Genomic DNA, 72,089 nt, shown 5'->3' with positions numbered 1-72,089 from the left:
CCTGGAAGCTGTATCTAGCACTTTATTGATGTTTGTAGTTGATGGAAGAGTTTCTAGATGGATTGGGAGTATGTTCTCATGTCAGCTCTGGATAACTCATTAGTTCCTCAAGCATGGTGACCTAGATTAGATATACAGAACTGGGTGATCAGCGTTTCACCAATGGACCAGACAAAGGACTTTTAATGCTGAGTTTTGATAGACCGTACTGTTTTCAGAAGCCTTAGGGATTTGAAGTTCTCAGGAAAGCCTTTCTTGTCTAGTAGTTTCCAGATCTCAGCCCATGGATGGGCTCACAAATGTACAAATACAGTAGAGCAGGCTTGATGCTGTTCCCTGCACTTCCCTTGTGTCTTTTGAGGAGAAATAGATGTATTGTGTATTTTGGTTGGAAATTACACTGCACCGAAAACATTTTCTTAGAATGTTTTTGTGTACCAATATCTTCAAAAGGCTTCAATGGTTATCCATTACTTTCTGCATTAAGCAGAAATCATTGCCTTTAAGGCACTGTCAGCTGGGTTCTAATCCTAGCTTGGCCTCTTGCCTGCAGTGTGGACTTGGGCCAGTAACTACTCAATTTCCTCATCTGTAAAATGGGGGTTAAGTCTCCTGTGGGACAGAAACCATGTATGACCTGATTATCTTGTATCTACCTGAGACAGTAGAGGGTTTGGGCATAGTAAGCACATTACAAATAAAACAATCATGGCTAATTGTTAAAATCCTCTTTTGGTCATCACCATTTCTTATTGGCATTCTACTGGGTGTCCATCTTCTCCAGTACATCCTCCAGTGAACATGAAAACACTGAAGTGTGTTTTTGAAAATATGGAAAGCATGTGAAATGCTCTGGGCATGTTACTCCCCTCCTCAAAAATCTCCAGTGGCTACCAGTCAACCTACGCATCAGGCAAAAACTCCTCACTCGGCTTCAAGGCTCTCCATCACCTCGCCCCCTCCTACCTCAGCTCTCTTCTTTCCTTCTACAACCCAGTCCTCACCCTTCACTCCTCTGCCACTAACCTCCTCACTGTGCCTTGTTCTCGCCTGTCCCGCTGTCGACGCCTGGCCCACGTCCTCCCCCTGGCCTAGAATGCCCTCCCTCCGCACATCTGCCAAGCTAGCTCTCTTCCTCCCTTCAAAGCCCTACTGAGAGCTCATCTCCTCCAGGAGGCCTTCCCAGACTGAGCCCCCTCCTTCCTCTCCCCCTCCCCATCCCCCACCCTGCCTCCTTCCCCTCCCTACCACACCTGTATATATGTTTGTACAGATTTATTACTCTATTTTACTTGTATATATTTACTATTCTATTTTATTTTGTTAATATGTTTTGTTGTCTGTCTCCCCCTTCTAGACTGTGAGCCTGTTGTTGGGTAAGGACTGTCTCTATATGTTGCCAACTTGTACTTCCCAAGCGCTTAGTACAGTGCTCTGCCCAGTAAGTGCTCAATAAATACGATTGAATGAATGAATAACCACCTCCATTCTGACAGTGTGCATTAAATGGTAGGGGGAGAAAAGGAATTGTGAGAGGGTGAGGGGGAGAGAGAGAAAGTGAGGGGGAGAGATGAGATGAAAGATCTCCCCGATGGTTCTGCCTCATGGCAGAGGAAAATTGCATATGACATTTAAATACAAGCTGGCTTTAGATAGATAGTTAGGCCTGTGGGTGTATTCTATTAATTAGGAATTGCTTTTTAATATGCTAGCCCAAACTCAAAGCTGCTGTTCTGTTTCCCAGGGGAATGATAGGTTTTGGGAAGGAAGATTTTTGAGGGGATATGAGACTGTGAAGTCAGCCAAACTTTAGCTATTACTCTTATTTACATATTCTTAATGAATCTACCTCTCCAGCCCTGACATCTCTCCTTCCCTGCAGTTTCACATTTCCTCCTGTCTTCAGTACATCTTTAGATGTCCAGCCAACACTTCAAACTTAAAATGTCCAAAATAGAACTCATCTTTGCACCCAAATAATAATAATGATGGCATTTGTTAAGCTCTTACTATGTGCCAAACACTGTTTTAAGTGCTGGGGGTGGGGGGTATACAAGGTAATCAAGTTGTCTCACACGGGGCTAACAGTCCTAATCCCCATTTTACAAATGAGGTAACTGAGGCACAGAGAAGTTAAGTAACGTGCCCAAAGTCACACAGTAGACAAGTAGTGGAGCCGGGATTAGAATCCATGACCTCTGACTCCTAAACCCGTACTCTTTCCACTGAGCTACACTGCTTGTCCCTGACTTTGATACACACTCCAGTCCCACAGTATTATATGTATTCTTATATCCTACTTTATTCCCTATACCTAATGCATTTTAATTTCTGGATCCCCCCAGTAGACTGTAAGCTCACTGTGGGCAGGGAACATGTCCAACAGCTCTATTGTACTGTACTTTCTCAAGTGCTTAGTATAGCACTCTGCACACAGTGAGTGTTCATTAAATACCACTGACTGAGTTGCCAGACATGTTCCCTGTCTACTAGGAGCTTAGTCCAAAGGGGTGGACAGATGCTAAATTGTGGATATGCACAGAAGTGCTATGGGGCTGCCAACAGAGTGAATATCAAATGCTAAAGGGTACAAGTCCAAGTGCATTAGGTGATATAATAATAATAATAATAATGGCATTTATTGAGCACTTACTCTGTGCAAAGCACTGTTCTAAACGCTGGATGGGACATAGGAGACCAAGAATGGGAAATGAGGGCTTAATCACATCTCCAAGGGATCTTCCCTGAATAAGTACAATTGATTGATTGTAGCAGCATAGCCTTATCATAAAGACCATGGGCCTGGATTCTAGTTCCTCTTCCATCAGTAACCTGCCAGGTGTGACCATGTGCCAGTTACTTAACCTCTCTGTGCTTCAATTTATTCCTCTGTAAAATGGGAATAAAATTCCCGTTCTCCCTCTCCATTAGATTGTGAGCTCGTGTCAGATGGGGACTGTGTCCAAGCTTACTATTTTGTTCCAACCGCAGCTCTTAAGTGTGGTGGCATTATTATATCACTATTATTATTGAAGGTGGAATATGAAAAGTGAGTGGTTGAGAAACAGCCTTTCCACTGTTTAAACCAGGCCCTCATTCTTCTCCTTTTCCAAAGTTCTCCTAAAGAGCCAATGAATTGCAAGGGAGCTTGCACATATTCCAGGAAGGCTGAATAAACAACCAAGTCATAGTGAAGTTGTCTCAACAGTGCAACAGAGCAATGGGAGAGTATTGCAACAGATTGACCAGGCAAAAGGGAAAACAAGAACAGGATTGCTTTTCTCTAACATAAAGACTTTGCAAAGATAGGGGTCTCAAGTGACAGTTTTAATAATAGTAATAATAATGATTCATTCATTCAATCGTATTTGAGTGCTTACTGTGTGCAGAGCACTGTACTAAGTGTTTGAGAAGTACCAGTTGGCAACATATAGAGACAGTCCCTACCCAACTACTGGCTCACAGTCTAGAAGGGGGAGACAGACAACAAAATAAAACAAGTGGACGTGTGTCAAGTCATCAGAACAAATAGAAGTAAAGCTAAATGCACATCATTAACAAAATAAATAGAATAGTAAATATCTATAAGTAAAATAGAGTAATAAATCTGTACAAACATATGTACAGGTGCTGTGGGGAGGGGAAGGAGGTAGGGTGGGGGGATGGGGAGAAGGAGAGGAAAAAGGGGGCTCAGTCTGGGAAGGCCTCTTGGAGGAGGTGAGCTCTCAGTAGGGCTTTAAAGGGAGGAAGAGAGTTAGCTTGGCAGATGTGTGGAGGGAGGGCATTCCAGGCCAGGGGGAGGATTTGGGACAGGCGAGAATGAGGTACAGTGAGGAGGTTAGCGGCAGAGGATGCAGGCTGGACTGTAGGAGGGGGTGAGGTGATGGAGAGCCTTGAAGCTGAGAGTGAGGAGTTTTGCTTGATGTGTAGGTTGACAGGCAGCCACTGGAGATTTTTGAGGAGGAGAGTAACATGCCCAGAGTGTTTCTGCACAAAGATAATCTGTGCAGCAGCATGAAGTATAGACTGAAGTGGGGAGAGACAGGAGGATGGGAGATCAGAGAGTAGGCTGATGCAGTAATCCAATCGGGATAAGATGAGAGATTGAACCAGCAAGGTAGTGGTTTGTATGGAGAGGAAAGGGTGGATCTTGGTGATGTTGCGGAGGTGAGACGGGCAGGTTTTGGTGACGGATTGGATGTGAGGGGTGAACGAGAGAGCAGAGTCGAGGATGACACCAAGTTTCTGTGCTTGTGAGACTGGAAGGATGGTAGTGCCGTCTACAGTGATGGGAAAGTCAGGGAGAGGGCAGGGTTTGGGAGGGAAGATAAGGAGATCAGTCTTGGACATATTGAGTTTTAGATGGCAGGCAGACATCCAGAAGGCCATCCAGATGGAGATTTGGTGGCATTTAAGTGCTCACAAAGTGCCAAGCATTGTTCTAAGAGCTGGGGTAGATACAAGGTAATCAGGTTGTCCCACGTAGGGCTCACATTCTTAATCACCATTTTACAGATGAGGTAACTGAGCCACAGAGAAGTGACTTGCCCAAAGTCACACAGCTGATAAGAGGTGGAGTTTGGATTAGAACCCATGACCTTCTGATTCACAAAATCATGCTCTTTCCACTAAGCCATGCTGTTTCTCTGTAATAATAATGGTATTTGTTTAGCACTTACTATGTGCCAGGCACTGTACTAAGCACTGGGGTGTATACAAGTAAATCAGGTTGGACACAGTCCCTTGTCCTATGTGTGGTTCACAGTCTCAATCACCATTTTACAGATGAGGTAACTGATGCACAGAGAAGTGAAGTGACTTACCCAAGGTCACAGAGCAGACAGGTGGCAGACTGGGATTAGAACCTATGACCTTCTGACTCACAGGGCCATGTTCTATCTACTTAAGTCAAGCTCAGATAGAGACAAACTCCCTATCTTTACCGGGTAACAGGTTGCAAGGAAGTGGAGGTCATATTTCAGGCTTTATAGCCAGACTCTCACCTGGATAAGATCTCACTATCTGCAGCATCCACTTCAAACATAAAGGATGGTTATATTAAAATTCACCTGCTCCAGGAGGCATTCCCTGATTCCCATCACTTTACCAGCCAAGTCCCCGCCCCGTCCATCTCAACACACATGTATCTTTGTTTTTCCCTCACTTGCATTCATAACTGTCCTGTCACTCTTAACTATGGTGTACTCACCAATTTAAATCAGCCATCTCCCACACTGGACAGATGTCTCCTTGGAAGTAGGGATAGTGACTTTGGCTTTGTCATGTTTCCCAAGTCCCCCCCTTGATGCTTCTTTCAGGCAATATCACTGCAACTGGTATGGTAGCCAGACAGATTGAACATTTTTCCAGGCTGTGCTGAGCAGTCAGGGCCAGGGAGGTGGAGATTGTGGGGCTGCCATCCTGGCCTGAAAAAACCACACCATGTTCCTGTGAATCATTTTCGTATCCTGGACATTGCCTAAACGCCCTTCCATGGCCCCATTGCTGTTGCTGCCATCTGGTCTGGGCTGAGCTGGGGTCAGTGGGCCTTCATCCAAGAACAGTTGCCAGATGTCAGGGGAACAGCAGGGATGCCACATCTCTGGATTCTAGTGGCACCTTCCTGCTGCTAGACAAGGATTTTCAGGGCATGTGAGCACTTCTAGCAGCTTTGGGTGTAACTATTAGGAAGGAGCCAGCCCACCTCCAACCCCAAAGCTAGGCATGTGGAGTGACAGACCCTCTTAGGCTGTGATTCTGGGCTCTTGGCATTTAAGATGTGATGCCAAATGCTTGATTCAGTGGGGCCAAGCTTCTTTCTGTACCCCTGTTCTGCAGAGGCATTCATACTGACAATTGTCATGGTAGCCCTCTCAGCCAGAGGCTCCCCATCAATGAGGGTAGAAGCAGCAACCCTTAAGTCTTTGAGGAGGAGACATGGAGAAAGTTTGCCAGAATCCCCCTGTTTTTCTGGGGCAATACCCAGTTTGTGGGCATCTCTGCCCATGGAGGTATCTACTACATATCCAAACTCTTGATAGTTTTGGGTAAACGTTTTGGTAAGCAGGTCTATCACTAAAAGCCACTATTGACAATCTTGTCAGTTGCCTTGAATAATGTGTTTGAATTGAATTGCTGTAGGTTACACTAATGATTTTATTTTACTTAGTGCTGGGACTTTTTCACCACTGCCTGCCTATTTATATAGAAGAATGGACAAATCAATGCAAAGTGGAAATCCCATATGTGTCCCTGAAACTAGGAAGCAAATCTTATTAGGCTTAATTGTAAGTTTATGTTGTACCCAGGTACTTTAAGGAAATGGACAATTCTAAGCTGGGGCCAGGCTCAGAAGGAACTTCCTGGACTTGTGGTCAGAGAGCTTATTTGTTGTAAGCTCGTTGAGGACAGGGGACATCTTGTACTCTTCCCAAGTGTTTAGTACAGTGCCCTGCACTCAGTAAATATGACTGACTCATTTTGTGTTTCTGGATGATCAGGGGACAACAGAAGGCAGCTGAGGTGTGAGAATCTCCAGTTACCCACAGAATGGAACCTGTTCACATCAACCCCTGAGGTCATCCAGAGAAGACTAGCTGCTCTCAATTCTTGGGTTATGATGGTGATCTATTTGGCTGGATGGAAGTATTGAGTCCTTAAGCAAGAATCTCAGGATAGAGAGGGTGTGGGTGGGTGAGGAGCAACCTGCCACCAAGGGAAGGGCCTGGTGGAAGACAGCCAAGGTAATTTGAGGAACATCACTGGGGCACATGAACTCAACTGGTTTGTGGAGGGGAAATTAAAATTTTTATTTATTTATTTTAAGTATGTTAGGACCTTACTATGTGCCAGGCACTGTACTAAGCACTGAGGTAGTTACAAGATGATCAAGTTGGATACAGACCATGTCCCATATGGGCATCAAAGTCTTAATACCCATTTTACAGAGGCAATAACTGAGGGTTAAAGTGAAGTGACTTGCCTATTTTCACATGGCAGACAAGTGGTGGAGTGGACATTAGAACCCAGGTCCTTCTGACTGCCAGGATGTTCTCTATCCATTAAGCTGTACTGCTTCTTGACTGTTGAATTGGACACAGGTGATATCAGCCAGTGGAGGAATTGTGGAGCAGTTGTGTGGAGCCAGATGGTAGAGTGAGAGGGGGGGGGCTTATGGGTGCTAGTGGAGTAGAAGCTGTCTAGACTCCCTGCTCTGTCTTTACCCCCATCCCTTGATTAGGGTGTCCCCTATATGAGCCCCAGTGGACTGTCTCAGCTGTGGCCTAGACTGATGACAGTGTTGAGGGAGATGGTTGGGGCAGAAGGGAGGGAAGCATGGAGTCAAACATTCACCAGAGGAAACACCTGGGTCACCCTCACAGCAGAACCCAATGCCTCCTGGACCATGTGATTAGCAGCAGTAAATTCATTTTTAAACCTAGACAGAGGCTTTGGAACTTCCTCTTATTCTGAAACAAAATTCCTTCCCATTCTAGTTTACTTACATCCCTGGAAAGATGTATAAACAATGTTCTGAAAGACTAAAAACTTGGGTGCCTTGAAAAAATGGCATATAGGTTAACAGACTGGCAGATGGAAATGTGACATTCACTAAAATAATTTACATTTACGTGCTCTAAAGTTCAGCTTGCTTAAAAAATAGTCTCTGAAAATTTTCAGCTTTTCATCATTTCATTTTTGTCTTACTGAAAAATGTGACTTAGGCAGTTGCGGAAAATGACATCATTTCACGCCAGGTAGAGAGGTAAACTGAAGAGACATGCTTTAAAGCTTTCTACTTTGAAGGAATTTAATTTTTAAGGAAACGATGATCTCTTGTTGCCAGACATCTGATATGATTCTGAAAAAAACGTTTTCACTTCTAGAAATAGAACCAGGAATGGTATGTTATTGCATTTCTTTCCAGATGACCTAACTGAAACATCTGCTCACTATTTCATATGTTTACACCTGGATGGAGGCCCAACGGTTCCCATCCTGAGGCTTCTCTTTGATCAGGTTTTAATGCTTACATATTGAGCCGTTTGGAGTGAGGTTTAAGACAACACAGTCTAATTTATCCAGATAATTGCCTCAATTATCCAGTTCATGCTGGTTGGAGTCCCTGAACTGGAGCTTAACACAAGTCATCACTCTGGTTTACCAAGATGCCTAGACATTTACAATGTCTCTGATTCCTAAGACCGTTGGCTAGCACCATGCAAATTGAAGAAATGTATCCTGCTGCAGCAATGTAGAAATCACCTCCTGACAAATGGATAGTGTTTAAAAACCGTTTGGCCCAATTTTCTTTGAAAGGACAATTTTACTTGTGTCTTCCTATGTTTAAGTTCAAAAATAACTCACTATTATCACCACAGACCCCAGCCAGGTGATCTTGTCTTGGGGTAGCTTTCAATTCCCAATCCTATAGATGCTTTCTAATGTTTGTTTTTTTTTTTTGGGTAGTCATTTGGAATATGAACAGGAAAATCACCTATATACATGTTTCAGATGATTACTGATTTTCCAAGTGATGAGTTCTGACCATCATTTCCCATTAGTTGGGATTAGATTAGGTGGGAATACAAATGGAAGGAATGAAACAAATCTACAGAAAGGGCAGGATGCAGTGTTGGGGGTCTTGGAAACGAGGATCCTGAGATTGGACTGAGGTGGGAAGAGCTCTTGGTCATGATGGATGCGGTTGGTATTCAAGAATATTGGACTCCTCTTTACAAGCTCCCTCCTTCCTCTAACCCCACAACTCCAACACACACAGACATATGGGACACTGGACAAATGACTACCATGCTCCTGGTCTTTATCATCAGGTATCTGAGGATTTCTCCTATCACAAAGACACACTCCCCACACATACATTCAAAGTACTCCTAAATCCTACCTCCTCTAAGAAACTTACCCTGATTAATTTCCCAGCACGCTAAACCACAAAAAACCCATCAGCCAATTTTTTTGATCACTTATGTCCTTATATAAATCCATCCTCAGCACTATCGATAGTATTCAATGATTATTTAGAGTGCATGAAACATTATACTAAGCACATGGGAGAGTACACTACAACAGAATTGTTAGACACATTCCCTGCCTACAGAAAGCTTAATTATATAGATGTTTTTCAATGATTTATTCAGTCTATTCTAGCTGCAAATATTTTATTTCTGTCTTCCTCCATTAGAAATTAAGCTCCCTGTGCATAGAGACTGTCACTTTATTTTGTACTTCTGAATCAGTGGTATTATTGAGTGCTTACTGTGTATGGTGTTCTAAGTGCTTGGATGAGTTCAATACGATAGCATTTAGTACAGTCTATTTCACCAGGTGTATCCTCAAATATTCATGTCACTACTAGCAGTCAGCTTCCAACTTTCCCATCTAAGAGTTTTTGAACCTTTTCTTGTCAGGGTGTTGATGTTCAAGGGTCAGAAAATTGTATGGGAGAAGTGAGTTTGGATTTGGTTCAACTGAGGCTTATGATCATTTGGCTGTTTCCATGATCTCAGCAAGGGAGAAGTCAGACCCAAAGGAAGTTGTGAGAACTCAGAGCTTCCCAGAGCCTCATCAGGTGATGATGACGAAGACTGTGTCCAATCCAGCCCCAGATATTGTTGATATTAGTCACTTCTCCTGGGAGAGGTCCAGGGAACAGGAACTGTATAAGTCACAAGCATGGTAAGGATGCAGTGGAGAGCAGAACTTTGAGAATTTGAGTCCTTGACCCTCTCTGTCCAGTTGATAATATTGCCTTTTGATCTTGGGTCAGACTAATAAGCATTTGCAAAAAACATTACATCAGATCAATGTAAAAATAATTTCAAGAGCAACCGTCTGGTTTGAGACTAGGATATAAGAGAATCGGCATCTCCCCTCCTGCAGGGGAATGGGAGGGACAGGATCTTGGCTAGGATTCGGTCAACACAATTAGAGTTTTGTACAGGATATCAACACAGATTTTAACCAGGTCTTTGCTTTCTGCTAGGTCAAGTCTACACAAGCATATCATCCAGATGAGACATATTGATCTTAATTATCCAAATATTCAGTTATACATTAACAAGTGTTCAAAGGTCAGGCACCCATCTCCACTTGTAGGAAGTCAGATCAAGGTTGCTCCTTCCAAAACTTTGTTTGAGAAATCCCTGTTCTAAGACTGTCAGCGCCACAACTCATTGCTGCATAGTAGGCTGGTCTGTTCTTTGGCTTCTGTCTCCACGATCCATAATAATAATAATAATACTGATGATATTTAAGTGCTTAACTATGTGCCAGGCACTGTACTAAATGCTGGGGTTGGTACAAGCAAATTGGGTTGGACATAGTCCCTGTCCCACGTGGGGCTCACAGTCTCAGTCCTCATTTTACAGATGAGGTAACTGAGGCCCAGAGAAGTGAAGTGACTTGCCGAAGGCCACACAGCAGACAAGTGGCCAAGCCAGGATTAGGACCCATGACCTTCTGACTCCCAGGCCCATGCTCTATCTACTGTGCCATTCTGCTTCTCATCCATAGCAATGCCATGTCATTTAAGATTTCACTGCATTGTATCTTTAAAGCCTTTGTTCTGTTTCTCCTGCTTTTGATTCATCTGCTTCAGTCTATAGTTGCTGTGAAACAAGTGGAAGTTGATTCTTTGTTTGAACCCTCCCTTTATGTTTGAATATTTGCCCTAGGAATTTGACTCCAGTTGTAATAGTGGAGTGACTGGCATTTGAAAATGGCTGTTCATAAAAGTGTTTCATTATGTAACTTTGTAGCTCTTGTAGGGGAAGGAACTGGAATTCTCCATTTAAGTTGCAGAATTGTTCCTTTTATGTGATTGAGGGCTCTGCCCATAACTTGCCCTGGTTATACCTTTTGGGGATGGGCGGAGCAATGGATATGTGTTTGGGAGTGAAGCAGAGAGGGGAGAATAATTGTTCTCTGAGCAAACAGAGGGAAACTGAGAGTGCCTAATTCTGTATGACCTGTAAGTGTCCTGGTGATGATGGCTTGGGTTTTGGTAAAGGGAGTGTGTGTGTGTGTGTGTGTGTGTGTGTGTGTGTGTGTGTGTGAATTTAAGACCACAAGTATTCACAGAAGAATACTTATCAGTTATAATATAGTGTATATAATTATTCTCAGAGTAATGTTGAAGAATATGAAATGTTTGAGGATTTTCAGGCATAATTTAGACCGTAGACGACTGTATGCTATAGCTGGCTCACTTTCAGTTACTCGGTTACTTGCATCTTGATCACTCCCCCTTCCCGCCCCCCCCCTCAGCCTTTTCCCCCCCCTTTGCCCCTTGCTGCTTTCCCTCTGCCTGCTTTATTCCTTTCCCTACTTTTCCCTCTCCCCATGTTAATTACTGTGGCATATGTTAACGCTTACTATGTGCCAAGTATTGTACTAAACACTGGTGTAGATAGACTCAGGTCAGATATAAGAAGCAGCATGGCTCAGTGGAAAGATCTCGGGCTTTGGAGTCAGAGGTCATGGGTTCAAATCCTGGCTCCACCACATGTCTGCTGTGTGACCTTGGGCAAGTCACTTAACTTCTCCGAGCCTCAGTTACCTCATCTGTAAAATGGGGATGAAGACTGTGAGCCCCCTGTGGGACAAAGTGTGATCACATTTTGTAACCCCACCAGAACTTAAAACAGTGCATTGCACGTAGTAAGTGCTTACTAAATGCCATAATAATAATAGTAATAATAATAATTATTATTATATAGGTACTGTTCTGCATGAGGCTCATAGTCTGAGGGAGAAAGAGCAGGAATTTATATCCATTTTATTGATGAGGAAACTGAGGCACAGAGAGGTTCAGCGACTTGAGGCACAGAGAGGTTCAGCGACTTGACCAGGGTCTCACACAGTAGGTAAGTGGCAGAGCTGGGATTAGAATGTAGTTCTGCTGACTTTCAGTTCTGAGCTCTTCCTACCAGTCCATACTTGCTCCCACTTTTTGGCTTCATTTCCCTCTCCTTTCGTTCAGCCCATCTCCCACTTCCTAATACTAGTTGATCCCACATAAGGTCGTCAGGTTTTGGTCACTTCAGGTGGAGCAAAACTATCAACACATAGAATGAGTGAGTGATGGTTTGATGTGATTTTCATCACCGTGGCTTCATGTAGTGTCCAAGAGAATGACCCCAGTACTCGCCTAACCTCCTCTGACCTTAGATCAGTACAGTGCCCTCAGTTGACTAGGTAAGTGCAGGGTGGAAAGCCACCATAATGAAAAAGAAAAACATCCAAAAAGTCTCTCTGTGGGTGAGTATGTGGGATTCTCAGTTAAGTGCAGCTCGAGTTGGAGTCAGGTATTATTTCAGAAGATGAAAATGTGATTGTTGTGGGGTCAGAATCTGCCTGTGGAGCGCTTCTCAAAGTGTGATGAGGAGCCCACATGTAAGGGCTTTGATGTGGAATTCTGCGATCAAAGGAAGCCATCGGAGGAAGAGAAAATTCTGCTTCAGTGGAGTGGGATTAAAGGGTCTCAGATTGACAGAGGAATGTAACAAATTGTCCTATTGGCTTGAACACCAATTTGAGAGCAGTCTCTTTTGTACAGCTCCATGCCTCCACCCCAGCCTCCATGCCTGAGGGTTGCCCACTTCTGATGCCAGGACCAGTGGTACTGCAACATGGCATAGTGAATAGAGCTCAGGCCTGGGAGTCAGGAGGTCACGGGTTCTAATCCTGGCTCCTCCACTTTTCTGCTGTGTGATCTTGGGCAAGTCACTTAACTTCTCTGTCACCTCATCTGTAAAATGGGGATTGAGACGGTGAGCCCCAAATAAGACAAGGAACTGTATCCAACTCTATTTGCTTGTATCCACCCCAGCGCTTAGTACAATGTCTGGCACATAGTAAGCACTTTACAAATACTATAATTATTATTACTATTACTTCTGGCCCCTCAGTTTCCTACTCTTCCTCAGATACCAGTTGCTTCCTTTGCGACCAGCACACTGGCCTTTGGCACTGGGGACATAGTGCGCCACGTGTGAGTGGAGACTCAGGCCCTGAGGGGCAATAGCGACTAGTGCCACTGGCTGATTCCAGGAAGAAGAGAGGACACTTACAGCCACTGCTACTTCTTCCCAGTTCTGGATCTAGGGACGGGGCCCGGGTATTCCATGGGGATCCTGCCTCAAATGAGGAGCTAAGGTGAGTCTGAGGGCCAGTGTGCCCTCAGAGCAGCTGAGGCAATGACTGAAGCAGCCAAAACTTCACTGTGGCTTCCCCGGTGAGCCTATGTTTACTTGGCTCTTTCCCTGGGCTCCTCACAGGACAGCACAGTGGGGCAGGGTCTCAGAACTAAAGATGCCAGTGTTTATGAGGATGATCTTCCCCCCGGAAAACAATTACATGAATTTGTCCCAGATACAATAGAGGGGCTAGCTAGAGAAAGAGAAAAGGCCGTTCATTTGATTGGAGAAAATTCCCTTTGAAAGTAACTTTTGGGAGAATGAACATTTGTAATCACAATGGAAAATCACAGTGAGAGCACAATACAATAGATTGAGAGATTGTTCACTTCTTAAGGCATATTAAGAATTCAGAGAAATAGAAGCTTTACTTCTTGGAAGCAATTTGTTTCATGGGCTACATGGGCATTGGGTTGAAAAAGTTACAGAAATATTTTCCTGTCATAAATATGTTCTTCAGGATGTTTTATGCAGCCATGATTCGTGATCTTTTATTTACAAAAAATGGTACTATCAGGTCAGGAATTCTTGTGAAACCCAGTTTTCTGCTCTCACCTGTATGACTCTCTATCCACTTTGGATGTGTTTTACCTAGGGCATGCTAGGGCCACTTAAGGTTTGCTCATAATGTATGCCAATCCTCCAAGAATAGTGTTTGGAAAGGCCACTGTTAAGGGATGCTGGAAGACTCATAGTGTCTCCTCAAGCTCTGAACTTGAGAAGCAGCATGGCCTAGTGGAAAGAGCACAGGTCTGGGAGTAAGATTACATGAGTTCTAATCCTTGATCTGCCACTAGTCTGCTGTGTGACCATGGGTAAATCACTTAACTTCTCTGTGCCTCAGTTGTCTCATCTGTAAAATGGGGATTAAAGCTGTGTGCCCCACATGGGACAAGAACTGTATCCAGCCTGATTATCTAGTATCTCCCCTAGCCCATAAGAAGTGCTTAACAAATACCATTAAAAAAAAAAAAAAAATTTTCAACCTGGGAGCGTAGATGCCAGTCTATCACTTTGTATAATAATGATAGCATTTGTCACGCGCTTCCTATGTGTGAAGCACTGTTCTAAGCGCTGTGGGGATGCAAGGTGATCAGGTTGTCCCATGTGGGGCTCACAGTCTTAATATCCATTTAACAGATGAGATAACTGAGGCACAGAGAAGTTAAGTGATTTTCCCAAAGTCACACAGCTGACAAGTGGCAGAGCTGCAATTAGAACCCACGACTCCCGAGCCCGGGCTCTTTCCACTGAGCCACGCTGCTTCTCTTGTATGCAAGGTAAAATTAGGGAAAGGAGGTTGGTGGAGCTCCTGGGGGTCGGGGTTAAAAAGGCAGAGAAGAAAACCTCAGCTAGAGAATATCAGAGGAATTGCCAAACACACAGGCAGATGCTCCCCCACCCCCGGAGTCAAAGACACTGGAGGGCCACAAGGAAGGCACACATATAGAAAGACATAGATGCAGCAAAACAAAATGAGCCAGAAAGGACCATCAAACATCAGGAGCTACAGTGCATTATAGCTAATGTGGTGTCCAGGTTCTCTGCTATCATGTTCTGGGGTGAGGAGATTCCATCATTTAAGTTGTTATGGTACTGGCTGAGTGCTTACTACATGCCAAGCACTGTTCTGAGCACTGGGGTAGATACAAGTTAGTCAAGTTGGCCTCAGTCCCTGTCCCACATAGAGCTCACCCTCTTAATTCCCATTTTACAGGTGAGGTAACTGAGGCCCAGAGAAGTAAAGTGACTTTCCAAAAGTCACACCGCAGGCATGTGGCAGAGTGAGGTTTAAAACCCATGACCTTCTGACTCCCAGGCCCGTGATCTAAGCCACACTGCTTCTCAGAGCAGTTTAGGTGTAATCATTGAGAGAGCCTACTCTAGAGAATCCAGGGTCAGAGAGCCCTGTCCTTGCATGCCTAGCTCCACTTCTAGACTGAGTTTGGGTCCCCACAAAAGAGTGGGTAGCTTCAGGGGTTCCTGACTGGACTGGGTCTGGGTATGGGAGCTTTAAAGCCAGGCTGTGAAGGGGGAAGGGGGTGTTCAGGTTCCTTTTTACTTTAAGAACTCATCCAGGCTCTGTTTTGGTTGTTCTTACTGCATCCTGGTCTGTGCTAAAGTCGAGAATCCCATCACCTGTAAGAGGGACTGCTTTTCCCCCGCAATTTTTCTCATATTGGGCATTGTAAATACAAAGGTCATTTGAGATTTTAGTGCATAAAATTGCTTGGTCACAATTTTCTAAACTGATACAAGATGAAACACACTGGAATGAACTGAGATACGTCAATTGCTGTGGGATAGTTTTTCTGGGGGAAGAGATAAGTGTGGGAAAACTGAAGAAATGTGTGCATTTCCACAGTGACCTACCAGTTAGCCCCCTGCTATCTAACATCTTCCATCTTCCTCTTTCATATTTCATTCTTTCCTATAATTCACATATTATTGAAGGAGTTCAGATACAGGCTCTTCTCTGGAGAGGCCACAGGATCAGTGAAAGGAGGCTTTTCCCCCATATAATCTTGGGCAAATATGTTTGCTAGCTAGGATAACTTGGGAAATCCACTCTCTGTATTTCTGTGACAGATGTCATTGAGGCTCAGTGACTTCAGCCTTGGGGTGGACTTTCTTCCAACCTCTGTTAGGTCTATTAGATTCTTCCGTTTCTGGCCAAGGATAATAATAACAATCAATCATGTATATTTATTGAGGGCTTACTGTGTGCAGAGCACTGTACTAAGTGCTTGGGAGAGTATAATTCATTCAATCATTCATTCAATCATATTTAAGTGTGTACTGCATGCAGAGCACTGTACTAAGCACTTGGGAAAGTACAATACAGCAGTAAACAGGGACATTCCCTGCCCACAATCAATCAATCGTATTTATTGAGTGCTTACTGTGTGCAGAGCACTGTACTAAGCACTTGTGAATTACAAGTTGGCAACACATAGAGATGGTCCCTACCCAACAGTGGGCTCACAGTCTAGAAGGGGGAGACAGAGAACAAAACATATTAACAAAATAAAATAAATAGAATAGATATGTATAAGTAAAATAAATAAATAAATAGAATAATAAATACGTACAAACATATGTACAGGCGCTGTGGGGAAGGGAAGGAGGTAAGGCAGGGGGATGGAGAGGGGAAGGAGGGGGAGAGGAAGGAGGGGGCTCAGTCTGGGAAGGCCTCCTGGAGGACTTGAGCTCTCAGTAGGGCCTTGGAGGGGTGAGGAGAGCTAGCTTGGCGGATGTGGGGAGGGAGGGCATTCCAGGCCAGGGGGATGATGTGGGTCAGGGGTCGATGGCGGGACAGGCAAGAACGAGGCACGGTGAGGAGATTAGTGGCAGAGGAGTGGAGGGTGTGGGCTGGGCTGTAGAAGGAGAGGACCTCACAGTCTAGAGTAGGGAAGACAGACATGAATAAAAATAAATGAAATTACAGATATATACATATATGGGCTGGGAGGAGGGGGAAAGACCAAAGGGAGGAAATTAGGACAACGCAGAAGGGAATGGGAGACGGGGAAAGGTGGGGCTTAGTCTGGCAAGGTCTCTTGGAGGAGATGCACCCTCAGTAGGGCTTTGAAGGGAGGGGAGAGTAATTATTTGTCAGATTTGGGGAGGGAGGGTGTTCTGGGCCAGAGGCAGAATGTGGGCCATGGGTCGGTAGCGAGACAGGCAAGACTGAGTCACAGTGAGAAGGTTAGCATTAGGAGAGTGAAATATGCAGGCTGGGTTGTAGGAGGAGAGAAGTGAGGTAGTAGGGTGCAAGGCGATGGAGTGCTTTTAAAGCCAATGATTAAGAGTTTTTGTTTGATATGGAGGTGGATGGTCAACCACTGGAGACTTTAGCTTACAGCCTAGAGGGGGTGACAATCATTAATATAAATAGAGAAGCAGTGTGGCTCAGTGGAAAGAGCCCAGGCTTTGGAGACAGAGGTCATGGGTTCAAATCCCAGCTCCACCACTTGTCAGCTGTGTGACTTTCGGCAAGTCACTTAACTTCTCTGTGCCTCAGTTACCTCATCTGTAAAATGGGGATTAAGTCTGTGAGCCCCACGTGGGACAACATAATTACCTTGTAACTACCCCAGCGCCTAGAACAGTGCTTTGCACATAGCGCTTAAGAAATGCCATTATTATTATTATTATTATTAATAATAAAAAACACAAATGGCATCCATTAAGTGCTTACTATAATAATAATAATTGTGGTATTTAAATGCTTACTATGAGTCAAGCACTGTACTATGCACTGGGTTAGATGCAAGTTAATCAGGTCAGATGCAGTCCCTGTTCCACAGGGGGCTTAGTCTAAGCAGAAGGGAGTAAAGCTATTGGAACTTCATTTTGCAGATAAGAAAACTGATACACAGAGAAATTAAGTGACTTGCCCAAGATCACACAGCAGACATAGGGCAAAGTTGGAATTAGAGCACAGGCCTGTGCTTTCCATTGTTGTTTCTAGGCTACTGTTTCATGCTGTTTCTAAAAGGATATCTTATGGGTGAGCCCTAACACCTCAATTCCCCACCAAGGGATTGAGCCTTGCCGTTTGCCATTGTCCTGGGCCTCACAGACTGGACTGCAGTTGACATCATGAAGGAAAAGGAAGATGACTCTGAGGCTCAAGTCGTGTTTACCAGCTGTTCATTCTGGGGGAAGCTTCATCTCCTTTAGAAATTTTTTCTCCAGTCCTGAAGTGCACTCCAAGAATTGCTATCATTACATTGACTCTCCCTATCAGGGTGCCGAGCCATTGAAATTACTTTAAAATACCTTTGGAAAGCCTCATTCCACAATCACCACGATAAAGAAATCCCTTTTTAACCTGCAACTTGGTATTTGATGTTCCTTAGTTATTTCAGATCTCTTTCTATAGTACATGGCTGCATCAAAAAAAATCTCATTTTATAGGCTATAATTCAAGCAATTCATGTCTCAGGGAAAAGTGTGTCTTAAAAAAAAACCAAAAAACCCCCCAAACTTACTGCTAGGACTTCAGACTTTTTGGTAAGGACACAGCACTGCACATAAATTCAAAGGCGATAGTTATACCAGCAATGCTCTTGCTTTTCATGATTATCCAGTCCTGGATGAAATCTAACTGTAATTGCAAACAGATTCTACAGTGAAACAGTACATAGGAAAATGGCTCTGATCCTGCTGACCACATATCTGGGAATGGACACCTCAATGATAATTTTTAACCAGTAAACTGTTGACCCCAACAGCTTTTCTTAATCCTCTGAAATAGCTGCATGTTCAGATTTGGGGAACTAAATGTAGCCTAAGACATTTGCCCTGTTTTCTGCTCTCAGTTTTGATAGTTCATACTAAATTTCTAGGCTTTTGGCTGTGCGGGGAATATATTTCTAGGTTTCAATTTTCAGTTCAATGAACACTGTTTATCATGTAACATGGGAGTGATGCCTGCGATTGAGAAGTCATGTTCTGTATGCAGTTCAAAAGTAGAGTGGAGAACTCAGTTCAATCCTCACTTGTTGGACAGAAACCTAAATGTTTAAGAGGTTGCTGGTGAGACCAATAAGATCGAGGTACAATGAGCAGATTGAGGCTGGAGGAGCAAAGTGTGTGGGCTGGGTTATAGTGGGAGATTAGTGAAGTTTGGTAGGAAGGAGAGATCTGACTGAGTGCCTTAAAGCCAATGGTAAGGAGTTACTGCTTGATGTGGAGATGGATGGCTAACTAGTGGAGGTTTTTGAGGAGTGGGGAGATGTGGACTGAATGTTGGTTTGTTTTTTGTTTTTTTTTAAATGGAGTGATTGGAGTGGGAAGAGACTGAAGGTGGGGATGTCATTGAAGAGTCTGGTGCTCTAGTCAAGGTGAGATATAAGTGCTAGAACCAGGTTAGCAGCAGTTTGTATGGAGAGGAAGGGATGTGTTCTAGAGATGAAGGAAGAACAGCCAGGATTTGATGAGCTCTCATGAGGGCTGAATGAGAGAGGGGTCGAGGATAATAGCAAGGTTATGGGTCTGCCAGGGAGAATGGCCGTGTTGTCAATAGTGGTGGGAAAGTTGGTGAGAGGACAGTGTTTGGATGGTAAATGAGGAGTTCTGTTTTGGAGTTGTTAAGTTGATTCATTCAGTAGTATTTATTAAGTGCTTACTGTGTGTAGAGCACTGTACTAAGTGCTTGGAAAGTACAAATTGGCAACAGATAGAGATGGTCCCTACCCAACAATGGGCTCATTCAGTTGGACATCCAAGAAGAGATGTTCTGAATGCAGGATGAAATGTGAAACTGCAGAGGAGGAGAGAGATCAAGGCTGGAAAGATAAATTTGGGAATCGTCTCAAAAGAGATGGTAGATGAAGCATGGGAGTGAATGAGTTCTCCTAGGAAGCAGACATAGATGGACTATAGAACTGGACCCATAACTGAGCCTTGCAGGACTCCCACAGTAAGAGGGTGGTAGGTGCAGGAGGAGGAGTGGCTGGAGAATAGAAGAACCAGGAGAGGACAGTGTCATGAAACCAAGGGAGTGGTCTACAGTGTCAAAGGCAGGTGAGAGTTTGAGGAGGATTAGAACATAGAATTTATCCAAAAGGAGGTCATTGGTGACCTTAGAGAGGATCATTTCCATGATGTGACACAGTGTGGTCTAGTGGAAAGAGCATGGGTCTGGGAGATAGAGGACCTGGGTTCTAATTCAGCACTTAGAACAGTGCTTTACACATAGTAAGCACTTAATAAATCCCATTATTATTATTATTATTATTCCTGCTCCGTCACTTGTCTGTTGTATGACCTTTACTTCTACTTTTCTGTGCCTGTTACCTAATCATAAAATAGGGATTAAGACTTTGAGCCCTATGTGGGACAGAGACTGTGTCCAACCAGATTAACTTGTATCTACCCCAGTGCTTGGTACAGTGCCCGGCACAAAGTAAATGCTTAACAAACACTTTTTAAAAAGAGTGAAGGTGGTGGAAGCCATACTGCAGGGGATCAAGAAGAGAACTGGAAGAGAAGCATTGGATAGTGTGCTGCCATATGAGAAGCAGTGTGGCTCAGTGGAAAGAGCACGGGCTTTGGAGTCAGAGGTCATGGGTTCAAATTCTGGCTCTGCCAATTGTCAGCTGTGTGATTTTGGGCAAGTCACTTAACTTCTCTGTGCCTCAATTATCTCATCTGTAAAATGGGGATGAAGATTGTCCCACGGGGGCTCACAATCTGACCACCTTGTAACCTCCCCAGCGCTTAGAACAGTGCTTTGCACATAGTGCTTAATAAATGCTATTATTATAATTATTATTGTTATTATACTCTACCACATTGGGAATCAGTGTGGCCTAGTGGCAAGAACACAGGCTAGAGTGTCAGTGGATATGGGTTCTAATCCCAGCTCTGCCACTTGTCTGCTATGTTCGTTCATTCAGTCCTATTTATTGAGCGCTTACTGTGTGCAGAGCACTGTACTAAGTGCTATGTGACCTTGTGACCTTGGGCAAGTCACTTCATTTCTCCGTGCCTGTTACCTTAGCTGTAAAATGGGGATAAAGACTGTGAGCCCCATGTAGGATAGGGACTGTGTCCAACCTGATACCTTGTAATTACCCCAGCACTTAGCACAGTGCTTGGCACATAGTAAGTGCTTGACAAATGCCATTATAATAATAACAATAATGTTATAATTATCTTATCTATCTTGCCTATGATAACTTCCTTTGGGTCTGGAACTCTCTCCCCCTTCATATGACAGACCACCACTCGTCTTCAAAATCCAACTGAAATCACACCTCCAAGAGAACTTCCCTGATTTTAAATAAATAGTACTACTACTGCTGCTGCTACTACTACTTCCAGTGAATACTACCATTACTGCTATGATTACTACTACTATTACTACTACTTCTCTACTACTATTACTACTGCAATTGGTACAACTGTTACCACTCTTCCTCCTAGTAAATACTACCAATATCACTGCTGTGACTACTACTGCTGCTGCTATTACTAATACCACTAATATCACTATTACCTATTATCCTTATACTCTGCTGCTTCCCCTAGCTGTAATTTATTTTAAAGTCTGTCTCCCCCACTAAACTGTGAACACCTTGAGGGTAGGATTTGTCTACCAACTCCATTGTTTTGTATTCTTTCCAGCACTTAATACAGTGCTCTGCACACAGTAAGAGCTCAATAAATACCATTGAATTATTTACTAGATTATGAGTCCCTTGAGGGCCAGGGGCTGTCTAATCACCTCAGTATTCTTTCTTAGTGCTCAGTACAGGGCTCTGCACACAGTAATTGCTTAATAAGTACTATTACTACTATTCCCATGGAGTGAGACTGCTCAATGCTTCTCAGATCATTAAAACAAATTGAGGCTCAGTCCACAAACAAGCATTGCTCTGGCTTCTTCAGTGTTTGGCCACACTTAATTTGATCACTGGCTTGAAAGCCAAGAGAGCAAACCCATGATTCTATGAGGAAGTCATGCCCCTTCCTACTTTGGTATCTGGTCTACACTCTCATGTAAGCTGACCAACCTCTCTGAAGTGGATGGGACGCTCTGGCATTCAAATCATCCATCCCACTATCTGTCTTGAAGTGTGGACTTCCTGGACTGTTTTGGAAATCTATCTGCCCACCACTGTTCTTGGCAGCTTCCAAGATGAGCCTGGAAGTGGATCTGCTCCCCTTGGCTGGTATGCTGGAGCGGGATCTGTGTCTTCACCTGCAAAATGGAGACTCAATATCTGCTCTCCCTCCTACTTAAACAGTGTGATCCATGTGGGACAGGGACTGTGGAACCCAATTTACATCTACTCTAGCACTTTGAATAGTCTTCAACGCATAATAAGTTCTTAATAAATTCCATTATTATTAGTGTGATTATTAATAGTTCTCTTTTTGAGAGTTTCTTGGAATAGGATGGCTGGAATCATTTGGGGCAGTTGTCCTGAGCAACTGAGGCAGCCAGTGACTGTGCTTGGTTTGCCACGGAAGCCACAGGATTTGGTAGTACCAGGGTTGGGCATGCAACGTGGGAGGGGACTGTGACCCTCCCTGGCCCCAGTATGAGCTGTTCAAGTTCCGTTGGCCCCGTGGCAGGTTTCAGTTCATCCCTGAGAGAGGGGACTTCAGTGGCAGGTGCTGGGACAATGAGGAGAAAGCCTGTCTGGAGCAGAGGAAGTAACACAACTTTTTTCCCTTTGAGTCTTTGCCTTTGCTTCCAATTCCTTTTCCTGCCTTTCTATCCCCCTTAACCCACGTAGGTTTTCCCTGCTCCCTGGAAACCCCATCGTTGGATGTCGGGGGTGGAGGTGGCACCCCCACTTTGACAGGGAGAAAATCTTGTCCCTTTAACTTGGGGGTTTGGGAGAGGCTGGCCACATGCTGTGGAGGATTCTGTCTCTGTAAACCTGGGGTTTTGGAAGAGACTGGCTATGTGATGTGGGGGAATCTATCTCTGAAAACTTGGGGGTTTGGGAGAGACTGGCCAAATGATTTGGGGAATTCTATCTCTGAAAATTTGGGGGTTTGCAGAAAACCTCCAGTTGGTTCTCTTGGTCTCGAACTGAACTGGGCACTCAGTAGGCAGGTAGAAAACTGCAGGAGCAAGCAAACTACTGCCTGCTGAGTTAAGTTGCTATGTGCAATGCTGTGGTCACTGCGACTGATGGTGGGTCGCGCACAAAAAAAAACTTTGGTTGCCCTTCACAAGGTGCTGCACCCATGGTCACTTCCTTCCTTGTTCAGTGTCCCAGCAGAAATGCAACTTGCAGGGAAGAGAGTGAGTGATGCTATGCAAATCCAAGCACTATAATCAATTTCTCCATGTTCCTAGTCCTAAAATCTCAGAATAAAGGGGGATCATTTTTGTCTCAGTGAAAGAGAGCACCAGCACTGGGAATCCGGTTCAGAACAAACTTTTCCTTTGTTCGGTAAAGGCTCTTGAAGGCTCCCCAAACATATGAAATTCCCCTTTCTCCCGCTTAAGACTCTGGTGTTTCGAGCCCACCAAATATGTGGAGAACCTGTGCCCTTCTTTCTGAAGGGTTGATTTGTGGGTGGATTTAGGATTCTTTGAGGCATTGAGCAGCCCACGGCCCGTATCTAGTTCAGTGACTCTGAGTTGATTTCCCTGCTGCACCAACTTCTCCTAAAACATGGGCTGATAAATCCTTTCTGGTTGCTAGGGAACCCAGGACACTTGAGGTATGAGGAAAATGGATAACCCCACATTTTTTTTCTTATGGTATTTTTTAGGAGCTTACTAGTTCCAGACACTGGGGTAGATACAAACAAACCAGGTTGGACACAATCCAAGTCCCACATGGGGTTTGCAGTCTAAACCCCCATTTTACAGATGAGGTAACTGAGGCACAGAGAAGTGAAGTGACATGCCCAAGGTTACACAACAGACAAGTGGCACGTTTTCTATATTCCCTCAGGAAAGCTTCATGGCTTAGCAGATAGTGGTGAGAATTAGGTTAAGGAGGTAAGTGGTTAAGTTTGAAAGGTTAAGTTCATCCCAATCTGAAGTTGGTTTCTAAGTCAGGTGAATTTTCTTAGGAGTAGGTGAATTTTCTTGGGAGTATTGTGCTCTCTAAGTGCATAGTACAGTGCTCTGAACATAGCAAGTGCTCATTAAATGCCACTGATTGAGTGGAAGAAAATGAGGTGGAGGTCTTCTCTGAGAAGCCATTTTAAAAATTTTAGCAGGCTGATTAAATCTAAACTAAAAATAATCCTTTTTGGAACTGGAGAGAACAACACATTTCCATACATTTCTGAGTAACCAAAACACATTAAGAATGAGAGCTCCGTTCTAAAATAAATAGAATCCAATGAAACATAGGAAGAGTTTTTTGGAAAAACTTTAGAAATGAAATGGAAAATTTGTATTCCAGTCACACAGACATGATGGTGCCCTGAAAATATAACAGTTATCACAATACTCAGGATTGAGGTTATTTCTGGGGTGATTAGGGTAGAAATCTCTTCCACAGACTGATGTCTAGTTGTGAGGATGTGATCTTACCAAGGATGCCTTCTCTCTAGGCTTAGACATTGTTTTAGTCTGCATCATTTCCACTTCTTTCCCCAGATCCTGACTGAGGAAAGCCTGGGAAGAAGTGTTCAGGGGACTCTGAGGGAATCCTACCCTGGCATTTTCTAAGGGTGAATCTCTGCCCCCCGACAAGCTATATCCCATACAGATATTTTTCCTGCATGCACTTAAGATGTTTCCCAGGGCAGAGGTCTGGAAGCCACTGCCAGCTGCCCCTTGAAGTCAAGCAGCAGCCATCTGACTCCTGATCTACAAATAAGTGTTATGCCAACATTAGCTGGGAGTTGATGAGAGGAGGGGGGGTGGATTTCTTCCCCCACAGAAGAGAGTGGGGAGAAGGGTGTAAATGACAAAGCATTGGCCTGGGAGTCAGAAGGTTATGGGTTCTAATGCCAGCTCTGCCTCTTGTCTGCTGTGTGACCTTGGGCAAGTCACTTTACTTCTCTGGATCTGTTTCCTTATCTGTAAAATGGGGATTGAAATTGTGAGCCCGCTTTGGACAGGGACTGTGTCCAACCTGATTTGCTTGCATTCATCCCAGTGCTTGGTACAGTGCCTGGAAAATAGTAAATACTTATCAAATTATTATTAGTTCTTGACTCTCTTGCCTCCAACCCCTCATTCATGCTATTCCTCTTGCCCCAGACTTTATCCCCCTTCAAATCCATCAGGGCCCAGCTCTCCCTAGCTCTAAAATCTTCTTCCATCAATAAGGACTAATATTTATTGAGTGCTTACAGTGTGTAGTACACTGTACTAAGCATTTGAGAGATTACAGTAAAAAAGAGTTGGTAGACACCATCTCTGTCCTCAGAGCTAGTGGGGTTGATGGACATTACAATAAATCACAATTAGGGGAAATGGCAGAGTAGAAAGATATGCATTTAAGTGCTGTGGGGTTGAGGTAAGTGTCAATGGGGTAGGGAGACCAAATTCAACTTTCTTCAGTTAATTTTTCTTTTCCCTGGATCACACCCTTGCTACGATCACCTCAGCATGGTTGAAACAACCTTTCACATTTATATGTACATGTGCTGTGGGGTTAAGCATTAGGTGAATGAAGGGTTCAAATCCAGTGCAAATGTAATGCAGAAGGGAGAGAGAAGAGAAAATGAGGGCTTATTCAGGGAAGGCCTTTTTGAGGAGATGTGTTTTTAATAATGCTGTCCTTTTTAACCCCAAAAGGCTATTGACAGTGAAGAACTACCCACACACGAGAGTTTTTATTTGAGACGATCAATACACTCTAATGTTCACAAGTGAGGGTAAATTCATGTTGCATCAGTAGGTTTGACCCATCTTGGTTTTTTACTCTGCCTCCTTATTTCCTTGTCTTCATGAGACCCTTACCGTAGAACAAACCCTACTCTCAATTTCTGCTTGACAGGCTGATCTATAATAATGATGGTATTTGTTAAGCTCTTATGTGTCAAACATTGTGCTAAGCACTGCGGTAGATACAAGATAATCAGGTAGGACACAGTCCCTGTCCCACACAGGGCTCACAATCTGAAGGAGGATAGGTATTGAATTCCCCATTTTACTGATGAGGTAACTGAGGCAGGTAACTGAAGCACAGATAAAGTGATTTGCCCAAGGTTACACATCAGATAAGTGGCAGAGCTGGGATTAGGTCCCAGGTCCCCTGAATTCCAGGCCCACTACCTTTCTACTAGGCTATGCTGCTTCACATCTGTCTGCTGCAGTCATCCTCAGCCTACCCTGCTACATTGTGGTGTTGACATGCTTTTTATCATGGCTTTAAAATGTCTTTCTGCTTTCTGATGGTATCTCTCCCCTTACCTGTTAATGTAGGAATGCAGGCTGCCTCTTGAAGACAAATGTGTTGGGTAGTGAAAATCCCAATGATTTGATGAAGTGAAGAGGGAGAGTTGAAACAATAAGAAATAGAGGAACATACTTCATTGAATCAGGGAGGGGAAAGACCTGGGTTCTCATCACAACTCTGCCATTCAGCTGCTGTGTGACTTCAGGCAAGTCACTTAACTTCTCTGTGCCTCAGTTTCCTCAACTGTAAAATGGGGATTCGATACCTGTTCTCCCTCTTACATAGGCTGTGACCCCATGTGGGACAGGGACTATGTCCAACCTGAATAACTTGCATCTACCCTAGCACTTTCACCAGTGCTTGACACACAGAGCTTAACAAATAGCATAATTACTAAATAGCATGATTATTTCCTCCAAGGACTTTGAATCAAATTATATATTGAAGTTTAAGATTTTGAAATTCCAAATCAAATGATAATGGGAGTATATGAATTAAAAAAAGATCGAAAAACAGATGAATGTGACTCAATGGATCCATGGGTGGGTCTTTGTTGAATTTGTGAGAATTCATATTGGATAGAGCACGGGCCTGGGAGTCAGAATGTCATGGGTTCTAATCCCAGCTCTGCCACTTGTCTACTGTGTGGCCTTGGGAAAGTCACTTCACTTCTCTGGGATTCAGTAACCTCATCTGTAAAATGGGGATTTAGACTATGATTGTTGTGGGCAAGGAACGTCTGTTATACTCTCCTAAGTGCTAAGTGCTTTGCACAGTAAGCACTCTAGATATGATTGAATGAATGAGCCCCTTGTGAGACTATTTACTTTATTTTGCTTCTATTTATTTTATTTTGTTAGTATGTTTGGTTTTGTTCTCTGTCTCCCCCTTCTAGACTGTGAGCCCGCTGTTGGGTAGGGACTGTCTCTATATGTTGCCGACTTGTACTTCCCAAGCGCTTAGTACAGTGCTCTGCACACAGTAAGCGCTCAATAAATACGATTGATTGAGACAGAGATTGGGTCCAACCCAATTTTTTTTCCTCCCCCTCTAGATTGTAAGCTCATTGTGGTCAGGGAATGTGTCTGCTTATTGTTTTATTGTTGCCTCTCAAGTGCTTAGTACAGTGCTTTGCACAAAATTAGTACTCAATAAAAGTGAATGACTGAATTTGTTAAATAGAAAAGTTTTTCAGATGGTTTCAGTTTTTCAGGAAGGCAAAATAGAACTAGGTTAGATGGCATGCAGGAGAAGCTAGCAAAAGAAAAAGTAAAACTTACTGGACAGCTCATTAGGAAGTCTGGGTTCTAGCTCAGACTCTTTTCTAGACCACTTGTGGAATATTGAAATTATTTGGTTTCTTGGTGTTTACATTCCTCTATTTGGAAAACATGGACTATAATTCTTATTACCATAGAGAATGCATACCTGAAAGGGTGTTAAATACTACCTGGTACGTTAGAAGAAAAATCACGTGAAATGGATATGCTGATCAATCATTTATTGAGCACTGACAGTGTACAGAAAGGAAACTAAAACCTTGGGAAGAGTTCAGAGAATAGGTAGACATTTTAACAGATTTGAATATTGAGAAATCTAGAAAGACACAGCACGAGGAATCAGGATGGTCGCCATTCTGAGGCGTTTCTTTTCTAAGTAACCAGGAAAAGGAGGTGGCCTGGTCCTGTCCATATTTGGCCATGTAGCATGGTGGGAAGAGTTAGGGATAATTTTGCACATTCTGGGCCATTTAGGTCAAAAATCTTTCTAACCCAGTAAATTTTAGAGAATTCTGTCAGTGTGGTGATTGGACTGAAGGGTTTTTGTGAAGCAGATGCATGCCTTCTCCACTTTATTTGAAAGATAATCTAGCATGGCAGCGTCAGCACACCTCTAGGAAATAATTTAGGTCAAATAAAAGGTTTCTGTTTTGTGCAGGACACCCAATGTGGGTTGTGCAGATTACTGTGAAATAAATAATTGTTAATATCTTTAAAACAGAATGGCAATATCTGAGGAGGTTTGTGAACTCAACTCAGTTTCCAGAGTATATACAGTTTTCAGTATCTGAAACTATTCCTATGGTCTAGTTCCTTTAAAAATGTTATTTGCTATAATAAACAGATAGCATTTTCCTAATTTTAAATGCTTTCCACCATCACTAATAATAATAATTGTGGTATTTAAGTACTTACTGTGTGCCAAGCACTGTGCTAAGCACTGGGGTACATACAAGCTAATTAGGTTGGACACAGTCACTGTCCTGCATGGGGCTTACAGTCTCAATCCTCATTTTACAAATGAGGGACCTGAGGCATAGAGAAGTGAAGTGTCTTGTCCAAGGTCACACAGCAGACAAGTGGTGGAGCTGAGATTAGAACCCATGACCTTCTCCCAGGCTCATGCTCTATCCACTATACCATGCTGCTTCTCTGCTCAACATAGATTCTTCAATATTTCGTTTTGCTGAGGAGAAACTAAAGCATTATGAGAATTTTTTGTGGGGGTGGGGGCTAGGACAAATTGGAAGGTACTGGGGTTTATCGCTGTCTTCGATTAATAAAATCCTCTCATACCCTTAGAAAAACATCCAGACTTCAAAATTGATCAATATTTTTGTGATGCTTCTGCCCTCCTTATTTACTTTGGGGAACCACACACTTTTAGATTAACCAATATATAATTGTCTTCAAATTTGAAGACAGTGCTATGGGCAGGGAATGTCTATTATTATACTCTCCCAAGCCCTTAGTATAATGCTCTTGACAAGTGTAAGGGGAAGCAACATGGCTTAGTGGAAAGAGCACAGGCTTGGGAGTCAGAGGCCATGGGTTCTAATCCTGCTCCACCACTTGTCTGTTGTGTGACCTTGGGCAAGTCATTTAACTACTCTGTGCCTCAGTTTCCTCATCTGTAAAATGGGGATTAAGACTGTGAGTCCCACATGGGACAACCTGATTACCTTGTATCTATCCCAGTGCTTAGAACAGTGCATAGCACATAGTAAGCGCTTAACAAATACCATTATTATTATTATTATTATGGGCTCAAATATGATTGAATAGCTAAATAAATTATGGATATATATACATATATAGTTTCTATGGTGCTAGGGGAGGGGTGAATAAAGGGTCCAAATCCAAGTGCAATGGTGAAGCAAAAGGGAGTGGGGGAAGAGGAAATGATGACTTAGTTGGGGAAGGCCTTTTGGAAGATGTGATTTTTAATAAGGTTTTGAAGGTGGGGAGAGTAATCATCTATTGGATATGAATATGGATGGTGTTCCAGGCCAGAGTCAGGATTTGTGGGAGAGGTTCAGTGGTAAGATGGACAAGATTGAGGTGCAGTGAGTTGGCATTAGAGGAGCGAAGCATGCGAGCTGGGTTATAGTAGGAAATCAGGGGAGTAAGGAGAGGGCAAGGTGATTGAGTGCTTTAAAGCCAATGGTAAGGAGTTTCTGTTTATGGTGGTGGTTGTGTAATCACTGGAGGTTCTTGAGGAATGGGGAGATATGGAGTGAATTTTTATAGAATAATGGAGTGGCCAAATCGGTTGGGACAATATGGCTTTCAAAAAGCTCTCAGCTTCTAGGATGTTACCTTTTTTCAAAAAGATACATTCATTCCTTCCACGTAGCTGTTCTGGCTGCTGCAGGCACTTCCTAGTTTTCCAAATTCCACATTCTGGGTCTTAATTCAACCACAATTAGAAGGACTCAAAGATAGTTAAACATTCAAGCATTTAGTACAATGCTCTGCACAGAATAAGTGCTGAATAAATACCTTAAATTGTTCAAAGATTCTCATGGAAGAGAATGGGTTTGTCGGCTCACCAGGGAAGCTGCACCTTTAAATTCTAAGGTCTTCTGAGTTTACTGTCTCATCCCTGTAATTATTCATCAGCATAGTGTAATGGTTATTACATGGGCCTGGGAGTCAGAAGGTCATGAGTTCTAATCCCAGCTCTGCCACTTGTCTGCTGTGTGACCTTGGACAAGTCACTTCACTGAGAAGCAGCATGGCTCAGTGGAAAGAGCATGGGCTTTGGAGTCAGAGGTCATGGGTTCCAATCCTAGCTGCACCAATTGTCAGCTGTGTGACTTTGGGAAAATCACTTAACTTCTCTGTGCCTCAGTTACCTCATCTGTAAAATGGGGATTAAGACTGTGAGCCCCATGTGGGGCAACCTGATCACCTTGTAATCTCCGCAGTGCTTAGAACAGTGCTTTGCACATAGTAAGCGCTTAATAAAAATGCCATTATTATTATTATTATTATTATTATTATTTTCTGTGCCTGTTACATCCTCTGTAAAGTGGGGAATGAGACTGTGAGTCCCATGTAGGACAGGGACTGTGTCCATCCCAGTTTGCTTGTATTCACCCCAGGGCTTTATACAGTGCCTGGAACACAGTAAACACTTAACAAATGCGACAATTAATTAATCGTCTCCTATGATCATCAAGGAAACCTCTTCCAGCTCCGCTTTCCACCCTGAATCCTCCTTAGGTTGAGAAACATGAAATAGAACTACTTCATATTCCATATTCTACAAGGCTCTCTCACTTCTGCCTCAGATGAAAATCCCGGAGGTAACACTATAGGATTCTAGTTTCACTCTATTCACTTCCCCAAGGAGATTCAAGCTACAGGATTGTTCACCAGAATCCCTTATCTCCAGGCACCCCATCACACTTTCCCAATTCACTCATTTGGTTACAGGGAGTTGGTTTCCTGAGAGAATTTAGAACTCATCCTTCATGGTCAACAAAAGTGATAGGTTAATCCCTGGCCAGTCTTCACCAATCAGAGACCACAGTACTGGTTTATGATGTCACTTGGGGAGTGGGAGTCTATCACTATTTGAAAAGTCTTTGATCTGCTGGTGCTGTTAAAAAGAGGTCAGGATGCCCATCTCCCCTGTGACAGTAGCTCTCTTCAATAAACTTTCAAAGGATTCCAACCAGGCTGCTGCTCCTCCTCCTCCCCGGAGTATACCAAGTAAGTTAGAAGCTCTTTTGTGGGTTTAACAATCTATCACTCCATCTCCTGGCATCTATCATGAGTGGTCTAAATTCGTAAGCAGTTTTATCATGACTCTGCTGGTTCTCCTCAAAGTGTTTCTCCGCTCCTCCACCATGGAAACTCCAGGTATTATGTTGCCCAATTCTCTTACAGGTGACTCCAGGAGCTGAAGGTTTTTGCACATGCAAATGTCTCCACATCCAACAGAGACTCTTTACCATTGGGTTTAAGACACTAAATTATCTCTCTCCCTCCTATCTTACCTCGCCGATCTCCTACTACAACCCAGTCTGCACACTTTGCTCCTCTAAATATCAACCTCTGTACTTCAATCTTGTCTTTCTTGCTACTGATCTTTTGCCCACATCCACCTCCCTCTGGCCCGGAACTCCCTCCCACTTCGTATATTCTCCGCTACCCTCCAAAAATCACATCCTTTCCAAAAGGGTTAGCCTGACTAGTCCTCTATTTTTCCCTGTTCACCTTCCCTTCAGCTTTGCCTATATACTTGGTGGAGTAACCCTTAAGTGCTTTGCTATTCACCCCAACCCCACACAACTTATGTTCACAGACATTAAAATAAATTACAGATGGGGAAATAAAGTATAAGAATGTGAGCCTAAGTTGTGATATACATAAGAAGAGCTTACAGTCTATGGGGAGGCAGACACAGACATTATTTCCCCATCTGTAATTAATTTTAGAGTATAAGAATGAATCTGTCTCCCCATAGACTGTAAGCTCCTTATGGGCTGGGATCATGTCTACCAGTTCTATTGTATTTTCCCAAGTGCTTAGAACAGTGCTCTGCACACAGTGCTCAATCAATACCATCCACTGATTCAAAGATCCTTTTCCTGATCAGTATTATGACGGAAGAGCTGACTTTTTGGAATTTTGACAACAAACCTTTCATATAAAAGGGAATCATTGCATTAGAAAAGCAAGTAGCTCTCTGACCCCCTACTGGCCCGCACAGTGTGGCTGAATCAGTGACAAGTTGCTAGGAAACATAATCAATCATTTATTTAGAGCTTACTCTGTGTGGAGCACTGCACTAAGTGCTAGGGAGCATATAATCACTTCTTTGTGTCTCAATTACCTCATCTGTAAAATGGGGATTAAAACTTTGAGCCCCATGTTGGATATGGGCTGTGTCCAATCTGATTAGCTTGTATCTATCCCAGTGCATAGTGTAGTGCCTGGAATATAAGTGCTTTACAAATACCTTTTTTTAATATAACAGATTTAGTAGACACATTTCCTGCCCACAGTGAATTTACAATGTAGCAGAAGTTCCCCAAGCTAGGGATTGAGAGGGGCCATGGAGGGGCTCTCTGGGAGATTGAGCTGGACCACAATGGTGGTTCCTTTGTGCCCCTCATGCCCCCCACTCTATTATGGTATCTATGTGTATCTATTATGTAACTATGTATCATTAGCCCTACTGAGAGCTCACCTCCTCCAGGAGGCCTTCTCAGACTGAGCCCCCTTTTTCCTCCCCTGCTCCCCATCCCCCCGCCCTACCTCCTTCCTCTCCCCACAGCACCTGTATATATGTCTGTATAGATTTATTACTCTATTTTACTTGTACATATTTACTATTCTATTTACTTTGTCAATGATGTGTATCTAGTTTTATTTTTATTTATTCTGGTGACTTGACACCTGTCCACATGTTTTGTTTTTGTTGTCTGTCTCCCCCTTCTAGACTGTGAGCCCGTTTGGTAGGGACCGTGTCTATATGTTGCCAACTTGTACTTCCCAAGTGCTTAGTACAGTGCTCTGCACACAGTAAGTGCTCAATAAATATGATTGAATGAATGAATGTCAAGCAGTGTTATAAGCCATGGGTAGACACAAGCTAGTTAGGCCAGATACATTCCCTGTCCCACATGGGGCTCACAGTCCTAAGTAGGAGGGAGACCAGGTATTGAAACCCCATTTTGCAGTTTAGGAAACTAAGGCACAGTGAAATGACTTGCCCAAGGTCACCCAGCAGGCAAGTGGCAGAACTTGGATTAGAACCCAGGTCCTTCTGACTCCCGGACCCGTGCTCTATCCACTAAGCCACAGTGCTTGAAAAGTGCTCAGAGTTTTACCCATTCAGATTGGCTCATTTTAATCATCATCACTGTGACTTGAAAAATTCATGCTAAAGGAGGGGAAAGGTGAATCCTTGACACTGTGGGCAGGAAATGTGTTTGCTTATTGTTATATTGTACTCTTTGAAGTGAGTGCTATGCACTCAGTGCCCTGCACACAGTAAGCACTCAATAAATACGATTGAATGAATAATAAGGGCTCAACGATTGAATGAATGAATGAGCCTCTGTTTCTCAGACTCCTGAAGGCTTGCAGGGAGAACCAGCAGAATTTCTGGGTAAAACATACTTTTCCACTAGAGGTCACACTGCACATTACTTACAGAGCAGCTGGCAGCATGACACTGGGGAAGAAAGTAGGTGGTGGGGCCCTGCACACTTAACTAGAACAGCTTGTTATGCATAAAAAGAGGCTGATTCTGTTCTCTCACTAGCCAAGGACCCACTAAACTAAAACAAAATAAAAAGTTACTTGGTAGTGAATAACCAAGACAGACACTCTTTAGGTTACTTCATCAACTTTCATGCCCTGAGCTTATCAATTCATAAACAGCTTCAGAAATTGATCTCCTAGGGTCCAGAAAGAGTGAATGAATGTTCTGTAAGTACTTAACTCATGAGGAGAAAACAGGGAAAATCTGCCTCCATATATACGAAATGTTTTGAGATCTGCAGGAGAAAGGTGGGGTTTGAGATCATGTCTGTCAACTCTATGGCACTCTCCCAAGTTCGTAGTACAGTGCTTTGTGCAAAGTAAGCATTCAGTAAATACCATTGTGTTATTAATTGCACATATACAAGATGAAGAAGTACAGACTCTTGCAAGTAGAGAAGAAAAAGATTTGAAAGTCACAGATCACAATCTCTCTCTCCCCCCACCTCCTTAGAGTGTGGAATTCCATGCGGGGGCAGGGACTGTGTCCCATCTATGTTGTATCTACCCCAGCATCTAGGACTGTGCATGACATTTAGTAAACACTTAAATACAAGTGTTATCACAAGCCAAATACTCACCACTACATCAGTAGTGCAAGAGTGTAGATTAGAAAGAAGGCGACCTTAATGTGGGTTAATGTAATGATTGTTGAGCTACCTTGAGAAGCAAATTGACCTTGTGAAAAAAGCACAGGCCTGGGAGTCAAGATATCTGGGTCCTGATGCCAGTTAATTCATTCATTCATTCGTATTTATTGAGCACTTACTGTGTGCAGAGCACTGTACTAAGCGCTTGGCAAGTTCAAGTTGGCAACATATAGAGATGGTCCCTATCCAACAACTGGCTCACAGTCTAGAAGGAGGGTGGGGGTGGGGAGTTCCAACACATTTGCTGTGAGAAAATGAGCAAGTCACTCAACATATTCGTGCTCTGTTTCCTCATCTGTAAAATGCGGATAAGATACCTGCTGAAAACTTTCCCCAGTCAGGCTTTTGTTTTAAAACATGCAGAGTGAAAACTTTGCAGTCCGCCTGGGACCAGGCAGGAAATGGCAACTTCCCTAACAGTTCGACTTTAAAGTTTGCTCCAGGTAGGGTGATGAGCCCATGGCAGCGTTTCCAGCATTTGCTGGGAATTCCATGTTTCATAATTTAAAATGTCCTATAATCCCTGAAGAAATCAAGATCAGCTTTTTATTTAAATGTGTGTAGTAAAAACTTTGTAATCCAACTGGGTCCAGGCAGGGAACTAGCACATTTGGGATTCAGAGCTTGCTCCTAACCTGGCTACAGTCTTGGTTTAGCAAAGCACAAACCTCTTGTGCACTTCATAAGGCACACAGTTAATCCAGTAGTTTTTATTAAGTACTTATTGTCTGCAGAGCAGCGTATTAATTGCTTGACCCAGTGGATAAAGCATAGGCCTGAGAGTCAGGACCTGGGTTTTAATCCCCACTCTACCACTTGCCTGCTGTGTGTCCGTGGGCAAGTCTGCTAACTTCTTGGTACCTCAGTTTCTTCATCTGTAAAATGGAGATTGACTGTGAGCCCTATGTGGGACAGGAACTGTGTCTAACCCAAATAGCTTGAATTTACCCCAGTGCTTAGTTCAGTGTCTGACACAAGTAAGGATTTAACTATTATCATTATTATTTTTCTGTAAAAAAGGGAAAACAACCCCCAAAACAGTTGTTAAACACGTTCCCTGCACATAGAGCTTACATTGACTCTTTTACTGTAACTGGTTTATCTGTTTTTATTAAAGTTCCTAAAACATGCTGAGCTCCTCACCCTGGCAAATTGTAAACCATTATCACCTGTACATACCAATTGGAAAGGCATAATTTTACCAAAGGAATAAAAAGGAAGTTGAAGGGAGGGAAACAGCGATGACTCCTTCTCCCCAAACACCCCCAAATCAATTTTGATTACACATGGAGTCCATCCCTGGGTCTGAAGTGCAAAAGTGATATAGTGGTTGCAAGTAAATCAGTGCATGGCAAGTAAAAAGTGCCAGAGTGATATTTGGGGGGAATAAAATCTGTGAGTGGCAGAGATATGACTAGGGAAGTTATCTCCTAGAGAAATTGTGGTTTCAAAAGGGCTTTGAAACTTGCAGAGCTGTAGTCTGACTAATATGAAGAGGAAGTTCCTTCAGGAAGAGAAGGAACTGAACAAAGGTCAGACGTGGAAGAGACGAAGCAAGGATAGGAAGCTATTTGGTCAGAATGAAGACTCCAGGCTGAGGTGGAATGAGAAAAGAGAGTGGGTTAGTAGTAGGAAGACAGCTGAATGAATACCTTAAATCCAGACAGTGGTCAGGGATTCTATTGGATGTGAAGAGGAATGAGTAATAATTGAGGGCTTTTGAGGAGTAGGGAGATGTGTATAACTGTTTGAGCAAAAATGAGTATAGAGAGGGGAGAGACTGGAACCAGAATGACTTGAGAGGCTGATTCAGTATTCAAATTGGGATATGGACAGTACTTATGTGGTTGCTGTTTGGATGGAAAGAACAGGGCAATGTACCTAAGAAAAACTGAGGAGAAAAAGACAATAGAACTTAGCCATAGACTGAGTATAAGAGTTGAGGATAATGCCAAGGTTTAATGTTTTAAAGACAGGAAGGATGGTGGTATTTTTAACTGTGGTGGGAAAGTTAAATGGAGGAGGGGACTCGTTTATTTATGTATTTGTTACTATGGAACTCTGGCACTTATGCTGTTGTTATTCTGAGTTTAGATTTGGATAGATTGACCTTGAGGTGCTGGGATAGACCTGTAGCCATTTCCTGGAGTCAAGAGGTAATGCAGGACTTTATTTGGGATGTGAGTTTGGGGGCAGCAAAGCAGACTTGCCTCATCTGTATGCCTTCTCCTTTAGACTGTAAACTCCTTGAGGGCAGGGATTCTGTCTACCAACTTTACTGTATTCTCCTATGCACCTAGTACAGTGCTCTGCACAAAGTAAACATTCAATGAATACCATTTACTTAATTTACCACCAGTTTTTCACCAGTTCTCTTGATTATGCCCTTGAGAGTTTATCCAATTCAGAACAGTAGGAAGAAGCATGAAATTTAACTGTGCTCTTGCTTCCTGTAATCAGTCACTCAGGGAGTTAGATCAGGGGTGTTACAACTAACTCTTCAGGAAGGAAACATTGTTCAAAAGGATTGGATAATGAAACTGTTCTCTGGCACAGCATCTCCTGTAGATTTCCTTTTTTGGTTTTTTTTTTTTTGACATAATTAAGGGCTTACTGTTGTTGACCTCCAATTAGAAACTTTTTAAAGGAAAAAAGATGTATGAAGATCTGGTCCAGACTTCAGTAATGGGGAAGGCAAGATTGCCAAGATTTTCAAAGTAGGAGGAACATGGGGCAGAGAAATGCAGCTTTAGTTGCAGCTTAACATTGATTAAACACTCAAATTTTTTTATAAAGCATTCAGGATCTAGAGCTAGAAACAATCATGGCCTAATCAACCAATGAATGGTATTTACTTAGTGTTTACTGTGTGTAGAGCACTGTACTGTGTGCTTGGGAGAGTACATACACCGCAGTTGGTAGATACGTTCCCTGTGCTCAACAAGCTTACAGTCTAGAGACGTTTTATCATCTAAAAATCCCTTTATCTTGTCAGACTTCAAAATTTGTGGGGAAGACAGAAATTTAGAGGATAACTACACCTTCAGCACAAATTTACATTGGGATTCCAATTTCTCTCGAGTGAAATTGTGGTCCAGGACAGGTTTTGGATTTGAGGGTCCATTTGGACCCCATTCTAGTTTGGACCCATGAATGTGGGTCAGGATTTATATTCCAAAGTGTAGGTGACTTCATGCTGGGTAGTTATCTGCTGGGATGCAGATTCTTGGTGACATCTAAAGTTTCTCATCTCATTGCCCTATGAAGCAATGAAATTATTTTCCCATACCCAACCAATGATGTTAATATCTCTTCCAAATTCATTGACTTGCTTTTACCATAATTGAAAAATGGTTGCAATTAAACTGTACTTACACACTTGGCGAAAATGGCTCCAGAAAATTGCTCAAATTTTTTATTTATTCTTCCTAGAGTTGAAATGTTCTAAGCAGATTAATTACGATCAGTTGGATGCATTATGCCGCATTAAAGGACTACGAGCCATGTAAGTAACAGTAATAGATTTACTTTATTCTTTAGCTCTGATGAATGTGAATAGGAATGCTTAGGGGCAGAATGCAAAAGTAAGACCATTGCTGACATTCATGGATACTGAGTCACCACAGAAAAAAACACTGGAAAATGTAAGCCTAGTTATTTCTCCAGAATGAATAGGGCAGGATAGAGAGACCACAGGAAACCTATTAAGACAGAATAAATGTGAGTCTGGCACATTCCTAGGTGAAAACATAAAGTGTGGAAGAGATACCTTTAAAGAATTGTTAAAGGATTCAACCTTCACTAGAATGTCTTTAGCAATACACCAATAGACTAATGAAATAGTTAAAGGTGCTAAAAGTAGGCTTCTTTGAAATACATCCTAGGAAATATTATGTTTAATAGAAATTTGAGATATGAAGTTCTTGGAAATTTACTGAAGAGTCTCTTTTCATTAGGGGACAGGCATTACATTGCCCAGATTGAATGTGAGATGTGAGGGATGTTCTAGTCATAAGATTGGAAGCAAAGACCCTTTGCTCTTTCTCTCTCCCTCTTTCCCCTACTGCTTCCCCTTTCCCTTCTTTTCACCTTTCCAATCAGTGGTATTTATTGAGCACTTACTGTGTGCAGAGCACTGTTCTATATGTTTGGGAGAGTTCAATATAACAGTTGATACCAAGGAGCTTACAATTTAGAAAGGAAAATCCCCCTCCTTTCTTAATTTCCCTCTCTCTCCCAAATCTTGGTCCCTGGAGTTGACGGTTCATCAAATCTAGAGAACAATTACCCAGCTCTTAAAAAATGAAGTATATTACATCGTTTGTTCTTGTAACTTTTAGAAATTACTTTTTCATCATTAAAATACATTTGTATTTTATACTCTTTTTTTGTGGCACACCCTCTAAATGTCCTCTTCCCACCCTGAGAGCATAAGCAAGTTTGTCTCTTCCCCCAAAAGAAAGCAAATGTCTACTCTTCCCCTTAGAATAAAGGTGGCAATTGATTAGGACTCTTAAATGATCCAGGATTTGACCCTATTTTTCTTACATTTGCTAGATTATTCTATTTTTAATGTATTTTCTCTATAGATTGAAACTGTTTCTAGTCTGTAAGCTCACTTTGGGCAGGGAACGTGTCTGTTATATCATACTCTCCCAAGTGCTTAGTACAGTGCTTTGCACACAGTTAGCACTCAATAAATATGGTTGACTAAATATGATTGAATGTTAGGAAATTTGGATTACGTTTCTAGGACCTGCCCATGTGGGGCTGCTGGAAAGGAGAAAATTTCAAATTAGAATCACAGCAAGTAAGGATTTAGGTGAACCTGGCTTCTAGCCTGTATGCTTTTGGGAGAATGTATAACAAATGAGACCATTTTTTATGATCCCAGTTTCAGGTAGAAAGAAATTGTCCCTTGACTATGCTGGTGAGAAAGAAGTTAGGTCAGCTGATTTACATGGAGTGGTTTGTAATATGACTTGGAGAGCTAATCATTTATTATCATCATTAAAAAGGAGAAGCTCATTTTATTTTCTTGTTACTGCAATTTCCTACTGGGCCACATGCTTCAGGGATTCATTTGGGAATATTATCCAGGTTTTCTGAGATTGCAAAACCACTTTATTCATGTCCAGTTAAGTTAGGCTTTAGTTTACTAAGAGTGAAGGAGATTTTACCCTGTTTATTTTCTGATAAACAACATTCTGCCCTCTGTGGAATTTTAAATAGTTCTAATAGGAAAATCTACCTTAAGATTAAACAGAATCTGGGCTAGGGCCCCGAGTCTCCGCACTCATTCCCTAGGGGACAAAATTAGAACTAAGAAACCCTGAAGGTTTTTCTAAAGTAGAATGAATTACAGAAGCCGAAGGGTGAACTTGGAAAGGCAATAATGAAACAACTTTTTTGATAAAAGAGGGACTCGAGTGAGATTCAAGGATGTTTCTCCACCAGGTATATTTGTTAGTCCCAGCTGCTCACAATCTTGACTCCACAGCTCTGTGGCCTACAGGAGGAAGAAGGTTCTTTGAGTCGCAGGAGGCATTTATTTAAATTAGTGGTGCCCAGGTCACATTGAGGAAGGAGCTTTCCTATTCGCCGCCTTTGTTCTCCTCCCAGGATAATTACTTTTGACTTAGCTGGCAGTTCATTAAGCGATCTTTAGCCACATATTTCCATTTGATCACAGCAGGAGTTAGTCGACATTCAAGCTGATTTTCTGATTTGATGATTGCATATTAAAAAAAGTAGTGGGGGGGTGGGGGGGGTGGTCCCAAGAGTCCAAATCTGAGCAAAAGTCATTTGAATCATCTTCCTGCCTCCCAAGTGACTCTGTAGCTGGTAGTTTTGTGCTTCTCAGGGCACTGCATTTGGTGGAAGATGAATGCAAGCTATAATTTCTATGATACCCAAAACCCCTGAGTAGTGGATAGATGGATCATAATTCCGTGCTGAGCACTGTTTTAAGCTCTTGAGAGAGTACACAAGTCGGTAGACATGAACCCTGTCCACAAGGAGCTTAAAGTTAGATGTCTCCTTGAATTTCTTCCTATCTGTAACTTATTTTAATGGCTGTTTCCCCTCATTCAATTTTAAACTTCTTAAGGACAGCAATCAATGATATGTATTGAACACTTTGTGCAATAAGTCATTCTTATTGAGCTCTTACTTTATGCAGAGCACTGTAATAAGTACTTGGGAGAGTACGCTATAACAGTAAAAGTCAGTAGACACATTCCCTGCCCACACTGAGCTTGCAGTCTGGAGGGGGAGCCAGACTATATAAATAAATTATGAATATGTACAAAAGTGGTGTGGGGCTGAGGGAAGGGTGAATAACAGGAGCAAATCAGGGTGATGAAGAAGGGAGTGGGAGAATAGGAAATAAGGGTTTAGTTAAGGAAAGCCTCTTGGAGAAGATGTGCCTACAATAAGGCTTTGAAGGCACTAATGATAATTGTGTTATTTCATTCATTCGATTCAATCATTTATTGAGAACTTACTGTGAGCAAAGCAATGTACTAAGCACTTAGAGTGCAATACAACAATAAACAGTCACATTCCCTGCCCACAATGAGCTTACAGTTTAGAGGGGTATTTAAGTGCTTACTAGGTGCAAGGCACTGTTCAAAGTGCTGGGGTGGATAAAAGCAAATTGAGTTGGACATAGTCCCTGTTTCACATGGGGCTCACACTCTTAATCCCCATTTTACAGGTGAGGTAACTGAGACCCAGAGTAGTTAAATGACTTGCCCAAGGTCACACAGTAGACAAGTGGCAGAGCTGGGATCAGAATCCAGGTCCTTTTGACTCCCAGACCTGTGCTCTATCAACTAGGCCATATTGCTTCTCTAAAAGTGGGGCGAGTGTAGTGAAGAACACTATACTGAGCACCTGGGAGATAAAATGCAGTTGGTAGAAACAATGCCTGCCGTCAAGAGGCTGACAGTGTAATAATTTTATAGTGTCTCTCAAACTCTTAATTTAGCAAGGTGGCCTAATGGAAAGAGCATGACTCCTGGTGTCAGAATCCTGGGTTCTGATCCTGGCTCTGCCACTTGCCTGCTGTGTGATCTTGGGCAAGTCACTTAACTTATCTGGGCCTTGTTCCTCATCTGTAAAATAGTGATTAAATACCTTCTCTCCCTTTTACATAGGTTGTGAGCCCAAGATATGGTGGGTCTGTTTCTGATTTGACCCATCTTGCATTTATCTCAGAGCCTAGTATAGTGCTTGAGGCTCAGTTAAGCACTTAATAGATACCACAACTATTATTATGAGTCCATTTCCTACATATACTCAAAAATATTGATTTCTGCATAATATGATCAGTGGATACTCTTATTCAGACATATGCATCTGTTAACTTGTTTTGGCAGGGGGAATATGGTGTTAATTTTTAACTGATCTTGACCTCACTAAGCACAAATAAATCATGCAGTGCAATTATTTATTTGCCCATGTTTAGGTTTTGCTAACCAATCTGGGCAGAGAAATGCCCCATGACAACCAACTTACCTGTTTTAATGGGTTTTCTAAAATGAGAAACACCAAGGCGTATTGGAAAGAATACAGGTCTGGGAGTCAGAGGACCTGGGCTATAATACTGGCTCTACCACTTACCTGCTATATGATCTTGGGGAGGTCACTTAACTTTTCTGTGCCTCAGATTCCTCAACTGTAAATTCTAAGCACCAGGTGAGACAGGGACTGTGTCCAACCTGATTAATTCACATTTACCCCAGCCCCTAGAACAGTGCTTGACACACAATAAGCACTTAGATACCATAATAATAATAAAAATCTCATGGAATCAGTCTTTTCTCAATATAATGATTATAAGAATAATAGTATTTGTTAGGCACTTACTTTGTGCCAAGCACTGCACTAAGAGCTGAAGTAGATATAAAGAACATCAGGTCTGACATGGGACTCACAGTTTAAATAGGAGGTGGAACAGTTGTAGAATCCCAATTTTGCTGATGAGGGACTGAGGCACAGAGAGATCGTAACTTGCCCAAGGTCATAGAGCAGGTAAGTGGCTGAGCCAGGATGGAAACACAGATCATCTAACTCCCCAGCCTGGGCTCTGTCCACTGGACTACTCTGCTTCTTACTCTCCTTTATTACTGGGGTCTAATGGTGCTAGTTATAGCATTACCAAACATTTACCAATTTTTCTAGGGAACCTTTAGAGGTATGAAACATGAGTCCATTTATTTGAAAGGCAGTGCTAGCAAGTGGATGCCCTAGATGTTTTCAGCATCTTTCTCTATGAGCTAGTCCTGGGAAATCTGGTTATTCTAAATGCTGTAATGCCACTTTGAATTTCACTAGGCAAAATTCAGACAAGTCCTAGGTGGCTGTTCTCTTCAATACCTTAAAGGGTTCTGATTTTCAACAGGACACTCTTTACTTCTCAAAAGTGAAGCAACCAATAACCTGCATCCAGTCCTTGTATAAGACTTTATTTTGAGTATTCAGCTCTCATCAGGATGAATGCAGGAGTCTTTGTGGGGTTGGTGACTGGTTCTTCATCACTGGAATGGGACACCATTTTCTCACAGATGGCATCTTGATGCCAAAAATAATACAGAATGTTGAGGTGATAGATGCTGTCCCGTGGGGTTCTACTTAAGATGATAGTTGTGGTATGTGTTAAGCACCTACTGTGTCAAAGCCTGTGCTAAGGTAGACACAAAATAACCAGGTAGGGCACAGTCCCTCTTCCTCATGGGGCTCACAAAGTCTAAGTGGGAAGGAGAACAGGTATTGAACTCCCACTTTCCAGATGAGGAAACTGAGGCATAGAGAAATTAAGTGACCTGCTCAAGGTCCTCAAGGTCACGCAGCATACAAGTGGCAGATTTGGATTAGAACTCAACCTTGAGCTTGCAGGGCTATGCTCTTTTCAGTAGGCTTTGCTGCTTCCAATCGTAAGATTTTTATCTGTGTTGATGTAGCTCCTATGACCGAGTAACCAAAAATCCCTTCCACATTAGGGAAGTGTAAACATTCCTTATTATGCTGTAGCACTTACTCTTCATAGGGCTTGGTTTCTTCCTCTTTTTATGGTGTTGTATTTAAACCTCTGCTCTAAATGCTTTAACTTCACTTCATCATTCATAATCCTGTCCCGCTGTCTTCCCCATATTAAGTGTCCATGTAATGGCATTATAAGCTCTTTAAGGCAGGGATAGTGTCTACCAACTCTGTTATATTGTACTCTCCCAGGTGCTCAGTACAGTACACAGTAAGTGCTCAACATTGGTTAGAGCTGTTCTGCCAATCGCTCCAATCATATTAAGTGCTTACTTTGTACAGAGCATTGTGCTAAATGCTAGGGAGAGTATCATATAACAAAGCTGGTTGACGTGTTCCCGGCCCACAACGAGCTTGTGGTCTGGGGGAAGACAGACACCAGTAAAAATAAATTATGATATATGCAAGTGCTATGGGATTCACTGAGTGCAAAGGGTGCAAATCCCAATTCAAGGGCTATACAGAAGGGAGTGAAATGACAAAAATGAGGGTTTAGTTGGGGAAGGACTCTTGAATGAAATATGTTTTTAATAAAGCTTTGAAGGTGGGGAGAGTGAATGTCTGTTGGATATGAAGAGGTAGGGAGTTCCAGGCCAGAGGCAAGACAAGGGAGAAGGATCAGTGGCAAGATAGATGAGACTGATAGAGTGAGTAGATTGGCAGTGGAGGAGCAAAGTGTGCAGATTGGGTTGTAGTGGAAAATCAGGTTGGTACGGTAGGAAATGGCAAGGTGATTGAGTGCTTTAAAGCACATGGCTCCTGTTTGAGTATGTGGATGATAATGGAATATGAGTGTCTGCTATTCAGTCCACTCCTTCTGGCACTTTAGAAGGATGGGTCCACTAAAATTAGTCCATAGACTTTGTTTGGTCTGAAGTTCAGTACCACATTCTTAGGCTTTTAAAGAAATGCTGCCTTCTTGATGCCACCTTTTTATTTGTCCTCTGGTTAGCTTGATGCCTAAGGTGTTCTTCATTTTTGTAAAATTTGGTTATTCAGCAGTGTTTGAATTAGCTGATGGTATTCTGGGTGAAATATTTGTACAGCAGTAGAGGTCAACACTTATCAATGTGTCAGAAGAAAGACCTTAATTTCTAAAGTATAGCTTTAATTTTCTGTTGAATCAGTTGTAAAAAGAACTTTGCACTTCTTTGGAAATGGAAAACTCTCAAACCACAAGATATCCTAAAGTTGTTAAAGAATGGTGAGCCCTAAGAGATATGAGGAGGGTTTATGAATCTTGAAAAAGACCCTGCTGATTCTATGATGGCTTCCCATGTCAGAACTAAAACGGTCAGGTAGACTGAAGAGAATGAAGTGATGCAGAATGAGGATCTGACTGACCTACTAATGTCACAACCTTCTCTTTTAGGTCAAGGGCTTTTTAGAAATGCATTTATAAGTGATCACAGGGCAATTTTCTTCAAGGCAGATCTTAATAAAAGGGTGAAATCCAGTTATGAGTGTATTTAGAGGTCTGAGAAATTAGCTTAATTTGCATGAATTTGCACCTGCTCCCCTTTTAATGTGGAAGAGAAAGATTTGCAGCTCCTGACATTTTCACCAGATAAAATGGAAATTTGTAAATGTATGAGTATTGCCATGACCAATAAGTCCATGAGGTGATACAATCTATATATTCTATAATGAAACAGAAATGACTCTCTGACCTAGTTCTCTATTGCCAGTTTTACAACTTCAATTAACCAGCTGGAAAAAATGAAGCCCTCATTCATTTGAGCTTGAATTCATAGGGGCTCTATATCAAACTCTAACTGGTCCTTTGACTCCTCTGATGACCTCAAAAAGGAGAGAGGCTGGGGAAGAAATGAAAAGTATGGAAAAATCCCTTCCCTTTGCCTTCCCTTCATTTTCTCAGCTTGTTGGTCTGGCTTTCATTGTTCTGGGGGTCCTGTCAGGCATGAAGGAGATAATTTTGTAGTTTGTCATTTTCACTCCCACTTTATATTTGAAAAATTGTACCCTGAATGTCATAGCAGGAGAGATCCTTTGGATTTCTGGCACAGATGTTTTTAAAAAAATCCAACACCTTTTAATTACCTAAATATCTAAAACAATGGATTCTGTATGGTCCAAGTGAGGAAGACCCAATTAAGACAATGGATGTAAAATTCAATACTCAACATTTCCCACAAACCTCCTTGCAAATCTGTCCTGTTCCCTCAGAGATCTCTAATTTTTTTACTCCAACCAAGTTTCTCAAGATATCATGCCCCATTTAGCCTCCATACCCATATTACCTTTCCTTGATGACCAAATTGACACCTTCAACAATGCCCTCTCTACTTAACTCTCTCACTACCCTATACCTTCATCAATCTCATACCACTAACCCACAGTCCTGGATCCCCTCCACAGTCGTCTTCCTTCACTCCCTGTGCAAGAGCTGCAGAGTGCTATTGGTGGAAATCTAGATATGAGACTCAATTCATCCACATCAAGTTCATCCTTGCACGTTTTAACTCTGTCCTCTCCTCTAATAATAATAATAATAATAATGATGATGGCATTTGTTGTGCGTTCTATGTGCAAAACAGTTTTCTAAGCACTGAGGTAGATACAAGGTAATCAGGGTGTCCCACGTAGAGCTCACTGACATCATACCCATTTTACAGATGAGGGAATTGAGGCCCAGAGAAGTTGTGACTTGCCCAGTCACACAGCTGACAAGTGGCAGAAGAGGGATTAGAACCCACTGCCTGGCAAAATTATTTCCCCGTCCTTCTTGACATGCGTGCCCGTTGCCCTCCCACTCCACTGCACTTATGTAAATATCCATAATTTATTTATTAATGTTGTCTGTCTTCCCCTCTAGAGTGTAAGCTTGTGGTGGGCAGGGAATGTCTGTTTTTGTTGTATTGTTGTATTGTACTCTCCTAAGTGCTTAGTGCTCTGCACACAGTAAGTGCTCAGTAAATATGGTTGATCATGGAGTGAATATAGTTGTTGGGAGAAAGGTGGATCCTAAAGTGTAAATATTGACCATATAAAGGTCAATGAGTCAGATTCTCCGCAAGGTCCGTGATAGTCCAGTGGTGGGTGGCTGAGTTATAGAACGAGAGATGCTTTGTTGGGAAGAGCCAGATGTTCAGGGGGGGATACCGTTAAGGCTCTGAGAGGGGATTCAGGAGGGAAGGCTAGAAAAACAGGCAGACTCGATAGTAATGGAGCTGTGGTCCACATGAGACTTGGCTTGGGGAAAAAAGGCTATTTGTTTTCAACTTTTGTTGGCCTCAAAAACAGAAAAGGAGAATTTTTTCCAGTCTTCATTGATATTATAATCAATTTCAGGGGGACTTTCAGCAAGATAGCCAGCTCTGAGATAGCTCCGTTAACCTGAGTCTAAATACATAGAATCCATGAATTCTGTCCTGCTAAGTAGAACCATTTAATTCTCTAAAGCGGCGCTGTGATAGCTGGCCCCTAGGATCCCAGAAAGAGTTGATGTGGTTCCTTAATTGCCAAATAAGCAACAGGGAGGAAAGCACTGTGAATATTTTCAGAACTTTATGTTGTATGGCCCTGAAAATTAGATTCTCCATGGCTTACCAGTGTTCCATGAATTAACATTCTATTGAGATTGCTGAGCTTTTAGATTGAACACATAATGCTGGCATTACCAGTCTTTTTTGGACTAGAATTACTAATAATAATTTTTTTCCAGAGTAAAAAGTGTTTCTACTACTTTTGATCACCATCATTTGCTACCCTAAGCCTTACACCATTCATATGTTGGGCTGCTCAGTGACTCCAGATTTTTCTGTTCTTCACTGGAAGTTGGAAATGATGATGATGTGATGTGGATTTGAGCTTTAAGATAACTGTCTTAAATACATATTATTTCTTTTAGAAAGAATGTGTACTCCACCAAAGAGGCTCACCAAAACTTTATGGAACTTTATCCTAAAATATTCTACAAGGAAAAAGTGGTGCTGCCCAAAATTTTTGTATCGGAAGCAAAAAGGTAATTGATGTCTTTGTATAATATGGAACAGGGGAAGAGAGAAAATGAATGTTGAATGTCAAAAACCTAGAACAGAGCAGCTAAAGATATTATCAGGCCAAGTCCTGTGCTGTATTCTGGTGAGCAGCTGTAGGAGACAAAGATTAGTAGCTAGTGGTAAATTCATTTTCTGCTTGAGCTGAAACATCTGTTCTTTGTTGAGAAGCACATTTGTCCAGAGTTTTGCAAAAAGGATCGGTCTGCTTACACAGTGTTGTGTATGTGGGGAAAAAAAGGGTTATTAGAGCAGTATGAGCAGTCTGCTCTTCCCTCAATGCCCAAAAGGACAAGAATTACCTACATTTGTTCTGGGAAGACTGTTTTGAAAATGTTTAATTTATCAGAGAATAAATCACAGCGTTCTGGGTCCAGGAGGGATTTTGAGATGTCTTCCTATCTGTCCTTCAATACCTTCTCTAATGATAACAATATTAAGTATGACATTTGTTAAACACTTACTGTGTGTAAGGAACTGTACTAAGCACGGGGGTGGTTACAAGCAATTTGGGGTGGACACAGTCGCTGTCCCACATGGGGCTCATAGTCTCAATCCCCATTTTACAGATAAGGTTCCAGGCATAGAAGTGAAGTGACTTTCCCAAGGTCACACAGACAAGTAGAGGAACTGGGATTAGAATACCTGACCTTCTGTCTCCCAGACCCATGCTGTATTTACTACATCATGCTGCTTCTCATACACCGTTCTGCTTCTCTTTGCTTTTCCCTCTGAACCAGAGACAGAGACTTTGGTTTTCAGAAATCTTGCATGATTTTTAAACCAGAGGATCTATTCTGAAGTCCTAATATGCCTGGATCATGTTCCTGGAAGCTATGGTCCTCACCCCTGTCTGTCTCTGAGCACTTAAGCATGACTATTTCCTCTTACACCATGGGGCACCATATCCCAACTGGTTGGCATTTTTGGCAGGGTGTTTCACAGTTCCCAGCAACATCCTAGCCAAATGCGGACTGAAAACACACATTCTGGCAGCACCAAGAGTAGTCGTGTAAGTGATCTTTACGCATAGAACTGAAATAGACATTCACACCCTCATACATCCGGCTCTACCTACAGTCATTCCATTCCATCTGCAAGTGTTTCTTTTTAAAGTCAGATTTCCAGGCAGGATCTGTAGGCCTTTTCCTGGCCCCTTTGTACCCATCTAACTTTTACCCAACTACAAATGAATGCAGCTGTGCTGTTGGAAGGGAAACTATTCCATCAGTCCAAGCTCTGCTGAGGATTTGGGCCCGGTAGAAAGAGCACAGCTCTGGGAATCAGGATGCCTGGGTTCTAGTTTTGAAACTTCCTGCAGTTAGCTAATATGGGCAAAAATGGCACATGCACTTGTCCTCCCCCTGATCTACCTAGTCACCCGTTGAACTCTGTGGACTAGCAAGGATGGAACTGGCAGTGATGATAGCATGAGTGACCCTGTGCAAGCCACTATCGCTATAATCAATTCCTCTGTGCAGGTTCTCTGTTCCCCGTTATCTTCGTGGGGGTACCAGCCCAGATGCCACAGTTCAGATGATGCGTGGCTGGGAGGTGGTGTGGGTGAAAATACCTATTGTCACTTGCAGCTTAACTGGGATAAATCCATCAACTGTAGTAAGCACCTGAGAGAGTAGCACTTAGGATTCATTCATTCAATCGTATTTATTGAGCACTTACTGTGTGCAGAGCACTGTACTAAGCGCTTGGGAAGTACAAGTTGGCAACATATAGAGACGGTCCCTACCCAACAGAAGGCTCACAGTCTAGAAGGGGGAGACAGACAACAAAAAAAACCATATTAACAAAATAAAATAGAATAGTAAATATGTACAAGTAAAATAAAGTAATAAATCTTTACAAATATACATACAGGTACTGTGGAGAGGGGAAGGAGGTAGGGCGGGGGGGATGGGGAAGCAGAGAGGAAGGAGGGGGCTCAGTCTGGGAAGACCTCCTGGAGGAGGTGAGCTCTCAGTAGGGCTTTGAAGGGAGGAAGAGAGCTAGCTTGGCGGATGTGCAGAGGGAGGGCATTCCAGGCCAGGGGGAGGATGTGGGCCGGGGGTCGATGGTGGGACAGGTGAGAACGAGGCACAGTGAGGAGGTTAGCAGCAGAGGAGCAGAGGTTGCGGGCTAGGCTGTAGAAGGAAGGGAGGCGAGGTAGGAGGGGGTGAGGTGATGGAGAGCCTTGAAGCCGAGAGTGAGGAGTTTTTGCCTGATGCGTAGGTTGATTGGTAGCCACTGGAGATTTTTGAGGAGGTGAGTAACATGCCCAGAGCGTTTCTGCACAAAGATGATCCGGGCAGCAGCATGAAGTATAGATTGAAGTGGGGCGAGACAGGAGGATGGGAGATCAGAGAGGAGACTGATGCAGTAATCCAGTCGGGATAGGATGAGAGATTCAACCAGTAGGGTAGTGGTTTGGATGGAGAGGAAAGGGCGGATCTTGGCGATGTTGCAGAGGTGAGACCAGCAGGTTTTGGCGATGTATTGGATGTGAGGGGTGAATGAGAGAGCCAAGTCGAGGATGACACCAAGGTTGCGGGCTTGGGAGAGGGGAAGGATGGTAGTGCCATCAACAGTGATGGGAAAGTCAAGGAGAGGGGCAGGGTTTGGGAGGGAAGATATGGAGTTCAGTCTTGGACATATTGAGTTTTAGATGGCGGGCAGACATCCAGATGGAGATGTCTTGAAGGCAGGAGGAGACACGAGCCTGAAGGGAGGGAGAGGGAGCAGGGGCAGAGATGTAGATTTGGGTGTCATCAGCGTAGAGATGATAGTTGAATCCGTGGGAGTGAATGAGTTCACCAAGGGAGTGAGTGTAGATAGAGAACAGAAGGGGACCAAGAACTGACCCTTGAGGAACCCCTACAATAAGGGGATGTGAGGGGGAGGAGGAGCCCACAAAAGAGGGGATGCATTAGGTGGGTTTTGGCCACAGCGCCTACCCTAGTGGAGAGAGAATCACTCAGGGATATTTATTGAGCACTTACTGTGTGCAGCGCACTATACTAAATTCTTGGGAGAGTTCAATACAACAGAATTAATAGGCAGGTTCCCTGCCCACAGTGAGCTTACAATCTAGAGGGGGAGACAGGCTTTAATATAAATAAAAAATCATAGAGGGTGTGACTGCGTTAAGGTGGTGAAGGGTTGCCAGTTGCTTCTCCTGACAGGTTGTTGCTATCTCTGCATGTAATTTATATACATAGAGCTGTGATTTATTTACTTATATTTCTGTCTGTCTCACCTCTAGACTGTAAACTAGTAGGTAGGGAATGTCTGTTTATTGTTATACTGTACTCGCCCAAGTGCTTAATACAGTGCTAAGGGAGTGAGATGGAATGTAGGCCTGCCTGTGCGTCCCACTGCACAAATGCTTACAAACTGGGTTTTTCACATTTCTGGAAGGCAGGGTTAAAATGTAAAGAGCACTGCATTTGGACTGGATTTGTACTGAAAGAGGTGTCAGGACACTTCTAACCAGGACCACTCCCCATGACTAAAAAACGCCTTATCCTGACCAGAAAATTAGAGGGCTGCAGAAGAGGGGGTTATTTTTGAAGAGCAGAGGTCTGGCTATTTCTGCCTACTGTACTGGGCCTCCTTGCTATTGTCTTTGGTATTTGTTAAGCGCTTACTAGGTGCCAGGCACTGGACAAAGCACTGTGGTGAATACAAGCAAATCAAGTTGGACTCTGGCATCCCTCCCCTTGCCACCTGCTGCAACTTGTCTGTCCGGTCACTGGGCTGGAGCCCTCCCCACTGTGCTAGGCCACCAGACTAGTTCCTGAGTATCTGCCAACAATTCATGGGTTGAACCTCAGAAAATCCTGGCACAAATTAAGACCTGAACCTCTGGCATTGCTGAAGGATTTAATGTCCTCTGATTTTCTGTAAAATTTAGCAATTAGCAAAGGCCACATCAATTATTAGGGAGAATTAGAGAGGCCTGTTAAACTTGGTGATTCCATTACTATCTATTTTTAGCAATGTTCTTTGGTTCTCTAACTTACTGTTTTAGTGATCCATTGTTCAATTGGATTTTGGGGATTTACTCAATGCAAGTCAATTTCAGGTGCTAGAGAGAGCATCATTTTCCATTCATTAAGTAGAGAAGCACATTAAGATATGCAAACAAATGTAATGAACTTAATATTACACTTTTCAGCTTCCAGGCAAAGGTGCTTGCTTTGAGACTTATTTTGCTTCAAGAAGTATGAAGCAATCTATGAATGCACTGTGCAGTGTGCTGCTTCTGTAATAGAGGATGCTTAAAAAATGAAAGTATTATCTGGCAGATACCTTAGTGTTGTGAGAAGTGGAAGATTAGAAGATATTTTATACTCAACCCCAGGATGCTTCTATCTGGGAACTTGATCACTGTAGAAACAGGAGTTAACCGAGATGAAAAACAGGGAGAGGGGAGAGTAAGGTGGAAGAGAAAATCGTTCATTCATTCATTCACTCATTCAATCATTTATTGAGCACTTACTGTGTGCAGAGCACTGTATTAAGCACTTGGGAAGTACAAGGTGGCAACATATAGAGATGGTCCCTACCCAACAATGGGCTCACAGTCTAGAAGGGGGAGAAATGTGGACAGGTGTCAAGAGGGCTTTAGAACCAGGAGAAGGAAATAGGAGTCCTAGGGCTCCTAAAGGGACTGAAGGGTTATTTTGGCCGAGATTTAGGCTGAAAACACCCAGTGATGTCAAACTTATTTTATGCTTCTGTTGTACTTTCCCAATTAGTACAGGGCTTTAAACTCAGTGGGTCTCAGCATATACATTTACTGCTACATTGTGCTTAAAATACCCACTATTTTCAGGTGCTGATCATTTCATAAACAACAATTATAATAATAATCCTGGTATTTGCTTAGCGCTTTCTATGTGCCAAGCCCCAAACTAAGTGCTGGGGCAGGCACAAAATAATCAGGTTGGACATATTTCGTGTCCCATATCCGACACACTTTAAGTAGAAGGGAGAGCTGTTATTGAACTCTCATTTTACAGGTGAGGAAATTGAGGCACAGAGAAGTTGAGTGACCCAAGATCACTCAGCCTGGAAGCTGAGGATCCAGAATTGGACTGAGAATTAGAACCTGTCATTAATTTCCTGCACCCTCTGGCCCTTAGATATGAAAATCAGATATTCCCATTTGGGTATAATAGTCATGTTTTTGGGAATTCTAGCCCACCATCTGAAAGGCTTAAGTGGGATTCCAATAAATGGTTCCACTTTGGGCCAGGATGATATGATAGAACCCTTCAGGAACTTTTGCAGTGGCAGCAGTAATTGTGATTAGTGTTGAGTCTAAAGCAGAGATGGATGACTGAGGACTTGTTCTCAGTGTAAGCATCCACAACCATGGCTATAATCACCTCAACTAAACAGGATGCCTAGGAAATAGATGAAGTACAGAGAAGCAACATGGCTTAGTGGATAGAGCACAGGCCTGGGAAAGAAGAACCTGCATTCTAGTTCCTGCTCTGACACATGTCTGCTGTTACGTTAGACAAGTCACTTAACCTCTCTGGGCCTCAGTTACCTCATCTGTAAAATGGAGATTAAGGTTGTGAGCTCCAGGTGTGACAAGGATTTTGTCTAACCTGATTAACTTGTATCCACCCCAGTGCTTAGAACAGTGAGTGGTACCTATTAAAGGCCTAACAAGTACCATAAGTATTGTTATTACAAGTGTTTCTGGTGCAGCCAGACTGGAAATCACTATTGTCAGCTTAGAAGGGCCCATTGTGATATCGGTTGGTCACCAAGAGCTGTGGCCCGAACCCCCAATTTCCCATGGTGCTTTATCTCCCTTCTGGATCAACAGTATTGCAGTACGATGGGGATAGGTACTCTGGTTCTCAGGCAGTGAAGTTTGCTGCTCTGTCATTGCCCTTGCCTAGAGGGAGCAGGACAGGATACAATACTTGGGCCAACCTGTTATGTGGCATCATGGGAGAACCAGGGATTTCCCTGTCATTTCTGCCCCGCAACTGATTCCAACCCCTAGTGGCTTGCACTGATTTGGAAGATTTGGGTATTTACTTATTTAAATTTATGTATTTCTCAGCAAGCCTTTGAGAGGACTGTCTTTGGAGTGAAGTGTCTGCTCTAGGTTGTAATCTCTTTAGGCAAGTTTCCTGTGAATTTAAACTCGTTTTGCAGGGTAACTCAACCAGGATTGTATGTGAACCTAGGCTTAATAAACATTTATTGCTACTAATGAGATGTTCCTAAATAATCCATAACTACATTTTCAGAGTAGCATCCAGAAATTCTCTGCCTGTTGAAACATTTATTTAAGGATTTTATGATTATACCTATTCTACCCACACAATTTGTGAAGCAGCAATATATTAAATATTTCATCCACATTTCCTTTTTCCTTTCTGTGAGATCCTATCCATTTTAATTAGGAAAAAAAATAAGCTGACATTATGGAAAAACTTTCAGAATAATTAGTTGTTTTTCAAACCTGGAAGCTTAATTCTATTAAGACCTTTTTCCCTGAAGAAAATATGACCATACAGACAATTCTTTACTCCACATTCTATGCCAAAGGCCTACTAGAATCTAACTTTTCATTATCATTAACCAGAAGTAATTTGTGCAATATTTGTAAGCCTCAATTTCCTCTCAAGTTTCATGCTTAATAGTAAGTATAGAATAAAATAGGGAAATAGGCTTGACCAAAATGTCTGCATGTTTTAAATCTGCATTTGCTTTGAAATACCAATCTTCTGATTTAGCCCACAATAGCAGTCTCAGATTTCGTTATTTTGCCACTGGTGGGCACTGAGGAAAGGAAATAAGGAAATTGCTGCAAGGGATTTGTTGCAATACCAGTTTTCATTAGCCAGAAACCTTTTTCTCATGGCAAATTGCAGAACCTATTTTCAGGATATTTATAAGAATTAGGAACAGATTTCTGTTTCATTTTCCATAGCAAAATTTATTATCAACATATGCACTGATGAAACCTATTTTCCCTGGTCCTGTCACTCTATCAGCCAGATTTAACATTTAAGTGAATACTGGCATATTTATTCCATTTATTCATTCATGTATTTATAAACTTTTTTATGCTGTTTATTATTTGTTTTTATTTTCCTTCTATGTATCCAATTCATAGTAGCCTGCTTTTCCTGTTAAAGTATAAGCTTCATGAGGCCAAGAACAGTGCCGTTTCCTATTTGGGTCCAAGCACCTATTGCAGTGCTTGGCACAGAATAGATGCTTAATAAGCAATAGTGAAAGAATGAATCATTTGCAGCAGCAGGAATCAGTGGTTCGTTGAATTTTGAGGATGGATATGTGGTTAAGGTAGTCTACCAGGAATCTTTTTTTTTAATTTATATTTTTTAAAGAGATTTACTCTTGGAATAATTGAGATAAATCTCTTTTACTAACTGCTATTTGATGTTGGGGGTTAGAATGTAAACTCCTCAAAGATAGGAAATGTCATCCAAGATCTTAGTTAAATGCCCAGTACTCTTGAGGGGCTCAGTGAAAGCCATTGAATTCATTGAGATCCTCTTTCCAATGTGCCCACGTTCCTGGTAGTGAGGGATTTCTGGCACCATATTCTTGTTGTCTTAAGCTGTCAAGTCATGTCCGACAAATAGCGACATCATGGACACATCCCTCCCAGAATGCCCCACCTCCACCTGCAATCATTCTGGTCGTATATCCATAGACTTTTCTTGGTAAAAATATGGAAGTGGTTTTCCATTGCCTCCTTCTGCACAGTAAACTTGAATCTCCTCCCTCGACTCTGTCCCATGCCGCTGCTGCCCAGCACAGGTGAGTTTTGACTTGTAGCAGATTGCCTTCCACTCGCTAGCCACTGCCCAAGCTAGGAATGGAAAAGATATGCCTCTGTTTGACTCACATAGTCGGGACTGGTAGAGTACTGGAAACTCTCCAGGTGTGACCCTGAGAGGGGAGGTACCATATTAGTTCTGTGCTTTATCAGGGTACCAATTCAATATTTGTTTTCCCTTCTACTTAAACTGTGAGCCCCATGTGGGACAGGGTCTGTATCTGACTTGATTACACATAGCAAGCATATGAATACCTCAATTATTATTACTGAGCCACTTTGATATGTGACCTAAATCTCTTCAGACTAGCCTAGAGTATTGGGTAGAGAGCAAAAAAGAATCGTAACTTCCTTGTGTGTCTCTGTATTGTAAGAATTTTTTTAATATTTAAGCACTTACTATGAACCAGACACTATACTAAGCACTGGGCTATCCCAGTGCTTAGATAGCTTAGATACAAGCTAATCAGGTTGGACGCAGTCCATGTCCCAACAGTGGACTCACAGTCTTCATCTCATTTAACAGATGAGGCAACTGAATCACAGAGAAGTGAAGTTGACTTGTCCAGGATCATATAACAGGAAAATGGCAGAGCTGGGATTAGAGCCCCATCCTCTAACTCTCAGGCCCATGGTAAGCCACACTCCCTCTCAGTATTCCCAGTTGGCTTACACATCACGAAATCTTTTACAGTAAAAGCTTGTTATTTTACATTGTGTCAGGGGTATCTTGAGGACTATGTAGTCCTGAAGACTGTTGGAACCACATAACTGAGAATAAAGTCTCTGCAGAAACCTTGCAGTTCCTAGGCTGACCAGCCGGGCATTTTGATTGTAACGAGTAGTCATGGTATTTGTTGAGCCAATGCCCAGTACCAAGCTGTTTGGGACAATACAGCAGAAGCACCAGATATTCTCGGCTAACAAGGAGCTCATACTCTAACGAGAGAGGCTCAAATAAAAAAGTTTACCAGCAGTGGAATCAGAGATTGTTTGGTTTTTTTTGATGGCATTTGTTAAGCGCTTACTATGTGCAGAGCACTGTTCTAAGCGCTGGGGGGGGATACATGGTGATCAAATTGTCCCACGTGGGGCTCACAGTCTTAATCCCCATTTTACAGATGAGGTAACTGAGGCTCGGAGAAGTTAAGTGACTTGCCCAAGGTCACCCAGCAGACATGTGGCAGAGTCGGGATTCGAACCCATGACCTCTGACTCCAAAGCCCGTGTTCTTTCCACTGAGCCACGCTGCTTCCCCGATTGTTGTCTTCGCCTATCCTCGCATCAATGAGTAGTGGTTTTTTGACCCCAGTAGCAGAATTCAGAGATGAAATCATGCACTCCATTACCGGCTAAAAACCTCTGTTTACATGCAATGATTCCCAGACAGAGGGTATTTGGTACTTGGGTTTTTCTTGCTTGATTTTGGTTCTTAACACTATTGTTGACTCTGAAGTGAATTGTCATAATGAATGATAATAATTATGGTATTTAAGTGCTCAGTATATGCCAAGCACTGTATACTCTGCCACTTGTCAGCTGTGTGACTTTGGGCAAGTCACTTCACTTCTCTGTGCCTCAGTTCCCTCATCTGTAAAATGGGGATTAAGACTGTGAGCCCCACATGGGACAGCCGGATCACTTTGTATCCTCCCAGCGCTTAGAACAGTGCTTTGCATAAGGTAAGCGCTTAACAAATACCATCATCATTATTATTACTAAGCACTGGGGTGGATGTGAATTAATCATGTTTACTTTATGTTCCTCAAGAGTACATTGAACAACATTCAGCAGCTCCTAGATGACTATCTCAGAAACATTCGGTTAGTATTGCAGTGTGTTGAGTTGGAAGAGTTTCTGGGAGGGTTGGGAGTGCATTCTGACATTAACTTCTACCATTATCCTGTATCACTCAATCCTTCCTCAAGCACTTAGTACAGTGCTTTGCACACAGTAAGCACTCAATAGGTATCAGTGAATGAATGGAGCAGGCTACATGGCACTGGACAGCCTAATTCATTCTAATGGGGAAGTAGAACAATTCAGCCATTATTTTGCAAACTGGGTGATAACAAGAGAGTGCCATGAGATCGAGAGGTATTATTTATTTTTTTTCAATAGCAACTACATGGGCATGCTTGAAAGCTATGGGGAAGGAGCCATCAGAAAGGGAGCTGTTAAGGATGGCTATCGGGGAGGGGACAATTCTTTTGAGGTGAGAAGGAATGGGGTCAGAAGCTCCGGAGGAGGGGGATAGAATTTGAAACAAGGTGGGAGACCTCTTGAGATTCAGTTGAAGTATGGGAGAGATGAAGAGGGGATTTATTTTACTTGTACATATCTATTCTATTTATTTTATTTTGTTAATATGTTTGGTTTTGTTGTCTGTCTCCCCCTTCTAGACTGTGAGTCCACTGTTGGGTAGGGACTGTCTCTATATGTTGCCAACTTGTACTTCCCAAGTGCTTAGTACAGAGCTCTGCACACAGTAAGTGCTCAATAAATATGATTGACTGCAGGGGAACAGGACTGTAGAAGAGCAGGGGAGATTTTGGAGACACCATCCCTAATGGTTTCATTTTATCAATAAAGTAGGTGGTCAAGTCATTAGAGGCAAGGGATTGGGGGTGTTGAAGGACCAGGTTGAGAAAGGAGTTGAAAGTCTGAAACAGCTGTCATGGGCAGTGAGCATGGGAATCACTTAAGGTGGAGAAGTATTTTTGCCAGGTCAATGAGAGGGCAGAATTAAAGCAGGTTTGCCAGCAAGGGGAGTTAAGGAGAGAAAACAGGTCAGAGGTTGTGGTTAGAGTGGGATTTCAGAGGCAGTAAGGTTAGATTGTACAGCAGGTAGACATGATGAGATCAAGTATGTGTCCAAGGTGGAGAGTAGGTAAGGTGGGGTGGATTAGGAGATTGGTGGAGTCGAGGAGTATGAGGAAGCTAAAAGCAGAAGGGTTGTCAGGAACCTTCATGTGGATATTGAAATCCCTGTGAATTGAAACCTATCCTTGTTGGAAGATATTTCATTCTCTTTGTATGGACCTTGTTTCATAGCACAAAGGTCTTCCCAAACTCTCTGTTTATATGATGTTGACTCCTTTGAGTGTTTCGAGATATATCTGAAATCACAGGCCTTCTGAGGATTGAATGTTTATCCTAAAATTGTATCCTTGCAGAAGGGCAGGCATATAACCTTTAATGTTTGTCTGTCAAAGGAGATCAGCCAAGACTAATTGAAGACTCTGTTTAGCTGTGTACCCATGAAGCCCTAATGAAAGAGATGGAATATTATTAATGTAGTCTCTGGATAAAGTGCTTCACTCCTAACTTCCCCAAATTGCAAGTCTTAGAACAGTTCAAAGCACACCACCTATTCAGCACTACTACCAACTGGCCATGAAAAGAAATGGTTATGATAACCTGGGCCCAGTCACTGGCCATTATGGACTACTGAGATATTTGTCTTGTTTTGTAATTAAAAGGCTGTGTACAGAATATAAGTGCAGTATTGTAAATTTTGAATGCTTTTAACAAATAGAAAGGCTTCATGAGAATTTCCTGACTCCAAGTAAATTGACTTTTATGTTTATTTTTTGTGGCCAGATGAGAGAATATTTGGCATTTGAAGAATTGAACAAAGTAGGATTTTATCTGTGCTTTTGATTTAAATTCCTAAAGGGCAGTTGGATTGTATTCACCAACCATCTTGACAGCTTTGTATCCTTCTCCAAGAGAAAATAAACCTGGTGGAAGGTGATTGGATGACAGCATGATCTCTCTTTTGTGGGAATTTATTATTAAAGTTTCATCTCCCCTGTGTTTACTTTGGCAGGACTCTTTGGCAACTATAATCACAATGCCAATATCCTAGCTCTTTTGTGGAGTCTCAAGAAATTAATGCATGCTAGAATTCTTATCTTTCATAAAATACACAAGAAATCATAGATCAGCAAACTGAAGATTTGGTTCATTCAGTTTTCAGAAGAATGTATCCAGGTATTTCCTGAGTCCAGCTGTCTATCCAGTGGAAAAAAAAATTAGGAGAGCTGGATTCTCATTCTGGTTCTGCTTTAGGAGGTTAACCTGGATGAAGATGCACTTTGAAGTCCTACTTTGCTACCCAGATTTTTTTTATTTTTTTTAAATCAGTCCATGTCTTCCCACTCCTCAAGATCCTCCAGTGTTTGCCCAACCACCTTCACATCAAACAGAAACTCCTTACCAAGTGCTTAGTACAGTGCTCTGCACAGAGTAAACACTCAATAAATGCGTTGATTGAGTACCATTGGCTTTAAAGCACTCAGTCTTCTTGCCTCAGTTACCTTACCTCTCTGACCTACTACAATGAGCCTGCTTACTTCACTTCTCTAATGGCAACCTACTCACTGTACCTCGATCTCATCTGTCATGCTGCCAATCCCTTTCCCACATCCTCCCTCTGGCCTGCAACTTCCTCCCTCTGGCCTGCAACTTCCTCTCCCTTCCTTTACGATAGACCGCCACTCTCACCACCTTCAAAGCCTTATCAAAATCAAATCTCCAAGATGCCTTCCCTAATTAAGCTCTCATTTTCCCTATTCCCTCTCCTTCTGCACTGCCTTTGCACTTGGATTTGAATCCTTTATTCACCCCATCCTGAGCCCCACAGCACTTATGTACATATCCATAATCATTCATGGTCGTATTCATTGAGCACTTACTGTGTGCAGTGCACTGTACTAAGTGCTTGGAAAGTACAATTCAGCAACAGAGACAATCCCTACCCAGCAGAAGGTTAGCACCAGAGGAGCAGAGTGTGTGGGCTGAGATGTAGAAGGAGAGAAGGGAGGTGAGGTAGGAAGGGTATGGTGATGGAGAGTTTTAAAGCCAATAGTCAGCAGTTTTTGGTTGATATGAAGGTTGATAAGCAACCACTGGAGATTTTTGAGGAGGGGGCTAACATGCCCTGCACGTTCCTGTAAAAAGATAATCTGGGCAGCGGAGTGAAGTATGGACCGAAGTGGGGAGAGGCATGAGGTATATTGTTTATAATGATGCTAAGTCCTTTACTTAGACCATGAGAAGAGTAGAAGGGATAGTAGAACTAGTTTTCCCAGAACTGGAAGTCAAGTGAACTGGGTTCCAGTCCCAGCTCTACTACTAGATGCAGTGAAATCTTGGTAAGTCACTTAACTTTTCTATGCCTGTTTGATCATCTATAAAATAAAGATGAACCCCCCACCTCCTCCCAGCCCACTGCACTTATGTATATATCTGTAATTTTATTTTATTGTATTGATGTCAGTATCACTGTCTGCCTCCCCCTCTCTAGACTGTGAGCTCGGCATGGGCAGGGATTGTCACTGTTTACTGTTATATTGTGCTTTCCTAAGTGCTTAGTTCAGTGCACACAGTAAGCACTTAATAAATATGATTGAATAAATGAATATTCTCCCTCCCTCTTAGATTATGAATATCATATGGCACAGTGTTTGGCATATAATAAGCACTTAAATGCATACAATAATTACTAAATTCTCCTTTATTTTTCTTCTTCCTCTATTTCTGTTCTGGTTGAAAATGCCTTTAGTTTTAGAAACTCAAACAAGGTTGAATTTTTAAAAAAAATAAAATAGTTTTAAAATCAATGGGAAAGAGTAGGAACATGTTTACCTACTCTGATATATTGTATTCTCCCAAGCACTTAGCACAGTGCTCTGTGCACAGTGTGTTCAATAAATATAATATAAAGTGAGCAACAACCTCTCAAGATCTAATAATGAAGAACTTAAACTGATTTCTCTTTCTCCAAGCAGGGGACAGTTTTTAAAAGGATCCATTAAGGGCCATTTATGTGAATGTATTTTCAACGTATTGGAAGAATCTTTTCTTATCCCTGGACACAGAATTCCAGTCTAGCCCACCTTCCTCAGATCTCAACTTTTCCATGACCTGCTTCCAGCTGAGGAAAAATGACTGGGTCCTTCAGTTTCCTGCAGGGTCTGTCCAGGACTAGGATTAGAGGAGGTAGCATTCAGGACAATTGGCTGGGGGAGTGACTAAAAAGAACCCCATTTTGCCAATTCAGGGCTAGAAATTGTAAGGGGCCACCAATCAGGGAACAAGCCGGGAAGTGGCAACCCTGAAATACTGCTGTCTCTTCCTGTGTTTAGGCCAAGTAGTGAAGACGCAATACTTCAAAATAAGGTCACACCCCTCGAAGATGTTCATGATATAGCTGTTCATCTTCAGAAAATTCATGGTCTCAAAATTGGATGTGTGGCTCTGACTTTTAAGGACAAGATGGAGAAATTAATAACTATCTTGAAGAAACTGTAAGTATTCCATGAGAACTTTTTACCTTTTGTCGAAAAATGATTGTACAAGCAAGAGGCCATTAAAAGTATATGGCAGATCAGTAGGTTGAATTGTACTAGCTACCAGTTTGGGAGAGGGATGGGAAGCATATATTTTTGTTTGTTTTTTAACGATGAAGTGGTGCCCAACTTTGTCTTAGAACCATGGCCTAAAGCATTTGGTTAGCGTTTTTTAGAAGACAGAGATAATTTTGAGGATTGGTCAGAGTATGTATGTGCTATAAACTTAAAAACAGACTTTGAGAGGAATTTTGATTTCAGAAGGGCTTTGAAGAAGGGGAGAGCAGTGGCTTACAGGATGTGAATAGGGAGGGAGTTTGAGGGAGGGCAGGGCAAGGGCCCAGAGGAGGGAGAGAGACCCAGAGGGAGAGATGACACGGAGGCAAAGTGAGTAGGTTCATGAAGTCTGCTCGCTGGGTTGCATTATAAAATCAGTAAGATAAGATAGAATGAGAAGAGCTGATTGAGTGCTTTAAAGCCAATGGTATGGAGTTTCTGTTAGATGTGTAGGTAGATGGCCAAACATTGGAGGTCCTTGAGGAGTAAGGGGACATGGATTGAACTTTTTTTTTTAATTGACTCACTCAAACAATGGTATTTATTGAGCACTTAAACTTTTAAATGGTATTTGAGTGCTTACTATGTGCTAGGCATTGTACTAAGCTTTAAAAGTGATGGCATTTATTAAGTGCTTACTATGTGCAAAGCACTGCTGTATGCGCTGGAGAGGTTACAAGGTGATCAGGTTGTCCCTTGGGGGGCTCACAGTCTTAATCCCCATTTTACAGATGAGGTAACTGAGGCACAGAGAAGTGAAGTGACTTGCCCAAAGTCACACAACTGACAATTGGTGGAGCCGGGATTTGAACCCATGACCTCTGACTCCAAAGCCCATGCTCTTTCCACTGAGCCATGCTGCTATGGACACAGTCCATGTCCTTCATGGAGCTCACAGTCTAGACAAGAGGGGAAAAAGGTATTGAACCCCCATTTTACATACAAGAAAACTGAAGCATAGCGCAGTTAAGTGACTTGCCCAAAGTAATGCAGCAGAAAAGTGTCAGAGCCAGGATTAGAGCATAGGCCCTCAGAATCCCAGACCCATACTCTATGGCAGTCAGTCAATTAATGGCTTATTGTGTATAGAGCACTGTACTAAACACTTGGAAGAGTGTAAAACAGTAGAATTGGAAGCCAAAATCCCTGCCCTTCTAGACTGTGAGTCTGTTGTGGGCAGGGATTGTCCCTCTTTGTTGCTGAATTGTACTTTACAAGCACTTAGTGCTGTGCACTGCATACAGTAAACACTTAAATACAAATGAATGAATGAATGCCCTGAAGAATTTTATAGTCTAGTAGGAGAGACAAACATTAATGTAAATTACAGATTCTGGACATGGCAGAGTAAAAGTCAGTAAATTATATTTGAGTGCTTACTGTATGCAGAGCACTGTACTAAGCAATTGGGAGAGTACAATAAAACACAATATAAAAATACTTATATGAATACTGTGCACCTGGGGGTGGGGTGAGCATCAAAGTGCTTAAGGGGTAAGACTCAAATGCAGAGGTAACATGAGTGAATAGGGTAGGGAAATGAAGGATTACCCAAGGAAGGGCTCTTGGAGGGAGTATTTTAGTAAGGTTTGAAGATGGGAAGAGTGGTGGACTATTAGATATGAAGGAGGAGAGAGTTCCAGATTTGAAGGGGAATTTGGGCCAGGGATTGGAAGTGAGATACATGAGATAAAGGTACAGTGAGTAGGATCGGGCTAGAGAAGCCAAGTGTGAGGTTTGGGTTGTAGTAGTAAATCAGTGAGGTAAGGTAAGATAGCAAGAGTGGATTGAATGTCTTAAGTGCTTAGTACAGTGCTCTGCACACAGTAAGTGCTCAATAAATGATTAAATGAATGAATTTAAGCTGATGGTATAGAGTTTCTGTTTGATGCCAAGAAGGATGGCTATCCATTGGATGTTTTCAAAGAGTGGGGAAGATGTAGTCTGAACATTTTTTTTTTTTTTTTTAGAAAGGTGACCCAGGCAGTAGAGTAAAATATGGACTTCAGTGGGGAGACACTGCAGGTATAGAGGAGCAGCATGGCTCAATGGAAAGAGCATGGGTTTTGGAGTCAGAGGTCATGGGTTCAAACGCCGGCTCTGCCAATTGTCAACCGTGTGACTTTGGGCAAGTCACTTAACTTCTCTGAGCCTCAGTTACCTCATCTATAAAATTGGGATTAAGACTGTGAGCCACCCATGGGACAACCTGATCACTTTGTAACCTCCCCAGCGCTTAGAACAGTGCTTTGCACATAGTAAGTGCTTAACAAATGCCGTCATTTTTATTATTATTATTATTATTATAGGGGTCAGTGAGGATGCTGATGCAGTTTGAGACAAACAGAACTGATCCAAAACAGAACCACAGTTTCTCACCCAAACTCTGTCCTCCCACCGACTTTCCCACCACTGTAATCAACACCAATTAATCAATCAATTGTATTTATTGAGCACAAGCACTTGGGAGAGTTCAATATAACACAACAGAGTTGGTAGACGTGTTCCTTTCCCACAATGAGTGTAGGGTCTAGAGGGACCTTACGATCTCCATATCTCACAAACCTGTAACAGTTGTATTGTCTTCAACTCATCTCTTTTATTCAACCCACATATTAAATGTCATCAAATCCTGTCGATTTTTACCTACACAACTGTAGAATATGTCCTTTCCTATTTATTCACCCAGACGGCTTCCGCATTAATCCAAGAATTTACCTATTCTACTTTATTAATCTCCTTGCTGCCTCTGTCTCTTCCCACTACAGTCCATACTTCACACCTACCTTCACAACACCTGTAGAATATGCCCTTTCCTATTCATCCAGATGGCTTACACATTAATCCAAGAATTTACCCATCCTGCTTTATTAATCTCCTTGCTGCCTCTCTCTTCCCACTACAGTCCATACTTCATACTCTACCAAGATCATTTCTCTAAAAAAAAAAAAAAAAAAAAAATTATTCCGTATCACCCCACTCCTCAAATACCTCCAAAGATTGCCTATCTAATAATAATAATGATGGTATTTAGGCGCTCATTATGTGAGAAGCACTGTTTGTCCTAAGCACTGGAAATCAAAAAGATACTCATTACCATAGACTTGAAGGAACTGAATCTGTTTCCTCTTTCCCACCTTTCCTCATTTATTTCCTACTTCATCCCAGTCCACACACTTCATTCCTCTAACACTAACCCACTCTTTATACCTTGATATCATCTATCCCACCGCTGACCCAAGGCCTGGAACTCCCTCCCACTTTTGGTATCGGACTGAGCACCACTCTTCCCACCTTCAGAGCTCTCCTAAAAATCGCATCTCCTCCAAGAAGTCCTCATTTCACCACACCCTGACCCTAAAACACATATTTTTACTCTCCACCATTTCTCCTTCTGTAATTTATTTTAATGTCTGTTTCCCCCTCTAGACTTTAAGCTCCTTGGGGCAGGGTTTATGTCCATCAACTCTACCGTATTGCAGTACTGAGTACGGTGCTCTGCACAGAGTAGGTGCTTAATAAATGACATTGATTGGTGGACTGAAGCAAAATGAGTGTACAATTTTCAGTTCACTATCCATATTTTTGCTCAACAGTATTCTTTTCAAGTTCACACTAATTTATTTTGTTTTCTATATATTTTCTCCAGCTTATTGCTTCCTGAGGAATTTAGCTCAGTGGAGAATGGTTTAGGGATTAATTTCCTGGAAAATGAACAAATTCAGGTGTTGGGTATCTGAGAGAGGCATTGCTCTAATGCTTGGGTAGTCAGGGTGCTATCTTCATTCAAAATTGTGTCACTTTAAGTTTCCGATCATTCCCAGCTGGTTATGTTAAAATTAGATTGTATTATCTCTCCATGACCAAAATGGAAATGTCTCATTATTTGCATTTCATTTTACCTAAATGCTTTGGATTGCTTTTTGCTTTACATTTTCCAGGTTCAGTAACAATGCATTAAATGCTACCCAACTCTTTAAAAAAAAAAAAAAAACAAAAAAAAAACAACTTGCCATTTAACCCAAGGTGACCTATTTCAAATAAAATAAGTCTTCAAGGATCCATCAAGGCCATCAAGGCTGTATTTTTCCACCATCTCAAAGATAAATTAAGGAAATAGGCAAGAGAAATATTGATCTTATAATAGCCCAACACAAAGCGGAAAATACACCTGGTCTCCTCTCATTTTCAGAGAATGCACAGACAAAAAAAATTCCATACATTTTAATAGGGACTTTAATATGAGAAGCAGCATGGCTCAATGGAAGGAGCACGGGCTTGGGAGTCAGAGGTCATGGGTTCTAATCCCGGCTATGCTGCTTGTCAGCTGCGTAACTTTGGGCAAGTCAGTTGACTTCTCTGTGTCTCAATGACCTCATCTATAAAATGGGGATTGACTGTGAGCCCCACATGGGACAACCTGATCACCTTGTATTCTCCTCAGCGCTTAGAACAGTGCTTTGCACATAGTATGAGCTGAACAAATATCATTATTATATAAGGAAAATCTCATTATTATAGTTATAGTAAATGTTCATCACTTACCAGCCTCTACCTCAAACTGTACTGTTCTGTACTTTGTGGTTCTCTGAATCTTTGCAGCTTTATAGTAAAATAACCAGAAGCAGATTGTGAAACATTTCTCTAATAGGAGGCATGAAAATATAAAAATTTGTGCAGCCAAATGTCAGTCATGTTGTTTTCTTCAAAGCAATCCACCCCCTAAATCCACTAATTCTCACATGATACATAAGTAGTATCACACATTTCCCCCATAACATGAGGTTCTTCAGGTGGATGCATTCTGAAGAAGAAACAAGCTCTTGAACCATGCATCTTATAATTTACTTCACTTTCAATGACCCAATATCCACAAAGACCTTAACAGCAGTGTCAAACCGAATACTCAAGCGCATGTATCATTCATGTTCTCAGAAAAGCAGTAAGGAATAATCTTAAATTTTTCAGTCTGTTTAATACTTAGGAAACTGTAACCTTATAGTAAATCTATGTCCTTAACATCAATTTTGCTTCTACCTTAAAATTAGACTTTCATTTTAATGCTAGAATTGCCCAATTCCTCTGAAATGATGGCAGGGATGATTTGAGTGTTTGGAAAAAAACTCCTCATGGAAAGTCAAAGTGCTATTTAAAATCATAGTGCAGTAAAAAAAAAAATGAAGTTTCAAAATATGGAATGGAAGGAAGGTCTCAGTCTTATTTAGAATTATAAAGAGAATGCATTTGCTCTAAGTACCTAGTCATGAATAAAACATACTCTAAATACAAAGGCAGGTATAAAAACTAGATTATTCTTTTGCCAAAAAAGTGGTCTGACAGTACCTACATACTGCTGAAAGTTTAGTCATATACTAATATCAGTTGAAATTTTGGACCATACATGAAGCATTAATATGGGCTGAGAATTTGATATAAAATACAATTAATTTTTTTACTGAATTTTCAGTCTGAAATATTGCATGTGTGCATATACCTTCAAAGATGCAAGAGTCCTTATTTAAATAACCTTAAACATGCAGTTGGGATTATGAGTCAAGGAGATTTGTTACATCAACACAGCTTTTGAGTTCCTTGGGGAAGTTTTAGTTTACTAGGTCAAATTACAGATCCTGATTATATATATATTTTTTCCCATTGTAATTTTCTTTGCCATTAACATCGTTTATTGATGATCAAAGGAATTCCTTATTTTTTGTTTTTGAGATATGGATGATGGTTTCCTCTCTATCCTGAAAGAGAAGAGATTTACAAAATGAAAGCAATTAAAAAGTAAAATTAGAAATGTCTGAGTTGACTAATCCTGAATTGTTAGTTATGATTATAATTTCTGAATCGTTTTGGTTGTTTACTAATTCAAAACTTTAAGGCCAGCTAAGGTGACTGTTTAGAGGTTCTGTCACTGTTCTGGAGTTACCTTCCACTAGGAAGGAATCCACAACACCACCCAGTTCCAGAGTTCTTGTGACCTATGATTACCAACTGAATGAAGGAGAGTTGATTAGCAAGAGCATAGTTTATATTTCATCTTCTTTAACAATTTATTATTTCAAGAAAAATAGTGTTGGGAAGAACAATAAAGGGAAATGAAAACTTTAGCCTATTTGAGAAATGTCACCATATATGTCATGTCAGAAAGTGGTCTTGTTCTGAACGACTTTATACATAAGAGCAGGTAAATGCCACTTCACAGACAAGGTTTAATCCAATTATCTCTAGTCTGGCTCAGCCAGAAGTTATCTCCATTAGAAGGCAAATTAAAAAAATCTGTCATGTTTCCTTGTTTTAGCTCCTTCGCATTGAATATATGTGATGTTTACTTTGAAAAACTGTAATGCTTTTAAATAGGGAGAAAAAAACAATAACAAAGTTTTTGAATACCTAATGGGTGCAAAGCAATGTACTGTTCTAGAATGTGTTGCCTTATCTACTTTATGACATTGCTCCTTTCTGATGTTTGTATGTTTGGGACTCTATCCCTCTAGTAAGCTGCGAGAATTGGGGTGGGAGGTATTTATATTATCAAAATATTTCTGGTAATTGTAGTCTCAGAAATACAGCACTGACTAAAAGTATTCGCTCTTGAAGTTCATGCACCACCCCCCCCACACACACACTCCCCCAACCCCCGTCCCAATACCCCAGTGTTTCTGGGGAAAATACAATTGATTTTTAGGTGTTGCATAAAATGTAAATATGGAACCCCCATACAAATGTTCTGTCATTGCCTTGTGGATACTGGACTTTTCAATTCATTCATTGTCATATTTATTGAGTGCTTACTGTGTGCAGAGCGCTGTACTAAGCACTTGGGAAGTACAAGTCGGTAACATATAGAAACGGTCCCTACCCAACAACGGGCTCACAGTCTAGAAAGAGAATAATCAATATGAAAGAATAAAAAAGCAGGCAAATGTAGGCTCAGCCTACATGAAACAATAGCAGGGGCATAGAATTGAAAGAGTGGGTCACATTGTGCTGGTGGGTGGGGTATGCAGTGGCTGGAGTTAATCAGAGAAGACATCCCATAGTAGGTGAGCCTTAAACTTTGATTAACAATGATGAAATAAAGTGAGTGGAAAAAATAATCGGCCACTTGGAGGGATACCACTGGGAGGGCTAGGAAAGTGGCAAATGAATCATGAAAACATTTCTACAGTATTGGCAATAATCAGCTTTTCTTCCTAAGATGGAACATTAACATTTTTCCATTAAAGTCTGGTCCTTTAAACCCATACTGTGTCTATAAATAGTCTTCCCCTATGGCTTAGAGATTAGTACCTTTGGAGTGTGTCTAACCCACAATTCCAAAATGTTTCTTCCCTATGTTCTGCAAGGCAAGCCAATGAATCTGAGGAGAGGAGGGGGAAAAAGAAGGAAAGTAAACTTGAATAATGCCACCCCTAATAAAAATAAGGCAGCATATAATTGTTTTGTCTTCTTAGAACCACCCCTGTAACAGGTAAACAAAAATCCAAATTAAAGACCAGCAGTTGGTACAGAAAGCTGGCAGTTTCTGAGAGATTTGATGCCTGGAAGGAGGGATTTGTTCTATTCCCTCCTGAGCTTCTGTCTGTTAATGTTCAGTTCTATTCTTTTAAAATCTAATGCTACTGTATCTACTGCGGCAATGTATAGAAAGCCATTCAAAATATGTATTATCTTAATTAACTGGTATTATTCCTGCTGAATCAGATTGAATAGAAAAATCCTTATTTCCCCAGAGGGGCCTTGCAAACTGTACTGTGGGGGTTCAGCACTTCTGAGTTTAGGTTGCTATTATTTATATTATATAATGTGTGTGTACTGCCAAACAAATTCCCCAGGAGCTTTTAAATTAATAGCATAAATACTGTTAGGGAGACCACCCAGGCAGAGGAGAGAGTTACTAGCAGCGAGACAGCTTTGTTGAAAAGGAGAGCTATCAAGATAGCCTTAAAAAAAAAGTGGAATGTTACGAGCATTTACCATGTGCCAAGCACTGAGGTAGGTGCAAGATAATCAGAGCAGACACAGTCCCTGTCCCACATGGGGCTCAAATTCTAAGGGGGAGAGAATATTTTACATATTTCAAATGAGGAATCTGAGGCACAGAGAAGCTAAGTGACTTGCCCAGTGTCAGACATTGGACAAGTGGCAGAGCTAGGATAAGAACCCAGTTCCTGGCCCCCAGGCCTATGCCTCTCCCACTAGGCCACACCAATCTCATCCTGTGAGTTAATACTGAATAATAATTATAGTACTTTATAAGTGCTTACTTTATAAGTGCTATGTTCTAAATGCTGGGGTAGATACAAGGTAATCGGGTTGTACACAATCCCTGTCCCACATAGGGCTCTCAGTCTTAATCCCCATTTTACAGATGAGGGAAGTGAGGCACAGAGTAGTTAAGTGACTTGCCTAAGGTCACGCAACAGAAGTGGCGGAGCTGGGATTAGAACCCATGACCTCCTGACTCCCAGGCCCTTGCTCTATCCACTAGGCCATGGTACTTCTCTGACAAGTTAATCAGGTCAGGCACTGCCCTTGTCCTACATTGGGATCACAGTCTAAGTGGGAGGGAAAACAGATACTGAAGAGAAATGGTAATGGAATGGAAGAGATTTGGTGAGAGGGAAAGGAGAAAATGGGGGCCCAAAAATTGTACAACGCATGACTGGAACTGAAGAGTGAATGTGGCATAGTAAGAGTGAGTTGGGGAGAGATTTGGAAGATAACTGCTTCAGATTACAAATGAAGGAAAAGACCCAAAGACATGGGAAAGCAGAGACTCAGCTAGGTTTTTTTTCCAGTCAGTGCTCATGCTTCCGAATCCAAAGATGGAATTCAGCACTCCGAGTACCACTTTGTATGTATGGTCTTGGTCAGGGTTCAGTGGATAAACATTAAAAAGAAAGTTTACTAAGTGATTATGAGTGATCTGGGAGTAAATCAAGTTATTAAATACTAAATTGACACCACTTTGAAACTAGAAATTCCTAGGAAGGCATTGTTACCTCATTCATGAATATCCATATTTAGTATGTACTATACATTGCATACGTATCTAGTAAATGTGTGTGCATGCTTACACCGCTGCCATAAGTACGTGCGCACACAAACTGCCTTACCCTAGTATTGGTGTGGAAAATATAACTGATTTTTAGGTACTGCCTAAAATGTATATATGGAATCCTCATACAAATGTTGGAAATAATGACAATAGCAAACTTTCTTCCACTTTTTCATTTCAGAGTTGGTAAACAGGATGTATTGTTTTTTCATTGGGAGGAAAGACAAAAAAAAATTTCCATTCATAATTCTTGAGCATGCAACATGAAAGTAGTAGCAGGGTCTAATGGAAAAAGAACAGGCCTGGGAATCAGAGAACCTGGGTCCTACTCCCAGCTCTGCTACTTGCCCACTGTGACCCTAGCCAAGTCACTTAATTTCTCTGTGTCTCAGTTTCCTCCTCTGTAAAATGGGGATTCAATATATGCTAAGCTCAATTATATTATGCTCTCCCAAGAGCTTAGTATAGTACTCAGCACATAGGAAGTGCTCATAAATACGATTGACTGATGGTTCTCCTTCCTACTTAGACTGTGAGCCCCATGTGGGACTGTGTCCAACCTAATAATCTTGTGAGTACCCCTGTGCTTAATGCAGTATTTGACACTTAGTAAGTGCTTACTAAATACCATTTATTAAATACTGGCCATGAGAAAAGCAAAGATTTTTTTTCCAGATGACTAGATAGTTGAACCAACATTATTTGGTAACAGAGTATATGGTTTGAATAACAGAGAGACGAGTCAAGGGTAATGCCAAGGTTACTGGCTTATGATAGGGGGAGGATACCTTCAGTGATGGGAAAGTCAAGGAAGGACAGGGTTTGGGTAGGAGGATGAAGAGTTTGGGTTGGGACCATTGGGGCAGGAAGAAATGTGAGATTGCAGAAAAGGAGAGGCAAGGCTGGAGAGGTAAATTCACTCTTTCCGCTCCACCCAAACTGCTGCCATGCTGATTTAAAGCACTATTCATATCCTGCCTTGATTATAGCATCAGCCTCCTAGCTGACCTCCCTGCCTCCTGTCTGTCCCCACTGGAGTCAATACTTCAGTCAGCTTGACCAGATCATTTTTCTAGAAAATGTCCATTTCTCTCCACTCCTCAAGAACCTCCAGCGGTTGCCTATCCACCTCTGCATCAAACAGAAACTCCTTACCATTGGCTTTAAAGAACTTAATTACGTTGCCCCCTCCAACCTTACCTCACTGATTTCCTACTACAATCCAGCCCAAATGCTTAATTCCTTTAATACCAACCGACTCACAGTACTTCAATATCTTCTATCTTGCTGCAGATCTCTTGCCCATGTTCTCCATCTGACCTAGAGCACCCTCCCCTTCCGTATATGCCAGATGACAACTCTCCCCATCTAAAATCATATCTCCTTCATGAAACCTTCCTCAACTGAGCAGATAAGGATTTTCAGGAGGGTAGT

General features: G+C 42.0%; 1 protein-coding gene across 1 annotated transcript; it reads left to right on the top strand.

The window, feature by feature from the left end:
- The first annotated feature begins 30,967 nt into the window (after nt 1-30,967).
- On the top strand, nt 30,968-69,024 carry LOC119927221 (cyclic nucleotide-binding domain-containing protein 1-like). Its single transcript, XM_038745748.1, has 5 exons — nt 30,968-31,062; nt 37,707-37,779; nt 47,191-47,304; nt 61,325-61,486; nt 68,941-69,024. The coding sequence occupies exons 1-5, from the start codon at nt 30,969-30,971 to the stop codon at nt 68,996-68,998; spliced, it is 501 nt and encodes a 166-aa protein (XP_038601676.1). The 5' UTR covers nt 30,968; the 3' UTR covers nt 68,999-69,024.
- Nucleotides 69,025-72,089: the final 3,065 nt, after the last annotated feature.

Source organism: Tachyglossus aculeatus, chromosome 4, assembly GCF_015852505.1.
Source record: "Tachyglossus aculeatus isolate mTacAcu1 chromosome 4, mTacAcu1.pri, whole genome shotgun sequence".
Lineage (NCBI taxonomy): Eukaryota > Metazoa > Chordata > Mammalia > Monotremata > Tachyglossidae > Tachyglossus > Tachyglossus aculeatus.
The sequence above is the reverse complement of the archived record's forward strand: the minus strand, read 5'-3'. Positions and strand labels throughout refer to the sequence as shown.

Coding starts and splice junctions, on each gene's coding strand:
- LOC119927221 (XM_038745748.1), top strand. CDS start 30,969: ATGCCCATCTCCCCTGTGACAGTAGCTCTCTTCAATAAACTTTCAAAG. Junction 31,063..37,706: donor TCCTCCCCGGAGTATACCAA/GTAAGTTAGAAG, acceptor TATTCTTCCTAG/AGTTGAAATGTTCTAAGCAG. Junction 37,780..47,190: donor ATTAAAGGACTACGAGCCAT/GTAAGTAACAGT, acceptor TATTTCTTTTAG/AAAGAATGTGTACTCCACCA.